Below are 67,585 nucleotides of genomic sequence, written 5' to 3'. Positions count from 1 at the left end.
TTTCCTTAAAAAATTTCTAGAGAATAGGGAGAAGAGTCATCAGTCAACAGTTACCCCTTTAGTCTTCTTGGCATGCTGCCAGCTTGACATTATAGTTATTCTCAAGGTGGGAATGGGATACCCAGACAAGCTATTTATATAAAGATGCTCACTCACCATCATTACACCCTGGGGCTATGTCCATGGCTTCCCCCACTCTCTAGAGGTATGCTGGTGGCTCCCCGCACTTTCTGGGGGTACACCTCTGGCTGTTGCTGATGTCATTTTTGGAGTTAGTGGGTTTGGAGTGTGGAGTCTTCAGTTCACCCTGAGAAAGTTTTCATCAGAGCTCCCCTTTCAACAGCACGTGGAGAGTTTCCTAGGTGAGTTTCTCCACGAGAAAGAGCTGTTTATTTAAAGAGAAGGTTTATTTGGGGAAGAGGACAGAGGAGTAAAAGACATTTTCATAGGCACAAGCGGGCAGAAAGAGCTGCCCCAAAAGGGACAGCTTTGCTGAGATACGCCTGCATGGTTGCTTACAAGTTTTGCCTTTTTCTTGACCCTTTGTTCAAGTTCCCTAGATTCAGTTTTTCACCATTAAGAATGATGTCAGGTGCTTAGTGAGATAAGCCAGAAAGAGAAAGAAAAATACCAGATGGTTTCACTCATAGCAGGACTATAATGGACCAGGCGAAAAAATAACAAAAATAATGAACAACCATATACCAGAGACATTTTGCGGGGGTGGAGTGGGGAATGGGATCAAAAACGGGGGGGTGGGGAGGGAAGGGCACAGGATTTTGGTGATGGCACACGGGTGACATGGTGATGGGAAATCCGCGGGGATTACAATTGAGATGGAAAAAAAATGTACAAAATGATGTAAAAATAAACTGTTATAAAATTAAAAAAAAAAAAGAATGATGTTAGGGCCCTTCCTGGGGGTGCAACAGGTTAAGGCACACACTATGGAGCTGTCCACAGTGCAACACGAGTTGGATCCCCAGCCAGGGAGGTGACCAACATGGCGCGGCAGATCTCTCCCATCCTGCTTGCTGCTCCCCTCAGCAGTGTATTTCAGTAGATCTGCCTGTTCTGCTCCCCATTCTGTCTCTGGTGAATCCTCTCACCACCCTGCCCCCCAGCACTGGCACCTCTGGCCTACACCTCTGTTCTTGTATGCATAAATAAATCTTATTGGAAATTATTTTTTAAAGGAATGACATCAGCTGTGGGTTTGAACACTAGATAACTCCTAAGGATCATTATTGGAAACTTCCAAAGTCACAATCATGATTTTTAAAAAAAGGGGGGGGGGAGTACTTTTGAGTTCAAATTCTAAATCTTGTTTACCAATTTCTTAAAATAAAAAGTTAAAGTGTAAAGCAAGAGAAAATATTTGGAGTTTTGCATAGACTAGAGAGAACTGGAGCAAGTTCTCCTGGTTTTGCATAAAAAAGCTCAAAGATCATCCACAAGCCACAGTTGTTGTTGTTTTCTTCAATAGTTAAAGTTCAATAGTTAAAAATGCACTTTGGAAAAATTAAGTTTTATCCATTAATCTCCAAATTGTTCTAGATACAAAATAAAATACTCATCAGACTAAGTGGAAGATTTTTATTTATTCTTAATTTGCACTGCCATTGAAAGAGTAACCTCTCAGTGGTGCCTGGTCTTTATGAGGTTACCTATTTGGTTTAATAGTCACTGACCATCTTACTGGATGCAGGTGAAACCATGTCATCTCAAATGTGTTAGAATTTGATGAATTTTAATTTGATGAAAGTTTGAGCATAAGAAATAAATACATATTTTTTTAAAAAAAAGAATATCAGGCTTCTTCATAAACACCAAAGGATTCAAAGCTGTGAAAAATATGGAGAACTGGGGAAAATGGCAATTAATTTTGCCAATTATATAGCAAACTACAAAGTATATCATACAACTTTGTTGGTATGAGGGATGTTTAGTGAAATTATTTTCAATAGCATTTAAAAATATTTTAATACATAAATTTTATTGGGGGTGATATTGGTGTACAAGTTGTACAGATTTTTGCTTTTTTAACTGTATATATCACAGCACACCCACCACCAAATCTTCAGTCACCATCCAGTAATAATCAATGTACCTCCTTTAACTTGTTCTCTCTCACCCCCTTTGATTATCACCATTCTGTCCTCAAAATCTAAGGTTTCATTTATGTTTTTAGTTTTGCTTGTTTATTTGCTTTGTTTCTTTATATTCCATAAATGAGTAAAATCATTTCAGTATTGGTCTTTTTCCTTTTAATTTATTTCACTTTGAGTGATTGGCTCACGGGCCCGTATTGTCACAATGGCATGATTTCATCCTAATTTCTATAATTGAGTGTATTCCACTGTGTGTATAGGCCATGTATCATTTCGCTAATCATCTGTAGTCAGGCATTTCGGTCATTTACACCTGGGTCATTATAATTAGTGCTGCTGCAGTAAAGATAGCAGTGCACGTTCAGTTTCAAAGTAGTGTTTTCGTATTCTTCAGATAAATACCCTGGAGTGGACTTATTGGGTCACATGGTAGTTCTAGTTTTCATTGTTTGAGTAATCTCCTTACTCTTTCTCCATAGTGGCTGAATAAACTGCTCCAGTTTACATTGCCACCAACAGGGCACCAACTCTCCTTCTCAATGCTTAATGGTTCTTGATTGTTTGGTAAGTCACTCTGGCTGCAGATCGCTGAATATCATTGAGGTTTTGATTTACATTTCCAATGTGTCCAATAATAGTGGTGAGAGTGGATGCCCTTATCTTGCTTATGATGTTAGAGGAAAAAGCTTTGTTTCTGTTTTTGTTCTTTTTACCATTAAATATAATGTTAGATGGCTATAGTTTGTCCTCTGTGGCCTTGTGTAGGTATGCGCCTTCTAAACACATTTTATTGAGAGTGTTTTTCTAAATAGAACCCAACTTTAACCAAATGCCTTGCCTGCATCTATTAAGATTATAACGTATTTTATTCTTCATTTTATTAATTTGATTTATCATGTATCCATGTTGAGCCATCCTTACATCCCTGAATAAACCTGACTTGATCATGATGTCTAATATTTTTAATGTGTTATTTATGAATTCATTTTGCTAATATTGTGTGAGGATTTGGGGCATTTATGTTTATCATAAATAGTGGATAGTAATTTCCTTCTTTCCTTTTTTTTTTTTTGTGATGCCCTTATCTAGTATTGGTATAAGTGGATCCATGACTCATAAGAGTTGTTAGGAAGTGTTTCCTTTTTATTTTATTTTTCCAATAATTTGATAAGTATAGATACAGATATTAGTTCTTTGAATATTTTAAATAATTCACCAGTGACCCCAGTCGCTTAATGATTAAAGCATTGGCCTCCTTAAATAATTCACCAGTGAAAATATCTGATCATGAAAAATTGGTCTTTTTTTTCCCTCAGTGTCTTTACTTGTATCTAGTCAGACTTTCTGTTTGTTAAGATTTCATTCTTGGGAGAGTGTGCAATTCCTATATGTGTATTGGCACACCAAGCTTTCCTTTCAGCTGCATTTGTGCCAAATGTTTTTCTATCCCTTTTTCTATCCCATATCATTTGGTCTTACTTTTATACATCTAGCCACTCTATGTCTTTTGATTGGAGAGTTTAGTCCATTTACATTTAAGGTGATGATATGTTTGTAGTTTTTGCAATTTTACTAGTTGATTTCTTTTTGTTTCCAAGTTCCTCTCTGTTCCTTATAGAATTCCCTTAACTAATTGTTTTATCATTAATGGTCTTCTAATATTTATTCTACTTTATAGGAGATTGGCCCACTACTTCTGATGTGAATATGTAATGCAATATAAGTAACCAATTTGAGTAGTGAAGAATACAATGACCCCCATCTCCTTTGGCCAACTTCTCAGCCAAAACATCTACAACACTCTCATGCCACCCTCAACCTCTAAACTGTATTTGAACAATAGATGTAGCACTGAATAAGGACAATAGCTGAGATCTGTCCTAGTCAGAAATTCTCTTTGCCTTTTTGAGTACTGAGCATTACCCCAGGGCACATGTTCCTGTTGTTAAAATCCAGGTACCTCAAGCTGATTAATGAGAGTGTTTTGTCATCATCTTAGCTTTAGCCCCAGCTGGGAGTAAGGCAGATCTTTTACATACCACAACTACAGACTCAAATAATAGCCTCTTTTGTAAGGAAACACAAGTGATTCAATCTGGCTTTCTCTGCCAAACAAACTCCATCTATTCTTTTAGGAACCACAGGCTGAAGTAAATAATCACACTATACACCGCTCTATTATTTCTTCAGTCACATATCCTCTGTCCTACATACCAATTCTGGGGACCCCTCTCAAGTATAGTTTCATGATTTTAAAGTCCTTAATATGCCCATAAACCCTTGATTTAACAATATCTCCATATAACAGTTGTCCTACTTCATGAGTTGTACTGCCCCAAATGGCTCCATATACAGTTCAATTAATCTTTCCTACCCCTTTCTACTATGCTGTGAGGGGTTTTTTTTTTTCAAAGATTTATTTATTATGCATATAGAACTGGAGTACAGGCCGGAGGTGTGGGGGGTAAGAGGATTCACCAGAGACAGAGTGGGGAGCAGAACAGGCAGATTGACTGAAATACACTGCTGAGGGGAGCAGCGGGCGGGTCACAAGAGGTCTGCCACACCATGTGGGTCATCCTCCTGGCCAGGGATTGAACTTGAGCTGCTGTGCTTTTGGATAGCTTCATACTGCTGTGCTTTCATCCATTGTGGCACCAGAGAGAGCACCCATGTTGTCACTTTGATGTCTACAGTAGTCATTTGTTCATATCTTTGCTTGAGTTTAATTTGGTTGCATATAAAAGGATCAGTTGAGCCCACCATCTTCCCAGACTCCCAGAGGGATGATTTTATGAGACAAAGTATGTTTCCTTTGAGGAATTATTGGGTATAAGACTTGTGTCATCAGTAGGGTCATGCATTTGCACTACTTGCACTGGAGCTATAAATTCCTGTGATCCTCATTTAAGACCCACGTTGCCTTACAAAGGTATATGAGGGTTAAAAAGTACAACCAGTAAAGATATTACCACAAGTGTCAGGTGGCTTCTTATTGCTGCAACTAATAGATTAGACAACCTAAACTATTCAGAGTTGGTGGGTGGCCATTTACAGAGATTTTATGGGTTCTTTTGGTAACAAACCTTAGCATCAATCATTAAAATTTGGATAAGGATTTCCTTTCCTGGAAAGGAAAAATATAATTAGGTCATGTGAGGCCAATACTCCTATGGCAAAAAAAAAAAAAGTGAAAACCAGATAAAGTAAAAAATTATAATTTTAAAAGCCTTGGATCTCTGAAAACAATAACTGAAGTAAACAAAATTCCAAGCAGAAGAGACCTTTTTTTTTTTTTTTTTAAAGATTTATTTATTTGTGCATACAGAACTGGGGTACAGGCCAGAGGCTCAGGGGCGGCGAGAGGCTTCACCAGAGACAGAGTGGGGAGCAGAACAGGCAGATCGACGAAGTACACTGCTGAGGGGAGCAGCGGGCGGGTCAGGAGAGGTCTGCCACGCCATGTGGTCACCTCCGGGGCAGGCGGGAATTGAACTCATGCAGAAGCGGCTTTAGATTCTCAGTGCTGTGCTTTAACCCGCTGCGCCACCAGGGAGGGCCAGAAGAGACCTTTTTAGTTGGTTTTCTTTCTTGGGTACTAATTCAGGGTGTAGTCTGATTTTGAAACTTTAGGGCAGGACACTAAAGCACCAGAGTCAACAACACTGGTATTAAGAATTAAATACTTCTAAACGCACTGGACTATGTTGATGGCACATGGGTGATTTGGTGATGGGAAACCCAAGGGGATCGCAACTGAGATGAAAAAATGCACAAAAATATGTAAAAATAAACTAATGTATATATATAATTAAAGACTTCTGGCCCTCCCTGGTGGCATAACGGGTTAAAGCACAGCACTAAGAAGATAAAGCCACTTAAGCATGAGTTCGAACTCTGCCCCCTGGAGGTGACCACATGGTGCTACAGACCTCTCCTGGCCTGGCCGCTGCTCCCCTCAGCAGTGTACTTCATCATTTGGCCTGTTCTCCTCCCCACTCTGTCTCTGGTGAAGACTCTAACCACTTCTGCACCTCTGGCTTGTACCCCAGCTCTGTATGCACAAATAAATAAATCTTTTTAAAAAAATTAAATACTTCCATTTTAAGAGTTAAGAGATTTCTGCATGTCTGTGAATAAACTTAATGAGCAATTATTTTAGAAACACCTTGTATTTTTACCAAGTGACTTAAAAAACACAAATAGGTATACAGTATTTCTAAATAGTAACAGTCAATAATACCATTGATTTTTAAATTAGTTTTCAAGTATCAAGCAATATTTAATGTAATTCCAACAAAATTCATTTTGGATGTTTATTAATTTATTTTAGAAATTGTCATGCCCTTGACTAAAGAAAAGTATATCAGCAGAATAATATCTCATTATACATGAATCAATTTTAAATACAACTTTTCAGAACATATAATATCTATTTTAGTAAGAAAGAAAGTGATGGATAATTCAACACATGATGGTGCTTCAATTTGGGTTGTTTTTTTTTGGAAAAGCACATTTCACAACAGAAGAATAATATCCTAATTAAATAAAAATATGATTTATGAAAATATTACATAAAATCTAAAAACCTTAAAAGAAAAGTTGATTACTTGATTGTGCAAAAAGTCAATATATTATACACGAACAAAAAAGGGCAGTTTTTAAAAATTAAAAAGACTTCCATTTTGAGAGAGCAAATTGATCGTGTTATGATCTCCCATTTCACTCAAGATCTTTGGAATCACTGAAGAACAATAAAATCTTATTTAATCAAAAATCACATATGACAAATGATAGAAAGATAATTACATTAATATTTATTAGTCACTAATATTTTTCAATAATGATGCAATGATAATCAAGGGTAAAGGTATATATATTCCTCTGAAATTGCTTTCATAATATTTTTTGTCCTAGTTTAGACTTCTATTCTTCATTTATCTCCCAGATGAACTCCAAGGGAAAATCTTTCATCTTCTTTTGGAAAATCTTGTCAAACTTTTCATTCTGCTCCACAGTCATGTGGGTTTTCCAGTCTCCAACAGTGCCTGATAGATCAAGCAAAGAAATTACTTCATGGAGAGGAGTAGGAGTGGAGGAACATAACTTAGTGTTGAAAGAAATATTATTTTTCATACTTTCTTTTAACCCTAAGTTCCCAGTTACTCCACTGCTAAGCTCTGACCCTCACTCTCCAGTTTTATGGCAGCAGATAAACTATTTAATTACAATTATACTAAACTAGTTATAAATTAGTTCATCCTGTCAACTCGTGGCCAGCTGGGAGAAATAGAAATTTATTACAATATAATCAATATTTTGTCCCAGGCTAATGCTGGTTACTGTATTGTAGAGTCTTTAAAAATCCATCAGTCAGGTATCACTGAGCTAATATTTATTGGGAGAATTTGGATGCTCAGAAGACTTTTTAAAAATAACCATAGGTTGGGCTCTCCCTGGTGGCGTAACGGGTTAAAGCACCACATTATAAAGCTCTCTGAAGTCACTGCAGCACCAGTTCTATTCCCAGCCAGGGAGCTGACCCATATGGAGTGGCAGACCTCTCCTAACCTGCCTGCTGCTCCTCTCATTAGTGTATTTCTGTAGATCTGCCTGTTCTGCTCCCCACTCTGTCTCTGGTGAATCCTCTTACCCACCACCACACCCCAGTTCTATAAGCATAAATAAATAAAAAATAACCACTGATCATACATTTTATAATGCAGAGCTGAAATTTCTCTATATTTACCAAGTTAGGATATGAGACAGACTAAAGCAACATTTATAGAGAGTTGTGATGACAAACAGCAGCTTGTAGAAAGAAAGGCAACAAAATAAATAGTTGATTTCAAAATACGCTAATTTGAAAATAAACAACTGAAATGAACAAAAATGCTAAAATACTAAATAAACAAAAGCTTAGTGCAGAAGTGGCAAAACTAATACAAATGGCTTTCAGATAAATAACATCGAAGAGAGCAGTGTTTGTGTCTGCAAAACAAAAATATGACACAGACTTCACTTTCACAGAAATTTTTCTAACTTTTGTTATTAGCCATTTCCATTTCTCATTTTAAGTGTTTCTTAAAGACAGCAGAACATAAGAAATTTCCTTTTTTGAATGAAAAACAAAATGCAGATGTTACCTTTGTGCACAATGGTGTTAGCATCTGGAACACATAGGATGTGTTGGAGCTAAAGGTAAGAATGTGGCCCCTCTCTGGGTTGGCTCAGAGTAAGAAGTGCTTCATGTATTTTAAGAGATAGGGAAAGATATCTAAGAGATGAAGTGAAAGAAAGGCTAACTTAGAGGAATTAAAATCAGTATTTCTTGCCACTTGACATGAGGTCTGGAACTCTACAAGTAAGTGAAAAATCTAAACAATGTTATAGTATATGCTTTCCAGATGCTAATTAGAAAATAATAAGATGGTAATGAAGAATGATTATAGGAAATAATAAAAACAGTTTGACCTGTTCAACTATAACAGTTGTGTGAAGAATTCTCTCTAAAAACTCACTGACCAGAAGCCAGATCAATTAGATATTACTTTAAGTTCTATCATATGAGACTGGTTAAATAAAAAGACATGTAGTTATCCCTCTCAATAATGAAAGAACAGCTGATCTGAGTTCTCAATTTAGTCCTGGAGGAGACTTAAGAGAAATCACAAGAATATAAAATAGAAGGAGCCAAACAGCTCCTTCATTATTACTTCAGCATCAGCTGCTGCAACCATGTTAATTATGTTCACTAAGTGAACATGCATACAGAACTGGGGTACAGACAGTGAGGGGATTCAGCAGAGACAGAGTGGAGCAGCAGAACAGGCAGATCAACGAAGTACACTGCTAAGGGGAGCAGTGGGAGGGTCAGGAGAGGTCTGCTGTGCCATGTGGGCACCTCCAGGGCAGGGATCAAACTCGCACTGAAGTGGCTTTAGCTTCTTAGTGCTGTGCTTTAACCCGCTGTGCCACTAGGCAGGGCCCATGCCTTAATTTTTTTAAGGCCCATGTAGCAGGTCTTTTGACTTTAGGTTTCTCACATCTTCAGGAGCCAATTAGTGTGGGTTCATAAAGAGTACTAAGTAGAAATCATGAAAAATAAACTATGTAGATAGACAGAGAGGTTGTGAAGATGCCATTTTTGGAAACTCTGGGGAAAAAGGCCAAAAGCTAAACTTTGGTACATTTCTTCTATAATCCAAAACAATTCACTATAGAACTTCACCTTTGCGGAGGAAGTGGCCTTCAGTTCTTTTAAACTCAGGTTTGTCATTCAGTATATTTTCATAATTTGCTAGTGGGTCATACTTCATGTTCTGGAATGTGGCCTGTCTCACAACACTGTCCATGACTTCTTCACTCAGTTCTTTCCCCAAAAATTTGCAGATTTTTTTAACAGAAGTTTTGAGATCCTGAGATAAATTAGGACACAGTAAATTACAAATTATAAGAAAGAAGCATAAAAATGTCACAACTAACGATGAAGGGAGTGGAAGACGTAGATGCTTTGGCTGGTTATAAATTCGAAGTTGAAGAGTGAGCAATGACTTTCTTATTCCTTCTTGGTAAATTAATCCTTCATTTGTCTGCTGTTTTAGTACTTTTTTGGTTTATTTTTAAAGTTCTCATAATTCATTTAATCTGTGTTCATTGGCAAATATCTGAGGAGAAGCTGCTCTATGTCAGACACTGCCCTGGAGGGTAGTGGACATGATCAGAGAGATGACAATGAAATCTGTGCTCAGAACTGATTATCAAGACCTACAGGGAGAGGATAACTGTGTAAGAGAACTCAGACTCTCAATGAAAAGACAAATTTATCATGAGACTTAAGGGAAAAATAGGAATTTTCTAGACAAAAGTAGAAATAGTCTAGTAGAAACAGTATACACTATACTTTACTCACATAGAATGGAGAGATGTTGGATCACAGAAAAGCTAGAAGTTGAGCATTTCTAGGGCTAGTGGGAACACATCCAGGATAAGAATGTCTGGAGATATTAGCTGAGGTAATAGAAGGGGCCCTATTGGAAAGAGAGTTGCAAAATCAGCCTCATCTTGAACTTTTTCTTTCTCAGGTGACTCAACAGCAAAGCTTATTATCATGATTCAGAGGCAACTTTTAATTAAAGCTAGTTATAAATATTCAGCATATAGCAGTTACCACGCAGTGCCTACATTTCAGCACTAAGTCTCCTTTCTTGGTGTTCTAAAGCAGTACCTAGTTCCATTCCAGATTTATCCTAGTTGATCTAAGATTCTTGTGGAAATCTCATTCTCAGGACAGGAGATTAGTGAAAGGTGGTCATATAACCCAGTTTTTATCCTTGCAAAGGATGTCAACCATACAAGAGAAAAAGCCCTTTTGTTCCAGTTTCCTAGTTTCTGCTATAGATGTTATCATATGAGGATGTGAGTTTGGATCCATGACAGCCATCTTGAAATTACGAAAGTGGTATCACTGTCACAAAAATATAAAACAAATAAAAGATAAAAAATGTTTTAATTTCAGGTTAACCCTTGAATGGCCATCGCCTACTTCTGGATTTTGGTTAATAAACAACAGAGGCATTTATGTTTTAAACCACTTACATTGACTGTTACTTGGAACAGGATTTTTCTAATAATACACAGATATTTTCATTTACTGTGTCATGAAATGCTTACCACAAGTCAGACAATGTTAAACTTCCGAAGAAATACCTCTCAGTGTGTGAACATAAAATCTAGAAAGTTAGAGAGTGAAAAATGCTGGAAGTGAAGCAAAGTCAATAATGCATAACTGAATGGATATTAATCTGGCTCAAAAATGAAACATACATAGGCCCACATACAAGAAGATAATCCCCTACACACGTGACTTTTTGTAAAGAAATGTCATGGTATTAACTGTAAATGAAAACCTCATTAGCAAAATACATAAGATATAGGAAAAAGGTGTCATAATACACTTAATCATGGATCTCCAATTTCATATTATTCTTAAGTGTTCTACACAAGAACAATCGATACACAAGGTCAGGATGGGTATAGTTTAGGTTAAATCACAAATGTAATCTCATCTTACCTTCTTCATTTCCTCATACATCATGAACTGAATATTAAAGTAATTCTTGTGCTCATACCAGCCTTTGATATGATCAAACCAAAGACTTCCTAACACTGTAGGAAGAATAAATAGGTATTTAGGTAAACATGTTGAAAAAGTTGAAAATTAATTTATAGTCTTATTACATTGTGAAGGAAAATGGTAAGTAACAAAAGAAGGAAAAGGAAGTCTGTTGCTCAACAGGAGATTTTTCCCTGTCACGTGGTTATTGGAAAATTACCCAGCAGCCAATAGAAAACAATGACATAAATACAAGGAGAAACTGATCTCTTATAAGTATATTTATATAAATATACTACACCTTAAAGTGTAGTTATGAAGAAACAGAAATGAAGAACAAACGCAAGGGTAAATCCTCTCCCTGTATACCCCACTATGCAACAGACACACAGCTATTTCTCCTCTATGTACAACTGTGGTGTCCTTGATGAGCCACTTCAGCTGCTATGGTGTACTATAACCTAAGCTTAGTACTCCAGTGTAGAGATCATCTCGACCTCAGCAGACCTTGTTCTTGCACAAGGAACTGCACTAGCTCCTCAGAAAAGAATGTGGAACAGCCTTTGTCCAACAGAAGTTTCTGGGAGGCATCATATACAGCATGCAACACCACCACACCAAATTCACTGTGATCTGAACTGAGTGCCTTTCTCAGTTGAGCTAGAACATAAACCTGAGTCCCTCTCTCAGTTGAACTAGAAGTGCATCACTATTCTCCTCTTCTGTTTAATCTAAATATATCCTAGTCATAGGATTTCAGGATCTAGACAATCTCCTGAGAGTGAGTGAGAGAGAGCAGAATGTGTTTGAATGGCAGTACTTGGTCATCCAAGATAACCCTAACAATTGCCCACTGACCTACCCTTCTACTCCAGTTGAAGAGCTTTTCACTTCTCAAACTCACAAAGCTTCAAAACTCAGGACAGCAAATATTAAAATTTAATTTATAGTTTCAGTTACCTTTTCCTTCTAGAAATAGTGTCATGAATTCCTCAAATGTGCTTGTAGGTTTCAAAGTTGACAACATATTTGAAAAATGAAAATAGGAGCACATAACATCCTTGGGGTTTCTGTATACATAAATAATCTGCAAAGAAAGAAAGAAATTATTGTTTTTCATGTTTACTCCTACGATATGTCCACCTGGATATGAATGCCTGTTATTTAAAACTTTCACACTTCTTAACCATACCATGTACTTAGCCCACTCCTTTGTATTTCAGGTTTCCCCTTTCCTGCAATGCCTGCTAGTGACTATCAATTACTCTTCAAGGAACAACTCAGAAGTTACTGAGTTCCCAGCACACAGAAGTTATTCCTTGTTTCTTCTATTTCATAAGAATAATTAAGCATCTCAAATATATTAGAATAAAAATACATCAATATTTGCCCCAACCCATATTTAAGTGCCTAGTCAGTGTCTGTACAGAGTGTTCAGGTGCACTGGTTAAAATGACAGATACACTCCAAAGAGGAAATGCAGATGGCCAACAAGCATATAAAAAAATGTTTAACATCACTTGTAATAAGGGAGATGCAAATTCAAACCATAATGAGATACCACCTCACCCCAGTGAGAATGGCACATCTTCAAACAACTAGCAACAACAATGTTGGCGAGGATGTGGAGAAAAAGGAACTCTCCTGGTGGGAATGCAAACTAGTAGTTTCCTCAAACTGTTAAACATGGAGCTTCCCTATGACCCAGCAATCCCACTCCTAGGTATCTACCCAAAAGACACAAAAACACTGATTCAAAGAGATACCTGCACCCCCATGTTTATTGCTGCTTTATTTACATTTGGAAAGACATGGAAACAGCCCAAATGCCCAAAAGTATATGACTGGATTTAAAAGATGTGGTACCTACATACAACAGAATATTGCCCAGCAACCAAAAAAAAAAAAAAAGAAAGAAAGAAAGAAAGAAACACATGCCTTTTGCAGCAACACAGATGGAGCTGGAAAAGATCATGCTTAGTGAAATTAGCCAGAAAGAAAAGGAAAAATACCTGATGGTTTCACTTAATAGCAGGAGTATAATGGACCAGGTGAGAAAATAATGATAATGACAAACAGCTATATACCAGAGACATTTTATGGGTGTGGAGTGGGGAATGGGATCAAAAACAGTGGGGGGAAGAAAATGCACTGAACTATGGTGATGGCACATGGGTGATTTGGTAATGGGAAGCCCAAGGGGATTACAACTGAGATGGAAAAATGCAAAAATTATGTAAAAGTAAAATATTATATTATTAAAAAAAAAAAAGACAGATACGATGCCCTAAATGATATGTGTCTTTTCTCATTCATCTTGGTAAACATATACACTCAATGAAGGGAAGCTTTCATCCGCCAGCCACCTCCCTGGGCACGCCTTAGAGTCAAGCCTGAGAATCGAGAGATGATTTGATGGATGCTGTGTGTTTGAGTCTGTCCCTATCCCCAAATGATCTCCACTGCACTGGAAAAAATCTTTCATCCATGGGATCTGACTGATATCAGTAAGTGAGTTTTCTGATTTAAAAGTCATTAGCATCAAGTGATATGTTAAAGGAATGAAATGTTTGTAAAGAGAAAACTAAGATCAAAATTCTTACTGGATGAGGAACAACTTTTAAGTGTTTGGGTTTCCTCTCCACCTCAATCACTGTCATATTGTTGAAAATTGGTAGAAAGTATATTTTGTATTTAACCAGATTTAGTGTTGCCAGTTGATTATAATAGATGAATGGAACAAAGGAATTTAAACAAAAGGGAACAAGGCTAAAGTATGGCATTTATCAGGAGTAAATGAGAAAAATGAGAATCCTTGAAAGTGGCAAAAAGCAGTGAAGTGTAGGGTAAGGGAACTTGAAAAATTTCAATGATGCTGATATATCACTGGAATGAGACCACCAGAACAAAAGGAGGAAGAAAAGAGGCAGCAGTCACATAACGTGATGTTTAAAGTCACAATTCAAGATAAGGCAATTACTAGTGACTCCTTTATTTGTTCATTCAAATCTACTACCTGCCAGCCACTGTTCTAAAAAATTAAATACGGCAGTATGCAAATCTTTACATCTCTTGTGGGTTTTGCTGGTCAAAAAGACAGAAACTAATATTATATCAGAGGGCAAAAGTGTTATAAATAAAGGCAGGTTAATAACAAGTGGGCACAGGAGAAGGTGACAGTGATTGGTAGAGGAAAAGATAACAGGAGAAGACGTCAACAGCGCTGGGCCCTAAAGGAGTCAAGATAGAAACCAAGCGGTAAATTTGAAGGTGGTCAGTCCTACACTTGCACAAAATTTGCCACAATGTTTGTTTGGCTCTGACAGAAGAACATTCACATGAACTTTGAAATAATCCAATGAGTTACAAGACTAGGAATAAAGAAGGGAATGGAACAAGTGCTGAATTTATCAAAGGTGACAGGTGATTAATCCAGAAAGACATAGGACAAAGGGAGAGAGAATCATTCTGCAGAGATGAAGGATTTGTTCTGCAGTTCCTGGAACTTCAAAGGAAATCAATACTTTGGGGAATATGGTGAAAAGAAGTTGGACATCTCAAAGGAAAGCATGGAAGTCATTAGGAGTGAAGAGGTAAAGAATTGCTAGTCTTATAGCAATAATAATAATTGTGTATATGTATATATATGGTTACTTCTAATTTTATATATATTATTACTAATTTAGAGAGTATATAAATTAAAATGCTTAAATACTCTCATTTCAAAATTAGCTATATTACTTATACATTTAGAAAAAAAGTGAAAAATAATTTCCAAATATTATAAAACAAAAATTCAAATGATACTGAAAATTAACATAAAATTACAACAGCTGTTAAGAGTGGATGAGTGGAGGATTAAGACAATGAAATAAAATGAAGTAATTTTGAATTTTAGTTATTTTTCAGCAGTTTTTCTATATCCTACTTTGACTTTTTTGTTCTTCAACCCTCTAGGAACCAAGTAGTAGGGGAGGTGGGAAGAGAATAGACGAGGTGATGGTCTTTCATCAAAATTCATTTTTCGAAAATTGTACTCAAGAAAGGGAGCTCGATCAATTGTTTCCAGATTTTCTGTTCTTTTGCAGTGTTCTTCAAAATAAATCAAGCTTAACAACTGTTGAGACCAGATGGTTCCTATAAAAACAATTGTTTTCAATATTAAGGATTTCTCAAAAATGTACATAGATTTGCCATCAGTTTTTAAATCTTGCAAAGGTTATTATTATACTAGGAATAATGACAGATTTGTCTGGATGGACTTTTTATTTAAAGTGGAGTTTGGAGAGAAGGAAAATACTACTTTTATTTCCCCTATTGGTTATTATATATAGAAAACCTCTACAGCTTCCAACAAATGTCTTCAAATAAACATATTTAGTAAAATAGCAGGATACAAAATCAATGTCAAACATAATAAACTGTGTTTCTATATACTAACAATGAACTAAAAGAAAGAAAATTTAGAGGTCAGCCCCACTTAAAATTACATCAAAGTTAATAAAATATCTAGGAATAAATCAGGCATTAATCCTATGGGATTATCAGTAGTCAAAGAGCAAGACTGGGGTAGGAAGGCAATAATCTGCAACAGGCAGATTCAGGCCCTGAATCAAGATCTTGGGACTGACGTGACAGAAAGAGCCCCACGAAGGCCTTTCCTGTGCAGATTAGTATTTAGCTTTAATTGCACAACCACTTAAGTTTCAGAGACAAACTGGAACAAATAAGGTAAATAGTATTAAGTTAAATTCCTCTTTCTTATGAAGTTAGTCATTAATTTTAATATTATCTCAAGTACTTGCCCTAATGCTGACTATTCTTGCTTCCTTCCCTAGCCCATGTCAGCAATTGAATGTTTGACAGGTTGTTTGTCCATCTAAAAAGTGTCAATATTTTGATCCTTTTACTTGCCAAAATCAGAAATAACTTTACTTGCCAAAATCAGAAAGACCTTATTTCATAAGGTTGTTAAATTTGGTTAACATGATAACATCTAATAGATTAAGAGTATAAAGTCCACTTATGATGCTATTAAAAGTCTAAGTCCCCATATTATACAAAAACATCTATGTATAAGATAACTATTGGAATAGAGAATTTACCAGATTTGGGATACGTAATTATGAAAACATCATCATCTCTGATTTCAAAATCATCCAAATTTTCTAAAAAATCAACATTAAGTGCCTCACGTCCAAAATAAAATCCTTTAAATTTTAATAGAAATGTATCTATATCATCCATAATTCCGTTGCTGCAAAAGACATAAAGGTTTTGTAAGAAATTCAGTAGAAAACTTTTCTGTTTTAATTAGATTTATTTCTTTTCTTGTGTGGTTATTAATTTTTGGACAGTATATATTTGTTGATAATACAAAGGATTAGAATAAGAAAACCAAGTTACACATATTTCATTTAACTATTACACAGAATATAAATTCTACTGTCTTATTCTACTTAAACTAGAACCTAGTATAAGTACTGTTATCCTAAGATTTAACCTTTAAGTTTGTATGTGTTTTAAAAATCTTACCATAAATATCTTGGTACTATATTGTAACTAGGTTTATTGAAAATCAAAGCAAAGTAATTACAGAATATCCTTGACTCATATTTAACAGATATATACTTGTAACAACATAAGATATGTAATACATCTTACATATCTTACTATATATGGAATGTAAAATATGTTAAATATATTTAACTTAATATTTAGAAGATCAGAAACTAAAACTACAGTAATACAGATAAAAATGAAACTACTTACTGTAGAAGTTAGCTGAAATGAAGACTTAATTTCTCATATAAATGTAAGTGGGAGAATAATTGTGTTGCTACTGACAGAAGAAGATACAGACAAACTACATATTCCACAGAGATTTCCTGATTGACCAATTAGCAGTGCTCCCAGAATCAATAATTCACTCAAAAGGATTAGACTGCATGCAAATCTCACAACAGACCAATGAAAAATCTTGATCTATTTACTATAAATACCAGACCAGCTCAACACTACACAGGGCTGAGGGTAGGGTTCAAAATCTCTGCTTTGGGATAACTTCCGAAAATAAGGACATTGTGTACCTGGCTACTTATGCCATAAATCACAAGTACAAAGGAGTAAGCTGCTTCTACTTCAATAACACTGTAATTGAGGTCTTTAAATCTTTCTGTTGTCTTTTGTAAAATAGAATTAAAGACGGGTATACTGTGGAAAACTGAGAAAATTAGAGAGAAAAGTCATATCTACAAGTAGTAGATAGTGCTGCTTTAAAGGAAAAGGAATTCTATAATATGCTTGATACAAATGCTCATTTAAATACAAAACACCACTATTCCCCCTCGGGTGAGCAAATGTTATGGAGGTGTTCTTACCACTCTATCAGAGAGGGAAAGTCAGGTCCTGGGGATGCTTCTTCACCATTCTTTTATGCCACCTTTTTCATGGGCTCCACATTCTGTTCTGTTAGTTTTCTTCTAAATAGAATGGACATGAGAGATAAATATTCAGTTTATTCAAATTCTTTGTATACTTATTTAGATTAGTTGCTGCTTCTTAGATATTGTTAGTGCTTCCTGAATAATAGCCATTCATCCCATATACTGAAACAACCATGACTCTTGCATCTGTTGGTTTTACACTGGACACACAGTCTAATTTGAATCCCTTCCTAATGCTCATCCCTTTGCTCTTATTCTGAGCACTGCACCAGGCAGACAGCTCTAGGGAGACCCCATCCATCTCACATCCTTCCAAGCCAGTGGCCAATGCACCAGACTTTATGGAAAACTGTTTGCCAGGCTGGAAAGGACCAAAACAGCACTCAATGGGTTAAGCAAGTACAGGTTTATTGTTACACACCAGTGAGCACCAGATGTGAGATATTCACTCTGTGATTTCTATTTGATTTGTTCTTAAAATTTCTAGTTCACCCATTCTTCTTCTGAGCTTGATAACCATCTTTGTAACCATTACTTTGAATTCTTCATCAGAAAATTTCACATAGGATACATAACTAGTTCACAATTTGAGTTGCAAGACCTGAAAGCTTGAGAACCAGCAACAGGAAAAACTTCAGAGGCAGGAGGAGGGATTGAAGTCTCTGGATGGTCCTGCCACATAGCCCCTTCTCCTAGGATGCAGCCTTGGGGATGATGGAGACTCGGACTTGCTGTAGATTTACTGTGCTTACTAATCTGTTTTTTCTGGGTTTTTTTCCCCTTCAGTAGGTCTTACTCAAACCTACTGTTGGTGCCTTTGGAGTTCATGTTTTCACATTTCCTACTGTCACATCTGAAAAAAAAAATTTGATCCAAAGAAGACTCAAGTCCCTTTTAGCAAAGAAGTCTTAACCTGTAAGAAAATAAGGGTTTAATGTGACAGAAATTTGACCTTGTAATTCTTCAAACTGCTTTTTTCTCACAGTGCTTTTTAAATCTTTAAACAAAAAAAAAGTCCTTTTATGAAAATAAGATGCTGATGGTTAGAAAATAATAATGGTGAGTCCCTTTCTAAAATGAATAACTTAAGGAAAGTAAATCAAACCTTATGCTGGTTAAACTTTTTAATTTTTGACAGGATTATAAGGATGAAAAGATGATGTGTGGAAACCAGGTTATCATTTTTAGACACAACTTCTGATCTGTTATTTTGTATTGAGGGCATGTTGGTTTACACCATTATATATGATCAAGGGAAGGTTCACTTTTCTTCAAATGTATAAACCTTCAAGATGTGACTGGGTTGAGTTGCCTAATATAGCAGTAAATATAGAAAAGCAGGAGTAAGCTTTCTGATGAAGTATTCAAAGTAGTGGTTACAAAGGTGCTCGCCAAGCTCAGAAGAATGGATGAATTAGAAATTTTAAGAGCCAACCAGAAAGATATCACAGAGCTGAAGAAAACAATGATGGAGTAATATATACTTTACAGTATATGTGTGTGTATATATATATATACTTATGAGACTGGATGAAATACAGGAATAAACAAGTGAGTTGGCAGACAAGTAATATAACTCACCCAGCAAAATGTAAAAAGAACTTAAAGAGTTGAGTATACCATACCCTAAGGGATACCCTAACTAGAGTAATTTTCACATTACAGGGTAGCAAAATGAGCTAAGTTTAAGGGCCAGAAAAAATCCTTGAGAAAACAAACATCAAAAACTTCCCTAATGTGAGGAAAGAAGAAAACATCCAGATACAGAAGCATAGAGAGATCCAAACTAACAGAGCCCAAAGAGGTCACACCAAGATAAACAATTAAAATGATAAGTTTTGAAAAGAGAACCTTAGCAAGGGAAATTCCATAATCCTGTCAGCTGATGTTTGGATATAAACTTTGCAGACTAGAAGAAAGAGGCATGACATACTCAGAGTGTTGAGTAATAAAAAAAAAAAAAAATACAGCCAAAGCTTCTATACCTATCCCTTATCACTAAAGGAAAGATCAAGAGTTTTCTTTACCTTTCTAAGCTAACGGTAAAGAAATTTATCTCCACTAAGCTGGCATTATAAGAAATGATAAAGGGACTTCTCTAAGCTGAAAAGAAAAGGTACTAAGTAAAAACATATAAAATACATGAGTAGGAAAAGTAAATTTACAGTAAAATTAGTGAACCAGTCACCTAAAGTGTAATGATTACAATACAAGAATGTAATTAACTAAAATTATAGTAACACAAAAGAATTGTGTTACATAACATAAAGATGACATCAAATAATCAGACATCAAAAATATAGAACAAATGACAGAGATACAAAACAAAGTGGACTCCATCAAACTAAAAAGCCTCTGCGATGCAAAAGAAATGATTGTTAAAATGAAGGGGAAACCTACTGAATAGAAGACATTTATATTGTTGTAAATAGTGTCAGCTCAAATAACAAAAATTAACAGAGACAAAGACTTGTGAAAAATATCAATTATATCAATATATATTTAAAGGAAAAGCAGAATAAAATTAAAGAAGTTATGACCCAAACTTCCCAAATTTGATAAAAAGCATTAATCCACACATCCATGAAGTTCAATAAATAGCAAGTAGCATAAACATGAACAGATCTGTACTTGGCATATGAGTCAACCTATTGAAACAAATGTAAAGATTATTTTATTTATGAAAACTATTTCGTGAATCTTAATGAGAATTGGATTGAATCTATCAGTATCTTTAAGTCTATGATGTAAATATTTTAAAATATTTATATAATATATATGTAAATATTGACATTTTAATATTAATTTTTCCAAAATAGGAACACTGGCTAGCTTTCCAGTTGTTTGTGGTTTTCTGTTGTTTTTGTTGTTTTAAAATTTCCTTCAATAAAATCTCATAGATTCTTTTTGTATGGCTTTTTTGTTTCTGGGTTAATTGACTGCTAGATATATATTTTTTAAAGATTTATTTATTTATGCATACAGAACTGGGGTGCAGGCCAGAGGTGCAGGGGCCGTAAAAGGATTCACCAGAAACAGAGTGGGGAGCAGAACAGGCAGACTGGTGAGGTACATTGCTGGGGGGAGCAGCAGGCAGGCCAGGAGAGGTCACCTCCAGGGCCGGCAGGGATGGAACTCATGCTGAAGTGGCTTTAGCCTCTTAATCCTGTGCTTTAACCCACTGCACCACCAGAGAGGGCCGACTGCTCGATATTCTATTGTTTTTAAAGGTATTGTGAATGGGGTGGTTTTCTTTTTTTCAGATGTTTCCTCATTAGTATAAAGGGATGTAACAGATTCCTGATATTAAATTTGTATCCTGGCACTTTCCTGAAATTGTTGATTACTTTCAACAATTTTTCTTAATGGCGTTGCTGAAATTGTCTATATAAAATTATGTCATCTACAAATAGTGACAATTTTACTTTTTTCTAATTTGGATGCCTTTGAGTTTGGCTGCTGTAGAATTATCGTTTTTCTTTTTGCAATGTCATCTTACCATGAATTTTCATAGTATTTGATGAAATGTGCCTCTATCTCATTTGAAGTAGTAAACACCTTTCTTATTTAAAAAAGATTGTGTTTCCTTTGATTCTAGTAGTTCTATGGGTGGCAATTAGAGGCCTTGCTTTTGTTTTCCTTAAGATGGCGCTATTGCTCTAGTGCGGGGATTTAGCAGTGCGGACTGCTTACGTTGGGAGCTGCTTACATAGGGCGCTGCTTATGTTGGGCGCGTGCCTTAAAAAGCGGGCATCACAAACAAGCTGGAGGGCCATTGGTTTGAGCGCAGTACCTGTGGCTTTGGGTGTGCCCATAGAGTGTCACGGGAACCTCAAGTGGAGTTGTCCTGGAGGTCCATGAGTGACTGCTGAAATCCCGGGACAGAAACCATGAAACAAGTACCTTTGATTGTCTTTGTCTTTTTTCCTCTCCCCAGTCAGAGTTTCCTACTCAGAAATCCAGGTTCTGCTCTAGAGCAGTAAGCTCTTCAGCTGTAGGTTAAGCAGCAGTCACATTTTCATTTCCTACTTGCTGTGCAAGAGAGTATTGCTGCTGTAGCTGCCACTCCCTTATTAAGTAGCTGCCTCTGAGATCCAACACACCCACTTCCAGGTGCACAGGTGGAGGGACCTCTCAGTTGTTCCCAGAGGCACTTTTGTTCCGTTTTGGAGGTACAATTGTTTGCAAACACAGAGGGAGAGAAAAAAAGGAATGACTGGTCATCATGATGCTGACGTCACTCCCTATTTTTCTTATTTCAATGGAGGTGACTGACTGAGAGGTTGAAAATCAGGAATCTTTTCTGTCTGGGACTTTATCTAAATCAGGACTGAGATGAGGCTTAAATAGAGTACAACTGGTTCGTGGGACAAAATAGGAAAGCAGAAAGAATTAGGCAGGGAGTCTAAGGAGGCCAGATTCCAAAGAACCACAGTTGTCTATTTTGTGTATGAAACACAAAAAGAGGGTGCTCCCTGGTGGCACAGTGGGTTAGGATGCAGCATTGCAGGTTAGGATGCAGCATTGCAAGCTAAACGCAGCAGCTTCAGTGCGAGTTCAATCCCCAACTCCAGAGGTGACCCACATGGCACAGCAGACCTCTCCTGACCAGCCTACTGCTCCCCTCAATAAGGCACTTCGTCAGTCTGTCTGTTCTGCTCCCCAGTCTGACTCTGGTGAATCCTCTCACCACCCGTGTACCTCTGGCCTGTAACCCAGTTCTGTATGTATATATAAATCTTAGAAAGAAAGAAAGAAACACAAAAAGAAAAAGAGACTCTTACCCAGAAGGTCAGGATTTTGCCTGAGATAAGTTCTGTGTAGGTGAGTTTAAAATTCCATGTGACAAGTCACAGCTCCACAAAATCCTAGAATGAAAATACCATTGACCTGAGTTCTGATTCCAATATAGTAGTGTAATCCTCCTTCGGTTAGTCTTCAAACATCTTAGGGGAAAAAATTACTGTAAGTTACTTCTTGCAAAATGGTAATGTATTTGTATTACATGGTAATTCAGAATGAAATGCACATAAATTGCATTGCTTTCATTTACAACCACATCAGATAAATGTATCAAATGAACTTATTTTTGCACATTTTCCATCATTAGAAATATGTAATAATAAAAAGAAAACCTCATTTCATTTGTTCCAACACAAGTACTGCTATCTTTCTGGTAAGCTAGCACTAAATATTCTTGGTGCATAACTGCAGTACCTACATGATTGCAATAATTACAGGCATCTTTAGTGGAGTCTTGTTATGCATATTCATTAGCTAAGGAATTGTCTCTCTAGAAGTCTTCTGATAGCACTGATTCAAATTCAAGGCAAGGCTTTAATTATATTTATCTTATTTAATTCTACAACCATGTAATGGAGTTATACTTTGTGACTCAGCAACATATGCTGAGTCTGTTTTTTGTTACCAATCTCATTTTATTCTTAAATCCTCCTGTCCTCTATCAAAACAAAGAAAATTAAATTTATGGCTTAAAGATCACATATCTCCTCCAGTGATAAACAGTGACTTGAGGGAGGTGAATTTAATAAAGACAATTTAAGTTCCCTGTGAGGGCCCTTTCCTCTCAGGAGGTCTTCCGTGTTCCTCCTCCTTTCCAAAGAGAGAAGCCTCCCGTTCGCATATTGGTGGAGGAGGCTCTGCTAGTCTGAACTCAAGATATACTTCTTCCTCAACTCACACATAGCAATTGCATTCTTATAACATTCAGTAGTTAAAGAGGCTGTACAAAGCAATTTTGCATTTAAATGCAAAATAGAAGTAAGCTGAACACTAACACCATTATGATTTATCTCAATCACAAAGGTACAGAGGAACATTAGAAAAACTGCAGGATTCATACATTTTCTCATAGGGAATTTAAATGTTCCAACTGTCCTCATTCCAGAAAATGTCTACTGTCCCTAGCATTTACCCTCTCTGATGTACTGTGACAACCAAAAATATTCCCCACATTTCCAACCCTATCCAGAACCACTTTCCTAACACCACTTGGGATCAGCAAGGGCACAAGCTCATCACACTGCCCATCACACTGAACTCTGCTCTAAACCAGTTCTGTTTTATCGTTATTCTGCCATTAGGTCGCCATGCTGCTTGAATTTAAATCACTTAGTAAATTAGGGTGTGTTCTCCCATAGGTGCATGCAGACTGGAGAAGTGCTCTCAGGAATACCTGTGAGGGAATAAAGGAAGCACAATAGGCCAGGGAAAAACTGAACTACAGTACTGTGGCAACAAGGACCAAAACTGGATTGCACAGGGAAGGAAGGAGTGGGAACTGCAGAATTGTTCTGACTTGAAGTGGATTTGCTACTACTGATATAAATGTAGCACAACATTTATGAAACTGTAACTGAAAGGGAGCTGAGGAATGGTGTTGTCTGAGTAGCTAATAATCTTTTCTCTCCCTGAGTTAGTTTTTAATGAAATATTGGCAAACAGGAGATGGAATACTGTGTTAGTCTCTTTGGGCTGCTAAAACAAAATAGCAAAATAACATAGAATGAGAAGCCTAAAGAGAAGAAATTTATATCCCACAATTCTGGAGGCTGAGGAATATAGGATTATGGTATCAGCACATTAGTGTCTAGTGAGGCTTCCCTGGCTGTCTTCTCACTATAACTTCACATCGCAGAAAGGACGGGGAATTTTCTAGTCTCTAACGAGAGCACTAATCCCATTCATTCACTCCCAAAAGTCCCATCACCTACTATCACTTTGACAGTTAGGATTTCAATATATGTATTTGAGGAGGTAAACATAAACTTTAGTCCAGAACAGTGTATTTACTCATAACTGAATGGTGGGGCAGAGGAAAGAGGTGAGCTGAGAAAAGTAAGAGTTCAAAGGCTTGTAAAGAACTTCACTAGGAATACACTATCAATACTGAAAATGGACATCAGTTTTTCTTTTTAAAATAAGTCTTTTATAATAGGGAAGCATTACAATCCCTACTTTACAGGTGAGAAAACTGGGGATCAGAGAGTAAGTCAAGTTTTTTCAAGTTCCCAGTTAATAGAAGAGTCTATTACTCCAGTCTCACCCTACAATATATATTCATTTCAAGGTATGTGTAAATTTCAATGGTGAACAAAAATATTAAAATTATTTTTTTTTCTTTATTCTCCGGACCACAAACTCCTTGCTATGGCTCAAGTGTGTCGGTTCATTATTAATTGAATACCTCTACCAGAGAGAAACCCTAACCTTTCTACATAAAAAAACACACATTGCACAGATAATCTCCCATCTCACTACAGTCCCATAAAATTAGTTAATAATAAGAGAGCTTTCAGAATTTTGAGAATATGCCAACATTCTCCTTTAGTGTACTTTCCACAAATAGCAATAGTTAACCTTTTAAAACAAATACCCTTAGTATCAGATGCTAATCTCTAAGATAAACCTTTAGATAAAGATGGGTGGATCCACTTAATACTTGAAAGACAAAATTAAATCAGAAGGTACTTCCAAATTAATAACAAGAAGTTTTTAAAAACTTATTGTTACAGGGCACCCCGATGTGAATTGGGTTGCCTGTCTGTGGGTCTTCACCCGTGCGCTTACGATTCAATCGTATTATGGACACACTCAAAAGGTTAAATAATGGACTTATTTATAAGGAGAAAGGTAAAGGAATAACCCAGGGAAAGAGGGAGAGAAACACAGGTTAACTAGGATGTCCTACCAGTTCTGCTGACTTGGACTCCACCGGCACGCTGAAAACCGATTGAGCGCCAAAACGATCAGCTGTGAACCACCAGGTCCCCCCAGAGCCCACATGTCCGGTTTTATCCCAACCTGGCTGCTTAGCTCCGCCCTCACGTCCTGGCATGCTTCTTCTTGGTACTCATGGGATTTGGAGTTCCAGCATCTGGAGTAGGGGCAGAGTCCATGAAACCTGTACCTGTTACATTATCACAAAAGTATAGGTGAAACATGTTCTAGATTTATATTTTCAAGTCTAAGATCCAATATATATATATATGTGTGTGTGTGTGTATATATATATATATTACAGATACTACCTTATTTGGACTTTGTCTATCCACTGTATGTCCACTGTCACTTATCCAGAGAAACTCTCCTACCCGAAAGCTCAAAGATTGCACCTCTAGATTTTTCTAAAATTCTTGGGGATTTGTGTACTCCAGCTCAAAAAAGCATAGTTTGTGAATAATTCATAGAATATGTCAACTGTAAAGTTATTGTCTACTTTGGATGAAAATACCTGGGAGTATTAGAACTAATCAGCTTGTCTTCCTATCATTAGATTCTGTCTCCATTCTAAAATGACAAAAATTCACTTCAATATCTGTAAGTGAAAGACCAAACTGACGCCGTGACAGGCTTCAGAATGTTTCTGAACCAGCCAGGCCTAAGTTTCGGTTATCAACAAGGCACCAAGGCCGAGTTTAACTTTAAATGTCCTAATCTTGCTCATCCCATAGCAACAGCCAATTAGCAAGTGGGCAAGTAACCAGTAAGTATCAGGAAAACACCAGATGTCCTAAGGTATGAGGCCGGAGTAGTGAAGGTCACATCTTACATGCATAGATCAACCGGGTTAAGACAAGATAACTTTGTTCAATGTCCACCAATCAATGTACTGCTGAGCAAAAACTCCCGTCTGCTGGGCTGAAAAATCCCCTCTTCTGTAATAAAAGCCCTGACTTCCCTGAGCTCAGGGCTCTCAACTTCGGCTGCTGCATGGCTGCATGTTGGGAGCCCAGGCTCAAGCTTGCAACAAAGACCCTCTTGTGCTTTGTATTGGAATCAGCTGCAACATAATCAAACCTGGCACAACATAAGAAGTCTAAGACTTTAGGGCCCTCCCTGGTGGCACAATGGGCTAAAGCAAAGCACTATGAAGCTATTACAGCCACTGCAACATGAGTTTCATCCCTGGCCAGGGAGGTGATCCACATGGCGTCCTGACATGCCCGCTGCTCCCTCAGCTGTGTACTTCATCAAACTGCCAGTTCTGCTCCCCACTCTGTCTCTGGTGAAACCTCTCACCGCCCTTGCACTTCTGGCCTGTACCCCAGTTCTGCATGCATAAATAAATCAATCTTTTAAAAAAGCCTAAGATTTTAAAACGTGTGAGGTGAAATTATCGACACTTCAATTTTCACTGACCTCAGCACTACATTGCTCATCTTTACTTTTCTAAACTTTAATTGAACTGCCTTTTCAGATTCTTTTCCATCTTCTTGCCACTTTCAAAAGGGATCTCCAGGGTCCTCCATGGTGGCACAACGGGTTAGGTTTAGCACGATGAGGCAATCTGCATGAGTTGGATCCCCAGCCAGGGAAATAACCCACATGGCATGGCAGACCTCTCCTGTCTTGCCCGTTGCTCCCCTCAGCAATGTGTTTCAGTAGATCTGCCTATTCTGCTCCCCACTCTCTGGAGAATCCTTTCACACACACACACACACACACACACCCCACACACACTTATGTCCTATACCCCAGTTCCTGTTTGCATAAGTAAATGAATCTTTAAATAAAAAATGGGGGAGAGGGGAATCTCTATGTAGGAAAAGCAAAGTCTCATTTAATATGAACTCTTGGACTTCTCCCTAAATAAAAATACTAGTTTTACTGCTACTCCGTTTTACTGATCTAGAGTCAAGGACAGTGGAAAACATTAATTTCCTCAGTGAAACTTGTCTTCAGTTATTAGATTTTTATAAGGTCCGACTCCAAAAATAAGCGTGGGGTTGATATTACTGTGTTTGTACATGGTATGTGTTTGAGTGGACAGTTATTTGAAATGGCACAAATGATTTCTATTGGGGTTAAGATTTACTTCTCCAGCACTACAGTGACTGGATAACCTGCATGAAGCCTCTTTTCTACCTGGAACCCCAAGTCATTTCAAATTATGATGTAGGTCTCGCGTAAGGATGTGGTTGTGAAGTTCTCTTGTAGACAGTATACCAGGATCCAGACCCCTTCTCAATGGTTAATTAGGAAAGAAAGGAACATAAAAATATACAGACTTTACAACTATAGGACAATGGTTCTTAATCATGAATGTTTATCAAAATCACTGGTCATTGACATGTGCTTTTATTGTTTTAAAATACAAATTCAGACTTAGGGCTTATTAGCCTAAACTGAAAAGGGCTTATGCTCACATTCCTTTTACTAATTTTGCAGATGATTCTGGTTCAAATAGTGCTATAATGGACTAAAGTCCATTGTATTCCTGGGTTTCTAGTATTGATAAGGTTTAAATTTACTATGTCCAAAGGCTAGAATTCAAAAGGCTTAATGTTCTATTCACCTCAGTCTTCTAATATTTTATGTGAACAACAACACTAAGAATCCAAAAGCCACCAGTCTCCAGGATAGAAAACTCAGGTTACTCAAAATCCTTGTATGTAAACCCACTCCTGAGCACAGCACTATTTAATCTTCAAGTCTGGATATTACAGGCAGGATCTCTCTTCAACACTAAAAGATTTTAAGTATGTGAACTTCTTCCCAATAAGAGGAATTCAACATTTTATATTTGAAATTTTTAGGTCAGTTTATTAAGTTCAATGATGAAAGCTATCAGAAGAATATTCTCCTGAAAATTATTTTTTCTTAGAAAAAAAGAAAGGAAAATCAACACCCTCTCAGCAAAGCCACAGATGCTGTGGCAGTCAAGCCTCTCTGCAGATGGGGTTAGTCCATTAGTCAGTCAAATCGCTCTCCGGGTCAGCAGGATTATAGTCTGGATCATCCTCATCTTCTTCCAGCTCCAAGTCATCCATTTCCTGGAACAGAGACTCATCTACCTCCACATTGTTTCCAGCTGCAAAGGAAAAAAAGATTTCATTTTCAGTTTATACTCAGGATGAAAGATAGAATTTGAGGGCATTCAAAAAGAAACCGCTAACTGCATATGTGAGGTACAAGTGATGAACCCCTAAACAACTACTGCAATCACACCAACAATGATCTGTATTGATAAGCAGAGATGCACACATTTTAAAAGCAACTTCATGCTTCAGTTCATTGCCTAAAAAGAGAAGTTATTACCAATAAGAACTGTCTAGAATGAATTATTTATGATATGGCAGAAACTGAAGCCAACGATGATATGCCCTCATTACCCAAAGTTGATAATTACTGAACATGGGACTGCTATCATTTCATCTCTTCCCACTATGGTAGCAGATACTACATTATTAAATAAAGCTCAACTATTCTTCTCAACCAAATGATAGATTTATCTTGATCTTTGCCTTACCCAGTTCTCTTAATCAGTGGTATGCCTTTCTGAGATTCCAAATGTCTATAGCCCAATAAGGGAGTGATACCCACACTTTGCATTAAACCTCTTGCTCTTCAGTTTAGATACAAAAAGGTAGGATATTTTAGTACTCTCAGATCATCAAAAACTGCTTATCTTCCCTCACAAACTCTATCCCACTGCAATTTAATGCAATGAGTCTTGCTTCATGCTTATGAGCAGTTCAGTAGTAAAAATAATTGCTAAGTACAAGCCAAAGAATAACAGGCTCTTGTCTGAGAGAGGAAATAAAGACTTCAGGGCTGATGACATCTCAAATAGCTTCATGATAAATTTAAGTTCACCAGGAAGAAAAGGGACCACAGTGAATCAATTCTAGGTAGAAGTATATGTAAATGCAAAGAGATGTCAAAGACTTCCAAATGGAACAAAATATTCCTAAGGAAAAATCACCTGGGAATAACATAAATGAAGTCAAGATTCCTCTAAAAAGTAGGGGAAGAACCATCAATGGGTTTTAGGGAGCAAAATGCATTAACTAAATACAGGTTTTAGAAATATCATCTCAGAGAAGAATGAGGAAGAGACTAAAGCAAGGAGATAATTTAAGAAGCTCTGTTGTGTTGACACCACCCACTGACAAACAGGAGCAGGCTGTAGGAGGCAGGATGCTGCCGAAGAGCAAGATCCCGCCCTTCTTATTGATAGAATAATCATACAGCATTAGTCTGAGGGGAAGGAAGATGAAAAGGGAGGGGTGAAGCTCGAAAATGTGCTCTGCCATCTACATACAGTACCAGGGACTGTGAGTCTGCCTCCCACGCACTTCTCATCTGCTTGAGGACTCGGAATTGTAATGGAGACCAAGGCCCAGATCCCCAGCCAGCGTTTCAATCTTAACATCAAGGTGCTCCTCTCCTAACCTCCCCTCCCACCTCCTCTCCTCTCCTCCCCTCCCAAGTTCAGATCAGATCATACCTAGTGAAGCACACTCTTTCCCTGGGTGATTGAGCTTTTTGTTCTTGATTGATTTATAAGGCATTTTGTAAGGTTTGGCTATAACTGATTGACTGGGCAGTTCTGACCTGGTATAGGAATGTAGAGCCGCCGGTAACAAATCAGTGGCCCAAGCAGGAGCACCAAAGCCACAAAGCTAGAAGTGCTAAATAGTAAAACTTTCATGTCAGGAGGAAAGAGCTGAAAATACATCTCAGAGGAAGGAAAAAAAGTCCAAAGTGAATGACAATAGTAAAACTTCTAAATTGTGAGAGTTTTTTAATCTAGAATTTCTCAACACAATAGCTGATAAATGAGTTCCTAATGTGAGACGGGAAAAGATGAAGATGTCCCTGTTTTGTTTTTTGAGGTTCTAAATACCTAGGTACAAGAATGTGGTAAGATTCTTGTATTACAATTTATTAAAATCAGTTTTAAAAATGCTATCAAAATTTCTCCTGCAAACAGTCCAGAGAAAGATTGAAAGGCTGGATGCCACACCATCCCCAATTTGCAGGAAAGGCGTGACTTGCAGAACTCAGTTTGCAGAAGAGGAGTGGCTGAAGACTAAGCCAGTTAAGAAACAATGTAGGTATAAGCTTCCTGGGGGCAGAGAATTTATCTTCATGGTTCTCTGCTGTATCCTTGCAGTCAGGGCAGTCCTTGGCTGACAGCAGAAGTCAATAATTATTTGTGACTGGATGAACAGAAGACTAACAGAGTGGTGAAGATTAGGGCATAAAGGAAAAGAAAAGCACAAGGGACTAGATGCATCAAAGATTATGAGAGTAGTAGAGTAATAATGAAGTGTAAAACTTCTGGCTAGAGGGCCTATTAGGAGTTCTAGATTTGAAGTTTTCATAGAGCTCCAAGACAGACCATGGAATAAAGTTTTCATAAATTTGCGACATTAGAAATTTGAGGAAAACAGGTCACCAGAGTCAGAGTGGCATGGTTTAGGTTGCTAGAGGCTAATATGACCTTAACTGTTTATCTAATGTATCTTTACAGTTGCTTAAGTTATCAGAAAAACTTAAAATATATTTCTATAATTTAATATATAAAATGATCAGACATTAGATTTTATTCTTAAAGTGTATTATACTGTTGAGAGGAAGAATAAGTTATCACTCTGATCTTCATGATTCAGTATTAAAAAGTAGCACATTATGTACATGTGAAATTCTATTATCTTACCATCCTCCAAAAACTGGATATCAGATGTATCAAGATTATGATCTGTTTCAAATAGCTGTTTCCCTAAAAGAAATAAATATATTAAATTCAAATTAGTCAGTATTCTTCAATCTTCCCTAGAAGCTTTAAAAAGTATAATAATCTAAGAAAACAAATCTGAAAATGTGTTTTTCTATGAATTTCAATAAACACATGATATCAGTAAGTAGCTAAGGGGCATATGAAATGTATATGCATTAAAATGGAAAGTCAAAACTCAGTCTGCTTAACTCTTAGAAAAACAAATGAGTTTGCTTCCATCATTTCTAAGGTTTGACCCTGAAAGTCATGGTATCCTTATCTGGAGATCTAACTATTATTGTAATATTTAAATCAAAGTCATCAAAATTAATTATAGTTATCTGTGAAAAAATGTCATGCTGTAGAGGTTACATGTTCTTTTTTTGTCCTATATGCCCAAGGATTATTATTTTTGTATAAAAATTTGTCCAAAGAGCCCTGGCCAATAGGAGGTTTTTAAGAAAGCAGGAATGGGGGTGGGGGGGCGGTAGGTTCTTACCACTTAATTTATTTTTTCCTGCTTGTTCTTCTTCTTTCATTCGTTTCTTCCTTATTTCCAAGAGTTCTGCGTCAAACTTGGCTTTCCAACTTAAGAAATTCTCAATTGTAACAGGAGTGCCATGAAATAATTGCTTAGAAAATAAAACATATAAATGACCAGATAAATGAGACAATAGTTGAAAAATTAAAGCTTAATGTCCCCTACACAAAAGAACCGTTACTTACGGGAAAAACAGAAAAATTAAAGTTTCAAGTTTTGAAATAGTTAATATGATTTTTAGCTATACCAGTTACTGTCATTGGTTGTGGTAACTTACTCTGGAAAAGTTCACTTTATATTTTTATTATAGAAAACAAAGATAGGCCCTCCCTGGTGGTGCAGCGGGTTAAAACACTGCACTGAGAAGCTAAAGCCACTTCCGCATGAGTTCGATTCCCGCCTGCCCCGGAGGTGACCACATGGTGTGGCAGACCTCTCCTGACCCGCCCGCTGCTCCCCTCAGCAGTGTACTTCGTTGATCTGCCTGTTCTGCTTCCCGCTATGTCTCTGGTGAATCTTCTCACCCTCCACATCTCTGGCCTGTAACCCAGTTCTGTATGAATAAATAAATAAATCTTTAAAAAAAAAAACAAAGATAACATGGAATTTATCCCCATTGCTATTCACCAACATGAAGAATTTTTGCTGTCAATATTACTCTGTTTTGCATACACATCAACTTATAATGCTAATATAGCTTACCTTTTTCTCTTCATTTCAGAAATTGTTATTTTTCATATTTAGTAAATAGCTAAAACACTCTGCTGGACATTTTATAATTATAAGTTCTATGCCATATTTTTCAGTCTTACCTGCATGAGGTTTACTAATCTTTATTGATTATTAATCATTACTCATGCTATGTCAACAATTCAAAGAGGGACTTCTAAAATTTTCCTTAGTAAAGATTTTCTTTAGTAACATGGACTTAAAGGAATAATGAAAGAAAACTTGGCTTTTAAACATACCTTTTCGGCTTCTTCTGCTTCTTTTTCTTTTTGTTTCTTTTCTTCTTCTCTTCTAGTTTTTATTTGATCTACTATTTCATTTAATTTTTCTTGCACAGCTGTCACTAAAGTAAAAATCATCACCATACCAAGATTTTCTTCTGCCTATTTAACAATAACAACCAAAAATGTTGTATTGGGAAATACAATCATCAAATGAATGAAAATTAACCTATGAAAAATGTCTACCCATAATCACTAAACTCTATACACTTATAATATGACCACCAGTTCAATTACATTACAAGTTCAGACATTTAGATAAATGAACATTTAAAAACTGAACATATGTGTGAAATTTAATAACAGAATTAGTATTACACATTGTAGTAGCAGTGAATAGGATCCAAGATCAGTTTAAACTCATGTCTGATTATGTCCCCTTTCTAATAGCTCTAGATATTATTAAAATCCATAGCTGTCATTTATACATTTAGTGAGAAACAGAGGTGAGAATATGAAAAATCCATCACTAGTGCTTTTCTCAGACAGTAGGCAACTAGCTGGCAACTTATCACAGGAAGTGGGAATTTTAAGTACTTCAAAAATTGGAATTTTTAGTTGCACATAAGACATTCTGAGAACCAAATTGAAACTACTTATTAAAAGTACTTATCAGACTTTTTAAAAACAGATTTTTTATGCATACAAGAACTGGGTACAGGCCAATGGAGGGTGTTGAAAGGATTTACCAGAGACAGAGTAGGAAGCAGAACAGGCAGATTCACGAAGTAACACTGCTGAGGGGAGCAGCGGGCAGTCTGCCTCACCATGTGGTCACCTCCCTAGCTGGGGATTGAACTTGCACTGACATGGCTACAACTAGCTTTGTAGTGCTGCACTTAGGCTACTTTTTAATCACCTAAAAGTCACAGGGCTGACTAAGCTTCAACAGGGGTCAGCTTTTCTTAGTCAAATTTTAAAGACAGAGTGCAAAACAAAAAAGAAAAGATGCTTTGGGAATACATATATATATCATGACCTTTGCATTTGCCATGCACTGTTTTATATATAAGTTTAACAGCTTTTTTTCTGACTCTTTAAGTTGTAATTTTAATTTTATAAATGTTAAATGTTGTTTACTTACCTGCAATGCTAATAATTTTAAAATGTCTGAGACATCATTATCTTCTAGATTTTCTTGAGAGAATATTTCATAAAGAGGAGCTTCATCTGGGTATTTTTCACTGTATGTAAACTTGAGTGTAGTCTGGACAGCTAAAGAAACAAGAGTCTGATATGAATACCTTAAGATATAAAGTACAGAAAGATCAACTTTGCTGTGTATGTGTCAATGAAAAGGAACACATCAGATTTTCCTAAAAAGAAAAACAAGGTTACTAGGGGACCAGATAATCACTAATATGAACAAGTCATACCACAAATAAAAAGGAAAAAACACATGGGAATACCATCACTTCTAATTCATGAAACACACTTACAACTTATTAGTAATTTATTATATTGCATGCCTGAGAAGAAGGATGGATATATCACTCTTTTTATTTTATTATTTATTTATTTATTTATGTAAGAACTCGGGTACAGACCAGAGATGCAGGGGGCAGTGAGAGGATTCACCAGGGACAGAATGGAGAACAAAACAGGCGGATCTGCTGAAAACTGCTGAGGGGAGCAGCAGGGGAGGCAGGAGAGGTCTGCCCGCGCCAAGTGGGTCAGCTCCCTGACCAGGAGTCAAACTTGTGCTGCAGTGGCTGCTGATAGCTTGATAGAGCTGAGACTTAACCCCCTGAGCCATGAGAGAGGCCCCATATATCTAATTTCATTAGCGTTTTTAGATTCACTGATTAATATTAATTTATTAATGTTAATTTATTGATATACTGATTCTATTATATGATGTAATAAACATTCATTACAGAAAATTTAGCAATAAAGGAAAAAAAGAGTTAATAATAGTAATAGAATTACTAATTCCATCAACAGCCATCACTTAACATTTTGATATAATTCAAGTACCTTGAAAGCATTTTTAAAAGGATACTTAAATATTTTCTATGCATACATCTCCATTTTAAACATATAAAAGAATGTTCACGTTACACTTGAAGTTCTATAAATAATATCTATATAAACTATATACATATGTAAAAAAATAGTATCCAACTTTTAATTTACATTTCAGGAATATCTCAATGCTAACCTCAGTTTCAATGGTTAAAAGAGGTTTAGCATTATCACATGATACCACTGAAATTGTATTATTGACTGCTAATGCAGAATTTTAGTTGACAAGCTCAGAGGGAAAAGAATTGCTTGCGGTTAACACAAACTTATGTGTTTTTTTTTTTTTAAAGATTTATTTATTTATTCGTACAGAACTGAGATACAGGCCAGAGATGCGGAGGGTGAGAGGATTCACCAGAGACAGAGTGGGGCACAGAACAGGCAGATCGAGGAAGTACACTGCTGAGGGGAGCAGTGGGCGGGTCAGGAGAGGTCTGCCTGGCCATGTGGATCTCCTCCAGGGCAGGCGGGGCTCGAACTCATGCAGAAGTAGCTTAAGCTTCTTTGTGCAGTGCTTTAACCCGCTGTGCCACCAGGGAGGGCCCCACAAACTTATGTTTTTAATACAATACAATATTAACTGAACTAAACTAAAGGTGGCAATGAACTTGGGCACTCCTACCCCAACACCAAACAAATATGAATTATTTTAAATTTACTAGTTTTATAATTGCTTCATTTCAATTTGCATATTTGTCTTAGTTCTAAAGTTGTAGAAAAGTAGTTTTTATGCTGATACATAGTTAAATAGCAGTATATTATCCATCCTAAAGAGAGAGGGAACATGTAAAATGGCATTTATCCACCCCAATTTATAACAGCAAATGTCCAGTAAACAATCAAAATAAAAACACACTCAATGGAATACCACAACAGCAGCCACTAAAGAATGTGTGCATATGGTCTTGTTTTGTACAAAAATCTCCTATATTTTTACTATCTGCAGTATTGTTAATGTTTCTGTTTTACTTTTTAAAACTAACCTATTTATGTGAGAAAGAATGTTTTACTGACTTCTTGTAAATTTTTTCTCTAAAAATCATGTTTTACATAGTAAATACTGATTAGAAACACACCACGTTCATACTAGAATCCTAACAGCCCTGTAGCACCTCTACACCCACAATGCCCAGTATGATAGTGGCATAATGAATAAAATTCCTGAGAGGTTTTAAAAGTGCGTGAGCAGGGATTTTTATATACACTTACTTTCATCATTTTCCCCAGCTTCAGATGTTACTGTAATGGTGAAGCTGTGTGGATTTTCAGATAATACTGCAAGAAAATAGATAGTGAGGTTAAGTTATTAAGATCATGCCTAAGAAAAATGTTTGCCCTTATTAACAAACTATCACTACCCTGTCCAGAAAGCTGATCTCTAGCTTGTACTTCCACATCCACAAATACAAATTGAAGAAAGCATTCAAATGATAAAAATGTTCAACTTTTCTATTCAAAACTAAAGCCATTAATCTGGAAAGATCTCCCTATAACAGATAACTTTTTAATCAAATCAATTAAAACAATTCATTTAGCTTTTAATTCATAATTCCCATCTATACATGGCAAATTACCTTACAAAACATTACCAAATAGAATGGCAAAAAAAAAAAAAAGTTTATTATTTCTCATTAGAAGCTATGAACTATAAGTATTCATCATAATCACCAATTGTTGTACTTATATATTTCGAGGAAAAATTCAGATTCTCTATGACCAAGAGTAAATGTTAATTTGTTGGAGTTTTTGTTTTCTAGCTATTTCTTTCTCCACATGATCCCTAAAACCAACTTTTATTCTTTTACAAATGACTGAATTTATACCATCTTTCACTGACTTACAAAATGCATCACGAGTCACACATCAACCTACTTGTAATTTGTTAAGTAGACAAGACATGCAATCAACATTTATATAAATAAAATTGTATATGCCATTTTATAGCCTCATGTCTATCTCATATTATGTATGTTTATTATACTATGAAAACTCCCTGAAATTCCCCAGATTAGTGCTTGGCAGTATTGACAAACACTAGATTCCTCACTTAAGAGCTACAATAAGGGGAACAAAAAGAAAAAATAACAAAGAAACTTATAATCAGAACCACTACAAAATAAACAAGGGAAGTTCAAGCCCCTCATGTTTGTTGCTTGAATCTGTAAGAAGATCTGTGCCTGGAAAGAATGGTAGTAGCTCCGGGCCGTTATCTGAAGTAAAAGACAAAGGGGTGTCTGCCAAAGTCACCAAAGAAACTACTCAGTTTTCCCTACATCGGAACTTCTAAAGACACGATACATATTATCAACAAAACTTTTATGATCAATGCCTTCATTTTAATTGAAGTTTAGAAATTCTTGAAGCATTGATGAGCATCTTTGATTACCAGAAGAATGTTAGTCAGGAAATTAAAAAAAAAGACTCAATGAACTCATTTTAATAGGTCTCAGGAAGTCAGTCCACACTGAAAAAGTCCCTAGAAGGTAATTTAATAAAGATCTTATGATTTGCCCTTTTTTTTAAACAAATACTTGTAAAGCATATTTGATGTATTTCATTCCTATTTCTTTTTACAACAAACTTTAGCACTTAGCATGCATGGAGTGTAAACACTGACACTAAGTATTCAACCCAGTGATATTCTAACACCTTATCATTTTCTAGGGGTCCTTGAGGCTCTAGCTATAACAATAACTGCTAGCACTACTCTGCGATGTGTTTTATATTTTTATGAAAATCTTTTTATATTGATATGAAAATTCTCACACCAAGGCCATGATTTTATACCATTACTATATTTCACCAAACTTAAGGCCATCAAATATGATGGGTACCCTGCTTTATGTAGGTCAGGAGACTTCGGGAAAAGAAGCTTCCAACTAAACTATTAAATATAATCGACCATGAGGCAAATTCCTAATTTGGAGAAATGTAAATGTATAAAATCATATCTTAGAATCAATGAAATATAATATTCCAATTTCAAATAATTTGCTCATGACTTTTCAGCTAGTAATAAACTTAAAAGAGCTATCTAGTTTCAGGGTGAAACTAGATACCCCTTGAAATTGTCCCAGTGAAGTTAATGAGGTCCTGAACTTGGCTGGCAGTAGCCACAGAATAATAGGGAAGAGGGAGGATTCTAAGATAGTGATGGATGGTATTTTGAACACAGAGGGGAAGATGGTACAACAGAAACAAGAAGCATATACAAAAAAAAAAAAAATCAGCTACAATACATTTGAAGGACTCAGGGTACTATCAGTTAAGTATGCAATCAGAAATGGAGCTAAAGAGTTGAATTTAACTTGGGATCATTCAAAGAGAACCATTAGACTAAATGACAGTCATTGAGAAAGCAGAGAGAAATTAGGCCCAACACCAGGCTCTCAAAGGAACCCTAAGTTTGGGGGAAATGGGGAGAAAGAAAAAAGTGCCCAGTTTAAAGAAAAAGAAGCTGTGAGGGATGACAAAAACAAACTCAAGACAACAGCATTATGAAAATCAGAGAAGAGTTTCCAGAACAGGTGAAGGATGATCCTCCCCATCCCATTCCATGCTACCTCACTGTCTGTTGTCACTGAGTTTTCCAGCAAACAAGTTTTTACATCATCATCAGCCTGTAGCAGCAGTATGCAGTACAGTGTTTTGAGATCAGCTGTGAGAATAGGGTATAATCTTAGCCAACAACTACTCTAGAAAGTATCTATAATCTGAAGACTCATTTATCTGAAAGGCCACCCCAGCTAGGGAGATCTGAGTTTGACATGGCTATGTGTGTATTTGTGTGTGGTGGGGTTGTTGGTGGGGAGGAATGTGAAGGGGGGACAGATACAGGTAGACAGTGATCCCTTAGCCTATAGGATCATGTTTAAATTCCCAACAAGGCCCTTTGTTATCTGGGCCCTGCTAACTTTTCAGGTCTCATTTTCCATGATTCACTTCTCCTTTTATGTTCCAGCAATCCCAAGTCACTTGTCCTTTGCATAAATTTGCTCTCAGAGAGTTATGCTTCTGCGCATGCTGTGTCCTTTCCTAGTCTCATTCACCTAGTAACTTATCTCTCCTCATTCTCCAAAACCACTCAAACCCTTCCTTATGCCCCAATTGTATCCTATACATACCTCTTTACAAGAATTATCAGAATGTTTTGTAAATTACAAGTCAAATAGATTGAGCTTGGAATAATGCATATGGCAAATGCTTGTTAAATGAGGAAGGACATGTACTAGCAAGATCAAAGAACTGTCTGATGCTACTGACAAATTTTTGGTTAGCTTGACATCAATTTCTTCCAACAAAACTTCCCTTACCCAGAGGTTTTGATAGAAAAATGGAAATAACCAAATCCTACTACCTTAGCAGGACCTTGTAACAGAGCAGGTAGAATCAGGAGACTAGTAATTACATTTTAGAAGCCGAGCTGTTAGGAGGGTTGGTTCAATGTACGAGCTAGCCACAGAATAGGCAAAAAGAAAGTGAACAATGTTTTATTATAATTCATAGCAAATCCAACACCAAACCAAATGTTATTTTCAAGAAATCAAACAACGGACTTGCAGTTAAACTAGATCTATTCCAGTAGGACTATAGGCTGGGTGAGCTTTGCCTCTTTAACATCCACAAGGGATCATACTGTGTTTAACCAAAACTTCACTATCAAGCTCTCAGCAATCTACTTAAAAATATAGATGTAGATTTTTTTCACTTCCTTCATCAAAAGCATTGAACAATTACCAAGTCTAATATTAAATATGTTTAGAAAACTACAAGTTCTTTCCTACACCTGGTAGGAAAATATGAAAATTTGAAATCAACACAAATGGAGGCTGTTAAACAATAAGCTTTACAAATCCTCAAGATTTCAAAAGAGCAAACATTTTACTCCAAAATCCTGAAAGGTTTCATGAAGATCCTACTTAAATGTAAGGCAAAACTCCTTAAGAACTAGTAATCAATGTTTTAATTTATTTACTGCAACGCTTGTAGGAATGTTGAAGGGGATTAGGCAGACAGGCTCAGCGGATATTGCCGAATACTTGAATGCAGCAAAAATTCATAAATGGCTTTTTATTATCCTGACTCAGAATCCACAAGCATCTCTGTATCTGACAGGAATATCACATGTTAAATTGTATCAGAGCTTAGCACAATTTGAAAGAATCACAAGATTGTTTCAGAGTTAAAAATGTATCACTTTTATAAATGTTTATATGCACAGTATTCACTGAGAAATACCTTTATGTCCAAAGAAAGAAATGGACAGCACATTTTATGCTTTCTTGACTCTGCCTACACAGTGTTCATGCCTAACTGCATTTCCAAAGTACTGGAAATGATCAAATATCACAACTGAATATATCCAACAACTGGCTCTATCTATGTTCTAATTTTATTGAGACATTGATATACAAGCAAGGATAGAGAAGGGAGCTAGACTCCACACACACTCACCCAGTTAATGACACTTCTAAACCCCTCTTCACTCATCCCCTTAACATCCTCACAGCACAGCTGTGCTGCTGGTGAGAAAGAACATGAACAGGACTGGAGCTATACAGGGATAGCTGAGAGACATCTGCCTGTTGGCAAAGCAGAACAAAATTTGCTACCATTGCAAGCAGTGGTCAAAAAGTGGAGCTAAGAAATCTAAGCTAAACAATGCAAGGGAGAGAAGCTGGAGTTTATGAATTGATTGAAAATTGTATCCTAGGCTCTGAATTCTTGATCATCAGTGATGGACAACACTGGAAGGAAGGGATGAAGGACTGAAATACCACAAACTTAGGTTTCTACTCCTTGTACTGGCTTTATTTGATCACTTCTCCAAAATGGAAAGTAAATGTGAGAAAAGTGACGTTACTATAGTTAATTTGCAGCATTTTCAGACTCATCTCAGCTAAGGCTTAATACAGAATTCTGTTCCTTTACACCTAATGAACTTGCCAATGCTACTTATACACTTTAGGCCAACCTATCAAGTAATATTCTGCTTCCCCTCATCCCACCGGAAGGTGGATCCCAAGTCCCACATGTCTAGAAGGTAAAAGAACAGCAGAGGATTCCAGACCTTACTCAGACCTTACTCAGTGCCCACACTTCCGCTGAGGGCTGGTTAATCCTGAGAAATCCATTTACCATTTCTGGGACTCCATTACCCTGCTGGTGGCAAGGGAGTCCAGGTTACAAGACGGCTAATAATCCGCCCAGTTTAACGAACTGAAACTTGGGCGACATCATCCATTCAACATTCTGCACAATTTCAGTTTATTTAAAAAGAAAAAAAAAAGTCGTATTTCAGGGACAACGCTGCACTCACACTGATTTGGGATAACTTTAAGACAGCACTCTGAATCCCATGAACTTTAAAATACCATCATAAGGAACACAGCGTTTACTCAATGAAAGTGAAAGCTGACACCTCTGTGGCTCTACAAACACATTACTCCCCACCTGGAGAATCTGTTTTTCATGTATTTCGCTAAACCTCGAGTTGCTGAAAGTTACACAGAAACCTAAGTCTCCCTGACTCAATTCCAGACCTGACATCAGGGACCTCACCCAGACGTTTAGATTTCAGGGAACGAACGCTGATAGAGAAATAGCCGTGGAATTACTGGTCAGTGCCTGAACATCTCAGGAGAGGAACTTGAGGAGAAGTGACCGACCAGGTCACCACGCGGCCTCGCGGTACCCAGTTCCATCCCCGAGCCGGAGGCCGAGGCCGTGGCGGCTCCACCCTTGCGGTCCCAGGGACTCGGCCACACGGCCTCGTAAGTCACCTGTGAAGGAATCGGGGTAGATGGACTCCAGAGCCTCCAGCTCGTTGCGCTGCTCCTCGCCGTAATCTGTCATCGTGGCCCTCCTTGCAGCCCATGGATCGCCCAGACACCCAGGCGATGCACTGCAGCGGGAGCGCTGCCGCGCCGGTACAGCTGGCGGTGGTCGGGCGGGCGCAAGCGCAGAGATCCCGGCTGGGAGGCCCCAGGTCCAAAGCCAGACCCGGCCTGCTGAGCAACAGCCCCGCGCCGGCCTCCGCCTGCTCCCTAACTCTGCACTCCACTAGTTCGGTCTGACCGCAGGGTTACTGAATAGCCGCCTGCCCCAAACTCGCTCCGGATTTGCTAGTCTGGTGGAAGCTTCCGCTCTGGCATTCGCCAGGGACACCTAGGGCCGGTTCCTGAGCTTGGCGGGGCCTGAGTCTAAGAAGCCCCTGAGTGCGGCATCCGCGCTCGATGTTTCTGGGCTGAGGGCCGGCTCTCCAGCTAGGGCTGGATGGTGTTTTAGGAAACTTCTTACCTCGTGGTGGGTGAGTTCGTCCTTCCGGTTTCCGAGAGCGCCCCAGGGAAGTGGGCAGATGCGAGTGCTCAGGTAGGCTAGTGGCGGAGTACAAGTGACTTCTGCGCTGTTCGCAAGCTCCGAGTTCCTCGGGCAATCTCCGGGAGTTGAATGAGAGACCTAGACCAGGTGGGCAGTCCACCTGGGCAGAGGTGCGGAGGTTCCCCTTGTGCATTGGGTGGGTCCGGAAGGGTCGTGCCAGTTGTTCAATGGCCTGTCGGAGTGAATCCCGCGGCGAAATCGGCTAAAGTTTGGTGACTTGAGTTTTAGTTTCACATTTTTAGGTTTCACTTTGGAATTTGTAAATGAAGGCTTCTGGACATAGATTTAAAGATGGCGAATTTCTGTTCATTGATAAAGAGGGTGGAGATTCAGTAGTATTAATAAACTGTAAATCAGTACTCTGAAAAATGTCCAGGACCTTTGATTTAGGACAGTAAAGTTGAGGATATCGTACTTAAATGATTTTTGGTTATCTTCCAGTTCTTGGCGACAGAAAGTCTCAACAACAATTGGCGTAAGCTAAGAAAATTGAATAATCATGGTCAACCTTTATGAGATTCTACAGCTGTTTATATAAACTATTTATAGTTATGATAGGATTAAAAAAAGTGGAAAATAAAATACTCCAACATATTAAAACACTTGCTTTTTTCTTTCTTTGTGTTTTGTTTTCTTAAAGTTGATCTCACTACATTAGTAGTGGAGGAAAGTTTTCAAATAAAAGCTCCTGGTAAATAAAATACGACAGACAGACATGTAACTAACCACAGTCTGGGTAGCAACCAGAGCTGGAAGGCTGTGAGGTGGTCAGGAGTCCAGGCACCCTGGGGCATGCTTAGATGTGTTCACAGCCAAGAAGAAATGAAAACACACCAAACAAGCTACACACCACCTTGAAAGCCATCAATCACTTCTTGATAGATTTTTCCACCAATCAGAATTGCATTGCCTGAAAACATTTACTTAAAAGTGGACCTGCCTGTCCAGTGACCTACATAAGCAAACTCTGTCTGAGTTTTTTTTTTTTTTTTTTTTTGCATTCAGCTCAGATGCATTGTGAAGCTGTGTCCCTTGGGCTGCATTCTGCAAGCCCAGTATAAACTTTTGCTAAATGTGTGCTGTAACACATGAATGAATCACTGGTGGTTGTGATGCAAACAGTATCAGAATTTAGGTTGTGGTAATGAAAACATAGAAGGCAGTTAGATGTGTTAGATGTAGCTGAGTGGGAAACCGTGGTGGTCTGGACACGCTGGAGGCTCTGGACATAGAGGAAGGAGGGTGTCCTGCCCCATTCTGCAGGTGTGTGTCAGGAGAAAACAGCAGTCGTGGTGGGTGGCCCCAATGTTGGGAGTGAGATCTAAGGCTCTGGCTTGGCGAATCAGTGGATGTGAAGCTCTTTGTGAGCAGAGGTCTAGGGGGTGAACAGATTTTGAAGGGATCACAGAGAATCTCTCACAAACCCAGATCCCCAAAATGAGCTACCGCTGGAATACAACCAGCTTACTTTTCTTTTTTTTTTTTTTAAAGCACATTTCAAACCCCCTCTGTCTTCTGTCTTTAAAAAGCTATCATAGGGGTCCTGCCCGCTAGTGCAAGGGGTTAAGTCTCACCACCATAGACTGCTCTACATCCAGTACAGCATGAGTTTGATCCCTGGCCAGGGAGCTGACCCACATGGAGGAGCAGACCCCTCCTGTCTCCTTGCAGTGTTTTTCTGTGTATCCACTTGTTCTGCTCCCCACCATCTCTGGGGAATCCCCTCATCCGCTGTATCTCTAGCCTACACCTCAGTTCTTCTATGCAAAACTAAATAAATAAATAAAAGCTTTTCTTTTTTAAAAAAGGTAAAGTGTATCTCCAAAATGTCCAGTTCTCAGGTGAGTGAGTCACTGTGGCTTACGCAATCTCTAAAATAGGAGGAGTCATCATTAGCGCTGTATGTCATAAAGATGTCATAGAGAGAAGAACTTAGTGAATTGCTCTTTCTTCCGTGTCTCAGATTAATCCCCAGGAAGAAACTCCACTCCTGGTGGTGATAGCTCCCAGCAGTTCATAATGTGGGATTTCTCAGGTGTGTCCTTTAGAGACGCAGAGAGGGTCACAGCTTTCAAATCACTGAATCAGCTAGTAATAACTTGTTTAGAAAATCACTTTTAGTGAGAGTATGGCAGCTCGTGGCTCCCAGTCACTCAAGATGCAGGAGAGCCTGGATTCCACTCAAGGATGTTCTGAAGTCACTTGAAGCAGATTCTAGCTGTCAAAGTTCCCCCTTCCAGGCTCTGAATGGCTACATGAGCTGCACAACAGCTGACACCTCCACCCACAGACGTGGGGGGGGGGGAAGGGGGGGCGCATCTCATAGCTCACGAGAAATGCAGGGCCCCAGTGCCCCGCGACCCACTGGGTTGGAACCTGCACCCCGCGAAACTGGAATGCGGCTCTGCCCTCCTGCCTGCCAGACCTGGGGTGGGGACAAGAACTTCACCCCAAGTCCTGGTGTGGACGGGGGGTGTCAGCCCAGAAAAGTTTACAAATTATATTAAAAGTCCCTAAGTTATCAGTATACAGAAATAAAGACACACAAATCAATGAACCAGAAAAGAGCCCAGAAAACCCACCTGGGGGAGGTCAGTACAACAGGAGGTGCCGGAAGCAAACATGGAGTTTTCTGTCAGGGGACCCGGGCACCCTCGGGGTGGCGCTCAGGAATGACCGAACCCCAGTTCCTCCAGGCCCCACAGGGACCCAGCAGAGCCCTCCACATCCCGCCCCCAGGCCGGGTCCCTCCCGACGGCTCTGCAGTAACCACTCACAGGGCGCCCTCCTCCCCTCCGCTCCCTTGGGGGCGTCTCTTGAAGAACCCAGGCTGCCACAGGCAAAAAGTTCACCCCAAGACCTGGGAAGCCAGTGCCAAGGTGAGCCCTGCAGCTGGAGGGGCAGGAGCCAGGGGCAGGGCTGCAGGTGCACGGGCGGATTTTTCAGGATAGGGGCGGCGCTGCAGGTGTAGGGGCGAGGCTGTAGGAGCAGGGGGGAGGCTACAGGTGCCTAGTGGTGATGGTTGGGGGCGGGAACCCCAGCCGAACCCCAGACACACACAGGGGCCCTGCGCACTCCACCCCACTTCCTGTTGCGATGAAATTTAGAAAATCAAGCTGAAACGGAGGAAACTATCCCACATTTCTGAAAATACTATTAACTTAAATATCCAAAAGCCATTAAAACTTCAAATCGTGTCCAAGTGCATTAAAAACACTCTCAGGATGGAGGACCCCACAAATCCGCAATCGCCCCACAGTGAGAAAAGCGCGTCCTGCTCGGGTCTTCACGGGCTGGCACCAGTTTATTTTTCTACGCTTCTAGCGTTTCCCCACCTCGCCACCAGGCGGCACTCGCCCCTCCCACTAAAGTCTTTGTCCCGCCCCGCACCCGACCCCCCGACCTCACCCTTCCCCGCCCCGCCAGGGCCTCTCCTTCCTGGGCTCCACCGCCCCGCCCCGCGTGGTCGAACGCTGCTCCCGTCCGCATTTCCGCCATTTCCGTTCCCACGGTCTCCCTGGCGTTAGCGTGTATTGGCGTGATGTAAACACGGAAGTGAGCAGAGTGATGGGCAAAGCAGGAACGTGAGGGAAGGAGCCCGACGCCTGGTGGCTCGGAGGGGCGATGAGGTCAAGACGGAGAATAATGAGGGGCGGAGGGACCCGGCCCGCCTGGGGAAGCACAGCCTGGAGGACTGAGCGGCAGCTCAGAATGGGCGTCGGAGGGGCCACAGAGGGGAACGGTAGCCGCGGAGTCACGACGGCCTTGGGGGAATTTGGGGTGTCAGGCAGAGGACGGGCGGGGCCACTGCGCGTCCAAGCGTTGAAGAAGATGGGACGATGGAATGAAGGGAGGAAGGGTAGTGCTAAGACTGGGGCTCGCGTTCATTCATTGAAAAGAATAAATTTGTATCGTCCTTCCTCAGGGAACTTTGAATTTAGAATATTAGAATGTGGACTATTATATATATATATATATATATATGTCTGTATTAAAAGAAGTAGTCGTTCAGCTTTTGAGAAATGACCAACGGAATGGCTGTGAACGTAGATAAAAATCTTTATTTGTAAAAACACCAACCAGCACGTTGTTATAGTAAACGACACTTGGAAACTATCTAAATGAAAAGTCCAGGAAAGAGTCAAATACAGTCAAATAGCATAAAAGAACTGTAGGGGCGTCCCTGGTGGTGCACTAGGAAGCGTGCACAGCCACTGCAGCATGAGTTCCAACCCTGCCCTGGGAGGTGACCCCCATGTCACAGACCTCTCCTGACCAGCCCTCTGCTCCCCTCAGCAGTGTATTTCAGTCGTCAGCCTGTACTGTGTCCCCACTCTGCCTCTGGTGAATCCTTTCACCAGTCCCCATCTCTGGCCTGCACCCCAGCTCTTGTACACATAAATAAATAGTTAAAAAGAAATGTAAGCACTAGCTATAATAATTTTGAATAGTTTAAAATGACTTGAAAAGACAATGTTAAAAGAAGGAAGATATAAACTTGTAGAGAGTTATTCCAGCTGGATAGAAAATACTAATGAAATAATACACTGTGCACATAGGATGGAATGGAGAAGTTACTTGGCATTCGGTGGAACATTATACAGCTTTAAAGTTCTGAGGCTCTAGATATGTCTTGCCAAGAGGATGTTAAGTGAAAGAGTCAAGATACAAAATGGGCACAATATGATTAATTTAAATTTTAAATAGCAGACAAAATTCAAATCAGGTGTTAAGTGTACATTTAGTGGGTCCTCCCTAGTGGTGCAAGGGGTTAAGTAACAGGATTATGAAGCTCTCTGCAGCCACTGCAGCATGGGTTCAATCTTTGGCCAGCTAGGTGACCCACAGGGTGCAGCAGACCCCTGCTGTCTCGTCCGTTGCTCCCCTCAGCAGTGTATTTCCGTAGATCTGCCTTTTCTGCCTCCCACTCTTTTCTGATCATTTTATTCTAGCCTACTGTTCAAATTTTCCATAATGTACACACCTCCCTTTTAGTTTCAGAACCAATCAATTAAAGCTAATTAAAAAATCATGGTGCATTTACCTTCCTGATCCTTGGCAAATGAAAAATTACCATATAATTTTTCTTAAGTCTTAAGAATGTTGAATGATGGAAAAACTTCTGTCCTATTCTCTTTTCCTCAATAAACTCACCATGTGCAGATGAAAGGGATCTTCTAATGGATTCTTTGTCAGAGCCACCCAAGAACCTCCTCCATCCCACTGAACCCCATCACCTGAATTCCATCAATGGGGTTTCTATTTTAGCTTGAATGAAGGTTCCTGCTCATTTGTAAGTCTAAATGAACACATTTAGCCCCCTTTTAAATTTTTTTTAATTTTATAAGTTTATTTTTACGTCATTTTGTACACTTTTTTCATCTCAATTGTAATCCTTTTAAATTTTTAACATATTTATTGTGTTTAATCAACAAGCTTCATATAGCTACAGTTTAAAGCAATAAATAGTGACTCAAAGTCCAGATCCTTCCATCTTTCAAATACATGAGTTCTGAAACTTGTGCTTACCTATGGGGAGAAAAAGACAAAATATTGAATGGAGCAAGGACATTTCATCAAACAATTTCAAAAACCTGAAAGATCCTTTCTGTGACTTGTTAATTGCCTTTACAAAAATAAATATAGAACAGAATAGAATGAAGTTCCTGTATTCCAAACTTTTCACCAATCAATAAAATTCCAGTGTCCTGCAGAACAGCAAGTTTCATTTCTGTCTCATCCTAAAACTAAACAACTGATTATTTCAGGACAGTTGACTATGGGGAGGTTTACTATGGCAACGTTTACCTTGATTTGATTTGGCTCTTTTCCTCCCAGACTTGTCTGTCCATTTCCGACCCTTTTCTATGGAACTCGCCCTGAGATGCTTTAGACTGTGGCAGGATTTCAGGCCTTGCTTTATGCCAATGCCATTTGGGTATATTTTTACCCACAAGGGGATGGGTGACTCTGGGGGTTGATTTAGAAACTATATTCATTGTCTTTTCTGTATTGCACACTAATTGTATTAAAGTTCCTTTCTATGAAAGGTCTTATACCTGTTCTGTCTTAATGTGATGGGTGGCGGAACCTATTTAGAGCAGGCAGGTTTGGGGACTCAGAGGTGCCCCCTCACTGCCTTGAAACAGTATTAGCTACTTAAAAGCATACCATGAGTTTGGCCCTCCCTGGTGGCTCAGTGGGTTAAAGCACAGCACTAAGAAGCCTAAGCCACTTCAGCATCAGTTTGATCCCCGCCTGCCCCAGAGGTGACCACAAGGCGTGGCAGACCTATCCTGACCCACCCGCTGCTCCCCTCAGCAGTGTACTTCGTTGATCTGCCTGTTCTGCTCCCCACTCTGTCTCTCGTGAAGCCTCTCGCCACTCCTGAGCCTCTGGCCTGTACCCCAGTTCTGTATGCACAAATAAATATTTAAAAAAAAGAAAAGCATACCATGAGTTAAATGGATATCTTGAACTATTTCATCAACGAAGATCAGCATATAGAGAGTTGAAATATCAAATTTCACTTGCAATAAAACAAAAGGAAATTTTTGAGGTTAACACTGTATTGTCTTCTCTCATGGTAGGGAGGTGTTTTAGGATGTGATAAACACTAAGTCTGACATCCAGGTCAGGTTTGAAGTATCGAAAGAATTGGAAATTCAAAGGATGAAACATCTGACATCATCCCTAATCTTTCCAGGACTTCAAGACAAATTCTAGTTATTTCCACCACTCACTTCATACTTACCAGGCAAAAGTAATCTTAAAGTGACCAACCTGCACAGTATTTCCCCATCCCCCGAACACTACAAAGGAGCCACCCAGTGACACAGACAGCCTCAGCAAATGGCTTTGGTTCCCACTGAGAAGCCAGGGAAGATCAGAGGGGACTGGGTGATGGGAAAAATAAGTGTGAAAGAGGAGACCCCGTGATAACAAGACAAGGAATTGAAGACAAACTGTGAGCATTTCAGAACCACTGAGACAGCTTCCAAAACCTACTCCATATGCTTATGGACTACTGCACCTCTCAGCACTGTCGTCTGCTGGCTTCACCCCGGCATGGGGACTGATGCTCACTTATCTGTACATCCCAGGGCTCCATCTTGTGCTCCAACATGATCAGGTCTGGCTTAGATATAGTAAGGCTGTGTAATAGGAGAGGTGAAATGAGATGTACTAGAGATTCTTAGCTGCCACCGAGTATTGTGCTCAGTAGAGAGAACAGGACATTACAGAAGGTTCTAAATGAAGATCGCTGTTAATACTTTTTCTGACAGCACCTTTACTACTAGCTATCATTTAGATGTCCATATGTCCATATATTGCCCATTTTCTCCAAGTACTTCTGAGTCATGGGAATGTGCTAGAAACTAGGTTTTTAGTTTGGAGCAGTAATACTTTAGATATTGTTTTTGAATCACCCACATTTGAAAACTAGCAGTAGCTAGAGTTCAGGGTAGAAACCCAACCCCCCTCACTAAAATGAAATGAGGTGACCTTGACATTGGCACTCCAGGTGCTATGCTCCAGTCCATATTTCATCCTTAACTGTCTATAACCATAGAGCAATTATGAAGACTTAAAAAATGATCAGTTACTTTTCACCTATATGGAGCAGGGAGGTAGTTTTCAGCAATGATTTGTTCATTAGCTCCAGTTGACTGGTTCTGATAATAAAAGGGAGTTGTGCACATTATAGAAAGTCTGAAGAGTAATAATGATAAATTTAGTGAACAGTAGTCCATCTATGATTTTTCCATCAAAAGATTTGTATTTTATGACTTTTTCCTAGTATTTTCCATTTTTTCTTAATTGTGAAGCAGTTACAGTGTTCTGTGTAATACCATGGATTTTGGAGGGGCCTGCAGCTGATCTGCAGGTAGTTCAAAAGTTGTGACCCAGTGAGTGGACAGGTCACTTTGCTAACAAGTACAAAGCTTTGTATATGAGGGGCAATGCCTTATGTGAGCAGGTACAACTCAGCTTATTGTTAGATCTCAGGATGTTTTCATTGTTATCAATAAAAGTTAGGTGAGAGTCCTCCTAACCCCCACAAGGCCCTGAGAGATTAATAAACTGCCTCCCCATTGCTGTGCACAGAGTCAGAAGTCACCCTGGCCTGGATTCTAACTCCATTCTGCAGTTATAAGTATGTGGACATTGGTAAATAGCCCATTTCTGTGTCTCATCTCAGTTATCTTATTAGTAAAATGGGGGCTGTTATTTTAGCTGGGTCAGGTTGGGCTGGATTCCATTTATGGAATAATTAACCAGTTACCTAATAAAATAATTACATCAATGAGAAATCATTTCTTTAGGACTTTACAAAAATTCCTTCCCATTCTGTATTTTAAAATGTCATTTCAGTAAGTTATTTCATAAGGTGACTGTTTACCAGTTTGTTGTAAGGCATAAACGGGATACTTTGTTTCAAGTGACTTGTTTATAGTAAGCCCTAGAATTAATTTTGCTGTTGATACAATCATGAGGACAGATTGGTCCCGTGAGACCACTAGAGGGCAGCAGAAGAAACAATAAGGAATTTGAAGTTGGGGCATGCTGAGATTAAAGAAGGTTTTATTGTAGTTGGTGGTTAGTTCAGAAAAATAGTTTGGATAAAGAATGAAATATACCTCTCTGAAAATCTGCTCTTTGGTCTACAGATTGTCTCTGACAGGTCTAGGAATCCTTAGTGTTGCTGTCTACTCTGAGAACAGCCTGCTGTTATCTAGTCTGTAATGGGGATGCCAAATTTCAGTAGACTCATTTGTAAGAAAAAATTGTGTCCCTAAACTTTTCATTTTGATGTAGCAAATAGCTACCTGCCCTTATATTGAGAAGACCTTTAGCTGACTGTGATACGTCAAAGTTTTTTTTTTTTTTTAAGATGTATTTGTGTATACAGAACTGGGGTACAGGCCAGAGGTATGGGGGTGGTGAGAGGCTTCACCAGAGACAGCTTGAGTAGCAGAACAGGCATATCATCGAAGTACACTGCTGAGGGGAGCAGCGGGCGGGTCACGGTAGGTTTGCCACACCATATGGATCACCTCCAGGGCAGGCAGGGATCAAACTCATGTGGAAGTGACTTTAGCTTCTTAGTGCAGTGTTTTAACCTGCTGCGCCACCAGGGAGGGCCCAGATACTTCAAAGTTTTGAAGTTAATATGACTTCCTTTTTGTGCTACATAAAAATATGCAAAAAAAATTGAAAATCACTATTTCATATTACAAAGATACTTTAAATGGAATTAGAGATGAAAATATAAAGGGCAAAGATGATAAGGGTAATTGTGGCTCCATGCTTCAGTTTTGGAAATGATAAAGTAAGCTGAGTATAAACACATCTAAATATAGTGGTTATAGTTGTCTTCTAGAAAGTAGGCAACTTATAGGGGAAAAGGTTGAAGTTAGGAAATGAGCAAATATGTATTAACACCCAACCTTAGAATGTGATGTAGCAGCTAAAAGCAATTGGCAGCAAATTATAAGGTGTTATTAATGCATAATTGATTTTAATTATATGTCTCATAAATTGCATAAATCCATTAAGCGTAAAGGTGAGGAAGTACAATCTTCTTGGTGAAAAAGTCTTGTCTAACTGTGGAATAATACAATATTTTTTAAAAGACTTATTAATTTATGCATACAAGAACTGGGGTACAGGCAGAGGTGTGGGGGTGAGAGGATTCACCAGAGACAGAGTGGGGAGCAGAATAGGCAGATCTACTGAAATACACCAGAGTGGGGAGCAGCGTGTGGGTCAGGAGAGGTGACTACTCATGTGGGTCACCTCCCTGGCCAGGGATCAAACTCCTGCTGCAGTGGCTACAGAGGCTGCAGAGAGCTTCATAGTGCTGTGCTTTACCCACTGTGCCACCAGGAGAGCCCAAGAATATTCTTGATCAAAACCAAAAAGTACTGGGAATTTATTTCATCTAAAATGGATAAATACACCCTGAAATCTCAAAGATGGTGCTACCCTTTAAATGTTCATGTAAATACTATAAAGCCCTTTAGAGCTAGTGATGGAACCAAAAAATACTTGTAATGCTATACTAGAAAGCTTTGGTGGAAGATCACAAGTGGTTCAAAATACAGACGGTGTGTGTCATTCGTATTTTCTTTGATCTTGTTTACTGAAGATCTTATTGAAGTGTAATTACTATGTCATTACATTATGTCAAAATAATTCCAAGCGTGGTGTAAATTATTGATTTAATTGTCTAATCAAAATTTTTCAGATAAAAAGATTCAAGTTTTTAGAACTGGAGGAGGCCATATAAAAATTGAAATGAACTCTTATGCTTATTTACACAGCTCATTTATGTCAGAACCAAACAAGGACCCTAGTTCCTTTTCCACAACTTTTTTTTATTATATCCCTCTTGTAATGTCAGTACTGACTTAAGAGACAAAGTAGAATAGTTTTCCTTTTTCACTAGAAAAAGATCAGTATAGGGCCTTTCTTGGTGGTGCAGCGGGTTAAGCACAGCACTAAGAAGCTAAAGTCACTTCCACACAAGTTCGATTTCTGGCCCTGGAGGTGACCCACATGACGCTCAGACCTCTCCTGACCCCTCCGCTGCTCCCTTAAGCAGTGTACTTCATCGATCTGCCTGTTCTATTCCCCACTCTGTCTCTGGTGAATCCTCTCACTGCCTCTAAGCCTCTGGCCTGTACTCCAGTTCTGTATGCATAAATAAACAAATCTTTAAAAAAAATCAGTATATTAACATTCCTTTAAAAGTAGTTACCAGCAAATATCTTTAGAGAAAGTGCATACAGGAACTCAAAGGTACTTTCCTATTGACAGAAGCCTGGACCTACTATCATTAAGGAAAACTTACTGGCTTATATATACACATATAACCATGCACGTGAAACTCTTACTTAATTTAAAAAGAACCTCAAGAATTTATTTGGTTCAGTTCCTTGCCTTCTAGGAGGCAACAAAGTCACATTCTCCATTTTATGTTGAAATAATTGAGTGCCAGAAAGACTAATGACTTAATAAGTAATGAAGGGTCTTCCTGGTGGCCCAGGGGTTAAAGTCTCAGCTCTATCAAGCTTTTGCTAGCCTACTGCTGCATGAGTTTACTCCTTGGCCAGGGAACTAACCCACATAGCAAAGGAGACCTTTCCTGTCTTGCCTACTCTTCCCCTCAGCAGTATATTTCAGTAAAATCTGCCTTTTCTGCTCCCTATTCTGTCTCTGGTGAATCCTCTCATCCCTCATACCTCTGGACTATACTCCAGTTCTTGTATGCATAATATATACACACACACACATATATATATATATTAATACATATATTAAATATATATATTATGTATACATATATATTATCTATACATCTATATTAAATACACACACATTACACACACATATATATATTAAAGTAATGGTATGGGAGTGACAGTTCTGTCCTAGCAAAGCACCATAATATGTGCCTTTTATTGGCCAAAAAAATTTTTTGTTATTAAAGTTTATTTTCTATTTGTTCCTTTTAATTTGAGTTCATAACTTCACATACTTTTTCTCCATAATTGTATAAAAATAAATTACCAAGTAATTGATTATTCATTGCATTTTATATGGTCTAGTTCTCTGGACTCCTTGAAAGTAAATCCTGAGTCAGTTTGACCATGAGCCATCAGTCTAATACCCTGTAAGCAGGCATTGTTTGGGTTAAAAATAAATCAATAGAAGTCCTCATCTGGCTTATTTTGGCCAGTGAGTCAGTCGCTTAAGTGAATATATGGTGAAAACCAGGCACTATGTATGTCAGAATTAATCACAATAATTTAGTAAACTGCTAAATATTAAAAGTGTAGTCGTGCAGAGAAAAATCAGACCCATCATTTCGTTTTGGAGTTCTAGTTCTACATAATGGACGCCTAAATATAGGATGTAGGTTGTTACCTTCTCCAAACAGATTTTGTGTGCCAGGGTGCAGTTTGATAATAAAAAAGGCCCAAGCTGTCACTGTGGTAGAGTACAGAGGGAAAGCTTTTCAGAATATACTTTCATGCTGTAACTATAAAATGGTGCTGGTAAGGAGGTGCTTCACACAACATTTACAATGCCAATGACACAGCAATGTGTCAACTTCCCCTGGGTATGAGAGGATGATGCAAGACACTCTTGTGTGGGCTTCTCTTTACAAGTTACCAGCTTTATAAGGTTTTTTTTGTTTGTTTGTTTAATGTCCTGATTCTAAAAGATCATGTACTTAAGCTGTAATAAAGAGGAGACAGACATGAAGTTTCTGAATGTTGTGTCAGAGGAAGAAGTAAAGAAATCCAGAAATGGGAGACAGGAAAAATAGGAGAAGACATAGCATGCAAAGAGGGAGGGAGAGAGTAATATTTATTAGCACTAATTTTATGAAAGGCACTGTCTACATATCATATTTAATTCTCACTATATGAGGTAGCTATTATGTGCAGATAACAAAGTGGTACTCAACAGTATTAAGTTTCACACAGCTGCTAAGTAACAGAACCAAGATTCACGTTTTGATGTGACTTCAAATTGCATGATGTTTAAAATAGAATATGACAATAAAGACATTACGGGATCATCAAGGAAATTTCATTGAAAGAGAAACTGGCATAATTAGCAGATAAATTGATTTTGGAAATAGCATTTTGGATGAACTTATGCAACACATATCAGAAGACAGAGAAAAAAGATGAGGTTGCATTGAAATTCCATCATTACAAAAATAAAATGGCAGTCACGCAACCTAAGTTAGAAAAGGTGCTGTAATTAAGGTTTTAACTCAATACCTCCTGATTTGTTTCCCTCATTCTCCTCATCTACCCTGTCTCCAAGGAAGCTATAGTGACCTCGAAAGTCATCGCCCATGCATAAAAGACTGGGTGCTGAAATGTCTTTCCAATCCTGACACGAAGGAATACGGATGTTTTTGACATCGTCATTCCCGGGAACGAAGCCAAAGAGTTTCTTTATGCGCTGCATGACGAGGATTCGTGAGTGCTGCTGTGCAGCTTGTTCAAAGAGCTCCTTCTCGTTGTGCAGGTGGTTGTTCCAGTAGTAATGTTGCAGAGAAGTAAAGGGGGAGCAGCACCTTGCCAAGCAGCAGGAGAAAAGGACAGCGATGGTTGCCAAGGTGATCAAAATCCAGCCTAGCATCTTCACATTAATATAAAAAAGAAAAAAAAGCACCATCACATCAAATATTCAGAAAATCAGTGAGAGAAGTTCCTGCAAAGCCAAGGACTAAGATGTAAGTAAGAAATTCACTTTTCTCAATTTTTAACATATTGACAACAGGCTGCTTGTGGGATGCAGATGAAGATGTGATGGACAGTATAAGTCTGACCAGGTCTTGGAATTACGAAGGATTTTGATCTCTTAACTTGGGACAGAGTCTAAGTACTGCTCTTGAAATGGCAGATGCTATATAACCCACCAATTAATTACCATTGCATAAGTTTCATAAACTATCACCTTTGCTTTTAGATCAACCTAAATTTTCAACTATCAGGTACTGACCCATACATTTCCTCAGTGCCTAATGAATATTTAACTATAATAAAGGTGATGAAATGAAGATGATGGATAATAATGGCAGCGTCTTAAATGTCAATAATATGCCAACAACTATTCCCTGGCATTCCTGACTTGCTCTTCCCTTTTATTATTTTGTCATCAAAGAAGAAAGTCAGCATAAAATTTTATGTCCCTAAATGAACAGCACCTTATTATATTCCTCTTAATCTCCTTACACTTTTGAATGGTCATCTGCTGATCAGTTTTATGATTCACTTTGAAAATATCTTTGAATGGAAAATGAGCTATATTTTATTTCCAACAGTTTAGTTCCTACTTTTAAAAACTGACATGAATAGCTATTTTCTACTCTTAGAGTTCTTTTAAAAATTATTTTTTTTCAATATTTAGTGTTTATTATATAAATTGAGAAAGACAAGTTCCACATATTTAGGGAAGCCAGCAACATGCAGACAAAGAATGGGAGGTAAGTTTTCTTTTCTTCATTTCCAGGAATGAAGCTTGTGCTGTAGCTTGTGATTCACCAACAAGCCTGGCATTACCAATGTGTGCTATATGGACAGATACACTTCTTGAAGGCTAAAACATACCAAAGGATTCATCACAATTTAACCTAAGGGAGGCTGGCATGTGGAAGGAAGGGCATCTCCGTTGCCCATTACTTCATCAGCTATCGTTTCTTCAGCCCCAGGTTGACCTTTAACCGTGTTTAGTGCATTGTGCTTTGTTATGGGAAACTTCAAGATGATATTTAATATATGACACATTCATCCTTTCCAGAGTATGTAAGCCTAAAGAGAAAGACAAACCAGCAAGCTAAGAAATAATGGTAGAAAGTTTTTGGTATGAGTAAACACAGGGATCACAGAAGTACAATAGAAGAAAAATCATATAAGGGTGAGGAGTATCAGGAATACTTCCCAGAAAAATATAACACTCAGTCTTAAACTATTTAAGAGGTTTTCGCCAAATCCAAAAAGTTGAGGTGAATTTTCAAAAAGATTTATTTATTTATGCATACAGAACTCGGGTAAAGGCCAGAGGTGCAGGGGTGGCGAGAGGAATTCACCAGAGACAGAGTGGAGAGCAGAACAGGAAGATCAATGAAGTATACTGCTGAGGGAAGCAGCAGGCAGGACAGGAGAGTCTGCCTCACCAGTTGAAGAGAATTTTAAGATGAGAAGTACACAGGAAAATAAGAGTGTGAAGAGCTGGAGAACCTCAGAAAGTTTGGATTACAGGGTCATAGAAGCCTATGAAAAAAGTGACCCTAGGGCAGATAGTGAAGGCATTTATATGGCATGCCCAAAATTTGACTTTGTGAGTAGGGCACCTGGATATCATTGAAGGATTTTGTATGGGCTGGGAGTTTCATTATCTAATTTGTATCCAGAGCTATTTTGGCCTGCATGTGGAAGAGAGATTGAAATGGGTTGGAAGTAATGTCAGGAAGACATCATAGGAAATGTAGATGAAAAAGTATTCTGAGCTAATATGATCTTATGTCAACCTAGAATAATCCAACTGTGTGGAATGTGCATTCCTCATATAAATTGAAGTTCAAGATTGCAAAGGCATCCTGGTGAAATAGAAGCAGCATGCTCTTTGGCTGTCTTGTTATTTACTAGTTCTATGAACTTATGAAAGTAACATGAACTCTCATAACTTCAAGTTTTAGTAAAATGGGATTTATTATACCTATCTCTCAAGATTACAAGGATTAGAATTAAGATATGAAACATTTATATACTATATAGTATCAGTAAATATTAATTTGTTATCACTAGACCAAAAATCCTCTAATGACCTTTTAAACTGTAAAACTATCTCTTCACATAAGTCTGTCCAAGTATTCAATAAGACATTTTGTTTTGACTTTAAGAAAAGAAAATCTTACCATTGTCTATTATAGCCTAGCCTAGTATTTCTTAAGCAAGAACTGTTTTTTTTTTTTTGAGATTTATTTATTTATGTATACAGAACTGGGGTACAGGCCAGAGGTGCAGGGATGGTGAGAGTGTTCACCAGAGACAGAGTGGGGAGCAGAACAGGCCAACTGACAAAGTACACTGCTGAGGAGAGCAGCGGGCATGTCAGGAGAGGTCTGCCATGCCATGTGGGTTACCTTCAGGGCCGGGGATCGAACTCATGCTGAAGTGGCTTTAGCTTCTTCGTGCTATGCTTTAACCCGCTGCGCCACCAGGGAGAACACAGCAAGAACTGTTTTTAAAATTAAAATTGTCCCACTGATTTTTTTTTTTTTTACTTTTCACATATCTTAACACTTGTGCCTGTACTTCGGGACTAATAGAATAAGGTTTTGACAAAACCCACCTTAAAGGGATTTCTAATTTTCAACATTTATGTTTTGATAGTGACAAAATTAGCACCTCTAAATTTTAATAACTGAAAAATTCTGAGTTGAAAAGTGTGAATTTCTTTGCAATAAGTGGTTGCAAAAATAACGTGTTTTTATTACATTGTATAGTTTGAGATGCATTTCCTCCCAAATCCTTTGAAGAAATTGATAAAGGCCAATGACATTCTGACAAAATATCCACTTTTACAATTTAGATTATTTTATAAGTACAGTAGTTTCAGTCCTTTCCTTACCTCACCCCACTCCCTGACACAAAGCTGTTTATAGTTTATCTAATCATAATTAGACTTCCTATAATTTTATACGATATTTTAATATATGAGTATATATTATAAGAATGTTATATTATATTATAAGAATATATGTGCAGAAAGATGGAACTTAACAACAATGCCTAATTCATTGTTTTAAATGTAGATTCTGGACCCAGTGCTGTGCGTTTTAATTGTACTAACTCATTTATTCCTCACACAAACCCTGTGTGGTAGATACTATTAACATTAGCCATTTAATAAAAGTGAATTATGGATTAGTCTTGTAATTTGCACAAAATTTTGCAGGTTAATGGCAAAACAAGACTCTCATGCAGTTCTGCAGATTTCAAAGCCTAACATCCTCGCTATGTTTATACAGCTGCTCAGATATCACTTTGGTGAATGCCATCTAGTTTGAACTGTATAAACAGACAGTATGAGAAGCAGCAGGACTATGAAATATTGTCAGTGAGTCCAGTTAATATGGGGTAGTATACAAGGAAGAAAATCAAGAACTTACTTGTGACTGGTATCTGTGCAGAAGAGTTATTTCGTCTCTTACCAGCATCATATCAGGCGAATCTGATGAGTAACATGGAAAACTAGCCAGGAGCTCTTCTTGTTTGCTGGCACTGATGTTGTCAAACATTGGGTAGTGGTCCACAGGTGCAAATTCACTTGCTGCACATTCATAGTAGGTACCTGTCAGCAAGGTCACTGCCAGCCAGGTTAATGGAGCCACGAGTGCCCTCCCGGTGATGCTGAAGAACCTCAGGCAAGCCAGCTTGCGTTCCAGGACACTGATTTGCCGGTGCTGATGAGCACAGCTGCAACAGTATTCAGTGGTAATAGCCCACATTTGGCTTCTCAGAGCATAGCCGACAACCAGGAGGATTAAAGTAGGAATGACTAGAAAAGCAGACCCGTAATAGAAATTTTTCCCAACCTGACAGGGACATCCAAATGTGAAAGAGGAGAACAGCTGTTGCCCGCCAATAGTTAAAGCAGCAATTAAAGAATTGATACATGTGCCACTCTTCTGCAGAGAAGATAAGAGACTCTGAAAAGTCTGGCTCATCTTGAGAAGCTCTTACACAAATCAGTTGTGGCCCTTTCTGATCACTAGACTGCAGCAGCTATAATCATTTTATGGAAGCTTACTGGTTAAACTGGTTGTGTCAAATGACCCATCATCCTTATATGTTTAAAGGATTCTAGCATCTTTCCTTGTGTAGCCCATGAAGTAATAAATGCACTTCAGATTATAGCTGGAAGAAACCGCAGGAGGGATTCATCTGGTACAGGTGAAGGGGGAGGAGTCTTCAGTGTTATCTTTGTACTAAAAAGAGGATGATTTGTTGCAAAGCAATAAAATAATCAAATATGCAAAGAGTTTTCTGTCTGTAATCAGAAAATATTTATTGTATAGCTTCTAAGTAATAGGCATAGAATAGACGTGGACTCAAAAAGTGAGTGGCAATTCTCATTATCAAACTCTTAACATGGTCTAATACATAATCAATGAATTAAAACATCATGTTGAGGAAATCAACTTATGTACCATACACAAAGAAATTAAATAATATTTTTTAAAAAGCAGTTATAAAAAACAGAAAGGAGGTTAAGTACCGTATGGTATGTATAATAACAGTTCCAGAAAAAATAAAGTAAAGGTATAGACAGAGAAGTAATATTTGAAGAGAAGTAACTGAGAATGTTGTAGAATCAAAAAGTTTTCACATCAAAAGAGTGTTAGATGTTCTTAGCAGCATTAATAATAGACCTACGTGTACATGCATCATAGTAAAACAGCAGAATATGAACAATAAAGACATAGTCTTAAAAGCTATAAGGAAAAAAGACACAACCCACACAACAATGACAACAACTGCCAGGATACTTCTCATCAGGAACAACAGAGGCCAGAACAACAACACCTGCAGCGCGGGCAATATCAACTCAATTACCACCCTAGACAGAATAAAATAAAGATACTTGAAGACTAAGGGAATTTAACACCTTCAAGATTTCATTCAAAAGTGGGGCCCTCCCCGGGGGTGCAGTGGGTTAAAGCACAGCACTGCGAAGCTAGCCACAGCTGCTTCAATACCAGTTCAATCCCCAGCCAGGGAGGTGACCCACATGGCACAGCAGACCTCACCTGTCTCATCTGCTGCTCCCCTCAGCATTGCATCTCGTCGATCTGCCTGCTCTGCTCCCCATTCTGTCTCTGGTGAATCCTCTCACCACCTCCTGTACCTCACCTGTACCTCAGTTCTGTATGCATAAATTAATTAATTAATTTAAAAAGGATTTCATTCAAAATATTTTTAAAATATAAATTTCAGCATGGAGAAAATGAACTCTGACAGATGACATGGTGCAAAAAGTACTGGTAAGTACACATATATATTATAATTCTTTTATTTAAAAATTAGATGTAGAAATACTTTTTATTTCCAAAGTTACAACTAAAACAATACCTAGTTATCATAGATATCACTACTAAAATCTATAATATTGAAAAGGCTGACTACCAGTCTGGTGACAATTGCAGGGTATCTGAAACCCTCATGCTTGACATCAGGAATGTAAAATGGAACAACCAGTCTGGAAAATTGTTGGTTTCTCTTAATGTTAAATATTAATCTGCCTTAAAACATAGACACTTATCTTCTAATTATTTACTTGAGAAAAATGAAAGTGCATATCCACATGAAAATTTGTACATGAATGTCTAGATCAGTTTTATTTATAATAGTTGCCAACTGGAAACAACACAATGTCTATCAACAGATGAAAGAATCAACAGTTGTTATTATCTACCACTCAGTAAAAGAAGAGAATAAACTATCAATATAAACAGTAACAGGAAGGAATTCATAACTGTCTGAATTGAAGAATTCAAGCAAAGACTACAGAATGTATGACTATATTTGATAAAATTCTAAACAAATTGACCTGTACGTACAGAAAGCAGACCAGTACTTGCTTAAGGGTGGAGGAGGAGAAGTAAGAAGAGGAATTTCCAAAAGCACAGAAGACTTTTGGGAGTTCTATCAATTTTGTAGCCCTAGGATCTTAATTTATGGAGGTGATTCACTGTTAACACTGGAAAGTTCAATGCCATGGAAAGAATGTATTACATTTGCCAATTGAGGGGGGCATGCCAGGCTGCCTAGGCAAACACCAGATTTGGTCAGGAGGCTTTCCTCAGGGGAAAGCCTTAGGCAGACCCTTTATTGAGGTTTCTATGGGAAAGTCAAGGCAGGGCAGGGAAACAAGTCAGGACTGGTGGATGGTGGGGAATGTGGACTATGCTTCTTGTCTGGTACCTGGTCCTGGGTTAATCTGGAGCAGGGGACTTGTTGGTTTTATGTGTGAGTTGGATAAAGTGGTTCAGGGTGGGCTCTGGAACCCATGGGATTTATACTCTATCTTGATTGTTATTTTGGCCTCAGATGCCATCAATGCAAGACAAACAGACAAAGAATCTAAGAAAATAATTAAAACAGGAGCGATGGAAATGTTACTACATTGATCGATCTGATGATTTTGTGTCAGACTCATCAAATTATACATCAATTATAACTCAATAAAGCAGCAATATTGTATAATCACTAAATAATAGAAATTCAATGTATAGATAATTTGAAAATAGAGGAAATGAAAAGGAAATATTGACTGAAAGAAATAGTAAGCACAATGTAGTGAAAAGAATTTAAAAAATGGTCAAAATGAGACTCAGCACATCAATAATCACAAAAGAAACAATTTACTGCATGCCAACTGTTTTGAACACCACAATAACTTTATGACAAAGAACTAATGTTATCACCAGCTTTAGACAGATGAGAAAATTGAGGTGTAGAGAAATAAAGGAAATTGCTCAGGCCTCACAGAGATTAAAGGGAGAGCCAGGACTGGGATCCGAGTAGTCTGGCACATTCTCTTACCTATCACAGCAGAGGTGGAGTAAACTCACAGAGTGAATAAAAATCAATCATGCTGCTTACAAGTGACACACCCTATTATATGCTGGATCATGAAAAATAAAAAATACATCACCAGGAACAATAATATTTTAATATAGGCAAAACTGAACTAAAAGCAAAATTTGTCAAAAGGCTCCTTTTAACTACACTGTTATAATAAAATTAGCAAAAGTATTATGGATTGTGTCATTTTTTGTGCTCCCATGATGTCCTGAATTCTGAGGGTGGCTCTGATGTCACAACACCAGAGTCATCAGAAACTGATTACCATACAACCACTCCCCAACTACCAACTACATAGAAATTCTTTGTTTTTCCTGAAGAATCTTTCATCCAGAACCTAGAGTTGTCAAGAGAAGGGAGGATAAATAATAAAGGAGCAGCTGTCCCTATACCTTATTAGCTTTTATGACTCTCAAATACTTCACTCTAACATGGAATGAGCAGCAGAAAATTGTTTTATTTAGAGTCAGCAAATTTAGTCCAACTCCATCTTTTTTGCCTATTCTCCAGCTAAGCTTGAACAAATTTCTTAACCTCTCTGATTTTCAGATTTCTATCTTATAAAATGGTAATGATTCCAATATAGACAACTTCATAGACTGTAGATGAATTAAAATGAAATAAAGAAAATGAAAGTCATGTTGTAGTGGTATTTCTTATGTAGGTAGGTGTTATTATTTTGCTGTTAAAGCCAAAACTGATTTTCCACAGAATGAAACATATAACATAGGTACCAACAGAATTATTTTCAATATTGTAGCAGATAGTCACCTACAAGAACAATCTATAGTAATTAGTGTTTATAGAGTTCATTAGAATGTGTTTTATAGCACACATTATCTCTTCGATACTCAGAATTACTCTATGAGGTGGTATTATGATTGCCATTTGGCAGATGTGGAAACTGAGCCACAGAGCAATAAAATAGTTAGTCCAAGGTCACACAGCCTGTAAATGGTGGCACTGTGGCTCAGCTTGAGTCTTCCAACTCCTTCCCGATTCTTTCAACTATATCATTCTCTGCTTCAAAGACAGTAAGTAGTCAGTGACTTTATAGGAAGACTTTTCCTTCATATAGGGATAATTGATTCAACCTTTAAGATGTAGAAACTGGCTCTCCCTGGTGGTGCAATGGCTTAAAACTTCAGCACTATGAAACTCTCCACAGCTACTGTGGCATGAGTTCAATCTCTGGTGGGAGAGCTGACCCACATGGCACAGCAGACCTCTCCTCTCTTGCCCACTGCTCCCCTCAGCAGTGTATCAGTAGATCTGCCTCTGAAATATACTCTGTCAGTGAATCCTCTTACACCCTACCTCTGGCCTATACCCCAGTTCTTATATGCATAAGTAAATATTTTTAATTAAAAAAAATGATGTAAAAACTACTTTCTTAAACTGTTTTATACTCCTACTTTTGGAACAGTTTTGACTTTTCATACCCTGCCGTTGTCAATATAAAAGGGTTTCGTGGGCCCTCCCTGGTGGCACAACAGGTTAGGACACAGCACTGCAAGCTGGCCATAGCCGCTTTAGTGTGAGTTCAAACCCGTGCACAGGAGTTGATTCTCGTGGTGTGGCAGACCCACTCTGGCCCCCTCCCATTGCTCCCCTCAGCAGTGTACTTCATTGATCTACCTGTTCTACTACCCACTTTGTCTCTGGTGAAGCCTCTCACCCTCCCTGCACCTCTGGCCTGTACCCCAGTTCTGTATGAAGAAATAAATCTTAAAAAAAAAAAAAGACTCACCAATCAAAAAAAGGGGGGTTTCTTGTTTAACTTTAAATATCTACACTTCTACCTAAATAGAGCCTTTAAAAGCAAACATCTCAGGGACTGTCAAAAGAAAATTAAGGCTTTGCTTTCTCTGCCAGAACCATCATATATTATTAAACTTAGAACACCCATTTTGATCAAGCTTTATAAGAAAATATTGGCACCCAAATTCCATCACTCCTTAAAAAATTGCTCTCTATGAAAAAAAGTGACCATATATATTTGAAGTTTGTCATCACACAAAATAGAGGTCTGTGAGATCTTTGAGAGCTGATTAGGTCTGAACCCAGGATTTAGTTCCTATGGATTGCTGATGCTATCTCTCATTCACACAGCAATCAATACAAAGACAGAATGATGCTAACATCATTCTATCTTGGATTGTGATTGTGAAGATTTCTGATTATATTAAAACAATGCCTTGGCTTGAGAGCAAAACACCACTCTTATACTCCCTTGGGCTAAAAATTTTCAGTAACTGATGCTTCTGGCCTGACTTCCTATTATCAGCTTTTATGCCTTTAAATTACAACTCATCTTCACTGGTGAAGCAGTGTTTCATCCATGGCAAGGAACGTGGTTACAGATTGCATCCTTTGCTGATTGTTTTCTTTTTGTGCTCGGCAAAGAGCAAAAGCAGTAGAGTGCAGCAGTGGTGCTGTGTCTCCAAGCAAGGAAGAACTTGCACAAACAAAAGAAGAACAAAGATGAACAATACTTCAAAGTTAAAAGCCAACGAAAGAAAATCACATTATTTCTCAAGCAATATGTCTCGACCAGCACACAGAAGACCCGAATATCATAAAATAGTAAGATCTTTTTATAAATATACTCCCAAAGATTTTTTTTTCTGTTTCAGAGAAAATTTTTTTAAGTGATTTCTGATTTATTTTGAAAGTGATGGTATCAGCTGACTTTTTCAGTGGAACAAGTGAGTGTTTATTGGGGTAAATCATAGATGATATTAGGGCCTCCTTTTCTGACTAATAATAGTTACAAAAGTATCAAGTATTTCTTTTCTCTCTGACAGAAAATATGGAACGGTTAAGCAATGTTTGTATTTCATACTTACAATTTGTTGTATTTCAAAATTCATGGACTAGGAAGTGAAATATATATAAAATAATTTATGATGTGCTAATTTAAATAAGATTAGGTCAATAAAAACTCAGTATCAAAAGATTGCTTTCAAAATTATATCTGCTAGCCTTCAATGTAAGTAGTTTTGATTGTAATTTGTATGTAGTCTAAGTTTAGAGCTACTTTTAAAGTAATTATGTGTAACTCTTTGTAAGTTACATTTGGAGAAATCTTCAATCCTCTCTGATTATACTTTATGGCATTCAAAAGTTACAGATGTAAAAATGAATCATTAAATTTAAAGTCCTGTTAATTATTTTGGAAGACTGATAGACATTGCAGAAAATCATGCAATTGCAGCTATGGTTACTTAGAGTTGTCTAACTAACTGGCACATCTCAGGGGAAGACTGAAAATGTTCCCTCTGACTTTTGGAATCTTGATTACATTTATATGGATTTTGAAATACTAAAACAAATTGTAGATAGCTCATCACGTACCCAAATCACCTGATTTACCTATATCTAAAACCTCCTGAAAGAACTAGTGGTGTTGTGTTTCTCATATATGGAAATGATTGTTTTTTATTTTAACAGCTCTGTAATCTATGTTGATCTTTCCTATGATCAGTGGTATGAGCTTGAGACCATCTTGGATATGTACTTCAAGGTAGATTTGGTCATGAATCAGGAGGCTAGTCTTTATGGGTATTAAGCTTGAAAGAAAGCTGGAAGTGAAATATAATTAATAGTCACTCATCAGAATGAGAGAATTAGAGAATGTGCTTTTGCTAGTGAAAGTAAAAGAATTTGAAAAAGAGAAAAGGAAATAAAAATATGCCCCAACTACGTAACAGAGCTTCAGTATTGTGCCCATTTATAATTATAGTTAAGACCAAACTGAAATAATGGCATTCTTCTCTCTCTTCTCCCCTTCCCCTTCTCACTCCCCCAAACCTTTGCTTATTTGCTGCTGCAGTACAACACACAGCTGTAATTGATATTCTTCTGTTACTCCTTAGATTTGTTAGGCAGATATTACATATATAATTTAAAAGCTATTTTCTGTGATTTATGATTAGGTTTTTGGAAGATTTAAATAGGAACAAAATTAAATCAACTGTACAGTAACCCTGCAGCAATATGCTTAATAATATTTTTGTTTAAAATACTTGCTTTATATCTTTGTTTCCTAGTAGAAATATTAATGTACTATATCCATATTGTACGTGGTAGTGTCCTTAATGTAAAGTTAATGTATATAATGCATATTCTATACATATTTGATATTTGATCTATACTTTTAAATGTAAAGTATGTTTATATGTGCCATTAATATTTAGATTATATCTATTAAAATGTATTTAATTATAATAACTAGTCTACCAAAATAAAGACATATTGTCATGATATAAACCCTTACCTAAGTGAGTGGACATTGGTAGATTGAGTCAATTTTGGAAGAATGTGGATTAAAATTATGTAACATTTTGTAGAAGTCACTTTTTCTTTATATTTTTATTGTAGCATTTTATATTGAGGTAACATTGGCTTACCCACTATATAGGATTTATGGGTGTAGGTTCATACTTCTTCAGATGTATTTTCCACACTATGCCCATTATCAAAATCCACAATGCTTTAGTTCATTGAACACTCCTCCCCGCACATCTTCACCTCCACGTATCCCTTATGGTACGTTTAATTCTACAGTCAGATCTAAGGTTTGTTTTGGTTTACTTTTTCCTGTTTCTGAGAATTGTCTTTCTCCTGATTTATTTTGTACTTATTTTAGCTCAGTCCCCTCTTTTTCCATCCATGCTGTCAAAATGTTGATTTGTTGAATCATTCCTGCCTATGCTTAAAAAAAAAAAAATCCATTTTATAAAGACTATCTTCCCTCCTCATATTAGGTTACCCAAGATACCTGGGCCTGAAATAAAGATACCTCTTCCACCCTGGAATCTCTGTCTGACCTTTCATGAAAATGCAAGACCATGCAGAAAAGGTTATCTTGAGGGTGCTTCCCTGTCTTACTTCCACCTTCCTCCAACTCACTTGTATTCCAGTGTTTGTTTTTGTGTGCTTCAGAGATAATTGCTATGTCAGAGTGGAAATTTTGGTCAAAGCTCCAACCCAGCACTTCCAATTGCTGGGAAGATGGCAAATCACTCATTTCTCCTAAGATCTCATTCCTGCTTCTGTAAGGCTGAGAAAACTGGAATAAATTGTCTCTAAAATCCCCTTTCCTTTCTTAAATAGCATTCAAGAGCAGCAACAAATGAGTAACAAGAGAGCAGAAACAAATGGGATTGCTTGAACCTGGTGTTTTCTGTTTCCCTTGTTTTCATGCTATGTATGCTAAACTAAACCTAAATTACCCTAGTATT

General features: G+C 38.0%; 4 protein-coding genes across 5 annotated transcripts in view; 1 reads left to right on the top strand and 3 right to left on the bottom strand.

The window, feature by feature from the left end:
- Positions 1 to 6,907: 6,907 nt before the first annotated feature.
- Positions 6,908 to 16,473, bottom strand: LOC101632914 (amine sulfotransferase-like). The gene is made up of 6 exons (XM_004673793.2): positions 16,332 to 16,473; positions 15,155 to 15,363; positions 12,187 to 12,313; positions 11,185 to 11,279; positions 9,343 to 9,529; positions 6,908 to 7,159 (listed from the first exon to the last, which is right to left on the bottom strand). The coding sequence occupies exons 1-6, from the start codon at positions 16,471 to 16,473 to the stop codon at positions 7,038 to 7,040; spliced, it is 882 nt and encodes a 293-aa protein (XP_004673850.1). The 3' UTR covers positions 6,908 to 7,037.
- Positions 16,474 to 28,215: 11,742 nt separating this feature from the next.
- Positions 28,216 to 41,845, bottom strand: RWDD1 (RWD domain containing 1). Its single transcript, XM_004673792.2, has 7 exons — positions 41,559 to 41,845; positions 35,986 to 36,051; positions 33,836 to 33,966; positions 32,710 to 32,853; positions 31,700 to 31,832; positions 31,141 to 31,203; positions 28,216 to 28,506 (listed from the first exon to the last, which is right to left on the bottom strand). The coding sequence occupies exons 1-7, from the start codon at positions 41,629 to 41,631 to the stop codon at positions 28,385 to 28,387; spliced, it is 732 nt and encodes a 243-aa protein (XP_004673849.1). The 5' UTR covers positions 41,632 to 41,845; the 3' UTR covers positions 28,216 to 28,384.
- Positions 41,846 to 54,297: 12,452 nt separating this feature from the next.
- Positions 54,298 to 59,723, bottom strand: FAM26D (family with sequence similarity 26, member D). The gene is made up of 2 exons (XM_004674093.2): positions 58,862 to 59,723; positions 54,298 to 55,326 (listed from the first exon to the last, which is right to left on the bottom strand). Exons 1-2 carry the CDS (start codon positions 59,417 to 59,419, stop codon positions 54,940 to 54,942), a joined length of 945 nt encoding a protein of 314 aa, XP_004674150.1. The 5' UTR covers positions 59,420 to 59,723; the 3' UTR covers positions 54,298 to 54,939.
- TRAPPC3L (trafficking protein particle complex 3-like) overlaps positions 55,324 to 67,585 on the top strand; it is a 55,719-nt gene continuing 43,457 nt past the window's right edge. The window contains exons 1-2 of one of the 2 annotated variants that reach the window (XM_012721971.1): positions 55,324 to 55,420; positions 56,200 to 56,398. In XM_012721971.1, coding sequence (XP_012577425.1) covers positions 56,336 to 56,398 — 63 coding nt within the window. In that variant the 5' untranslated portion in view covers positions 55,324 to 55,420; positions 56,200 to 56,335. Of the gene's footprint in view, positions 55,421 to 56,199; positions 56,399 to 64,620; positions 64,926 to 67,585 lie in introns of those variants that run through there. The other variant, XM_004673791.2, reaches the window with a different exon arrangement.

The sequence above is a fragment of the Condylura cristata genome, unplaced genomic scaffold, assembly GCF_000260355.1.
Source record: "Condylura cristata isolate star-nosed mole 26May11 unplaced genomic scaffold, ConCri1.0 scaffold00001, whole genome shotgun sequence".
Taxonomy (NCBI): domain Eukaryota; kingdom Metazoa; phylum Chordata; class Mammalia; order Eulipotyphla; family Talpidae; genus Condylura; species Condylura cristata.
This window is presented reverse-complemented; position numbering and strand designations above follow the sequence as displayed.

Excerpts from the sequence above, each read along its gene's own strand:
- FAM26D (XM_004674093.2), bottom strand. The coding sequence starts at position 59,419 with ATGAGCCAGACTTTTCAGAGTCTCTTATCTTCTCTGCAGAAGAGTGGC. Across the intron at positions 55,327-58,861 it reads TGCACAGATACCAGTCACAA|ATGCTAGGCTGGATTTTGAT; the intron begins GTAAGTTCTTGA and ends ATTAATGTGAAG.
- LOC101632914 (XM_004673793.2), bottom strand. The coding sequence starts at position 16,473 with ATGGATGATATAGATACATTTCTATTAAAATTTAAAGGATTTTATTTT. Across the intron at positions 12,314-15,154 it reads TGAAGAACAAAAAAGTCAAA|ATTATTTATGTATACAGAAA; the intron begins GTAGGATATAGA and ends CTTTCTTTGCAG. Across the intron at positions 7,160-9,342 it reads AGGCCACTTCCTCCGCAAAG|GCACTGTTGGAGACTGGAAA; the intron begins GTGAAGTTCTAT and ends TTGATCTATCAG.
- RWDD1 (XM_004673792.2), bottom strand. The coding sequence starts at position 41,631 with ATGACAGATTACGGCGAGGAGCAGCGCAACGAGCTGGAGGCTCTGGAG. Across the intron at positions 32,854-33,835 it reads TAAAATTATTAGCATTGCAG|GCAGAAGAAAATCTTGGTAT; the intron begins GTAAGTAAACAA and ends ATTGTTAAATAG. Across the intron at positions 31,833-32,709 it reads AAGCAGAAGAAGCCGAAAAG|CAATTATTTCATGGCACTCC; the intron begins GTATGTTTAAAA and ends TTATTTTCTAAG.